At 58.1% G+C, this 67470-nt stretch overlaps 3 protein-coding genes across 5 annotated transcripts; 2 read left to right on the forward strand and 1 right to left on the reverse strand.

The window, feature by feature from the left end:
* The first annotated feature begins 19465 nt into the window (after positions 1 to 19465).
* FAM131C (family with sequence similarity 131 member C) lies at positions 19466 to 34710 on the forward strand. Its single transcript, XM_045548626.1, has 7 exons — positions 19466 to 19570; positions 29829 to 29944; positions 30758 to 30793; positions 31063 to 31156; positions 32264 to 32446; positions 32709 to 32819; positions 33607 to 34710. The coding sequence occupies exons 1-7, from the start codon at positions 19549 to 19551 to the stop codon at positions 33885 to 33887; spliced, it is 843 nt and encodes a 280-aa protein (XP_045404582.1). The 5' UTR covers positions 19466 to 19548; the 3' UTR covers positions 33888 to 34710.
* Positions 34711 to 34974: 264 nt separating this feature from the next.
* On the reverse strand, positions 34975 to 48507 carry CLCNKA (chloride voltage-gated channel Ka). 3 transcript variants are annotated; one of them, XM_045548627.1, is made up of 20 exons: positions 47866 to 48502; positions 47164 to 47270; positions 46215 to 46343; positions 45241 to 45369; positions 44150 to 44289; positions 43766 to 43843; positions 43595 to 43673; positions 42814 to 42939; positions 42381 to 42465; positions 42198 to 42299; positions 41458 to 41542; positions 41007 to 41180; positions 40504 to 40573; positions 40237 to 40347; positions 39679 to 39892; positions 38575 to 38708; positions 36703 to 36791; positions 36454 to 36537; positions 35791 to 35877; positions 34975 to 35445 (listed from the first exon to the last, which is right to left on the reverse strand). In XM_045548627.1, the coding sequence occupies exons 2-20, from the start codon at positions 47261 to 47263 to the stop codon at positions 35398 to 35400; spliced, it is 2064 nt and encodes a 687-aa protein (XP_045404583.1). In that variant the 5' UTR covers positions 47264 to 47270; positions 47866 to 48502; the 3' UTR covers positions 34975 to 35397. The 3 variants fall into 3 exon arrangements, with proteins under 3 accessions (XP_045404583.1, XP_045404585.1, XP_045404584.1); XM_045548628.1 differs by lacking the exons at positions 34975 to 35445; positions 35791 to 35877; positions 36454 to 36537; positions 36703 to 36791; positions 38575 to 38708 and adding an exon at positions 38970 to 39379 and having other exon boundaries at positions 47866 to 48507; XM_045548629.1 differs by lacking the exons at positions 43766 to 43843; positions 44150 to 44289; positions 45241 to 45369; ... (1 more) ...; positions 47164 to 47270; positions 47866 to 48502 and having other exon boundaries at positions 42814 to 43169; positions 43595 to 43671.
* Positions 48508 to 51870: 3363 nt separating this feature from the next.
* On the forward strand, positions 51871 to 55879 carry HSPB7 (heat shock protein family B (small) member 7). The gene is made up of 3 exons (XM_045548631.1): positions 51871 to 52240; positions 52776 to 52909; positions 54135 to 55879. The coding sequence occupies exons 1-3, from the start codon at positions 52039 to 52041 to the stop codon at positions 54312 to 54314; spliced, it is 516 nt and encodes a 171-aa protein (XP_045404587.1). The 5' UTR covers positions 51871 to 52038; the 3' UTR covers positions 54315 to 55879.
* The last annotated feature ends 11591 nt before the right edge of the window (positions 55880 to 67470 follow it).

Below are 67470 nucleotides of genomic sequence, written 5' to 3' on the forward strand. Positions count from 1 at the left end.
CTCCTGCCTCAGCCTCCCGAGTAGCTGGGACTACAGGCATGTGCCACCATGCCCGGCTCATTTTTGCTATATATATATTTTAGTGGCCAGATAATTTCTTTCTATTTTTTTAGTAGAGACGGGGTCTCGCTCTTGCTCAAGCTGGTCTCGAACTCCTGACCTTGAGCGATCCACCCGCCTCGGCCTCCCAGAATGCTAGGATTACAGGCATGAGCCACCGCGCCCGGCCCAGACCCTCAAATTTTAAAAGTAACTTCAAGTTAAGGTCATTTTTCCACAGCTCAGCTGTCTGAGAAACTTCCGTCTCCACGGAGAGTCGCAGGAGTGATGCAGTCGCGTGCTAGCCCTGGGCCAGTGGAAAGTCGCGGCGAACACCTGCATCGGTGGGTCCTGTCTGTCACCACAAGCCTGAAAATGCACAGCCTGGCAACGGTGGCCTCTCTGTGCACACATGTCACTTTTGAAAAGGAGATGGCAATGTGAAGGGGACTGAGGCTTGATCACCGAAAGTCAGCACAAAGGACACAAACGATGATGAATGAATACTGAGCACTAGAATTCAAATTACCAAATGTGCTAAGGAGATGGGGTGCCGGTTTTCAATTCCGTTGTGACCACATTACAAAAGAACTGTTTTTAAAAATAAAAAAGGATTGAGGGAAAAGAAAAAATATGAAAAGAATATCTAAACTGTTGAGTGATCCCCCCTCCTGCCCCCATTTGTTCCTGATAAACTTTAATCACATCCTCTTCCTCCATTCCCAGTTCCTTTGGAGTCTGATGGTCACCAATTTTCCGACCTCCACAGAGAAACCTGAGTGAATTCATCGGAACTCCCTGTGTTTGATGTATGATTCTTTGAGTTTCTTGAGTTGTGTTGTCATTTTCACTTTGAAGTGACTGTCACTGCTATCCTGTCCAGTGACTTTGAGTTTAATGTATTCTCCGTCCTTCTTTTCCCCCAAGTCCTCGGTTGAAAGTTTTGCCTCCTGGTCAGACATGGTGATGTTGGCTTCACCTGGGAGTCTCCACGCAGCAGCAGCCTCAGGTAGGTGGAACCTCGCTCTGGGGTTTACAAATCCATCTCCCTTCCCCGCAGCACAACCCTGCGGCTGCCTGTTTAATTGTTGAGTTGTAAGAGTTCTTTACATGTTCCGGGTACTAAACCCTTATCAGATATTTGAATTATAAACATTTTCTCCCATGCTGAGGGCTGTCTTTTCCCTTTCTTGATAGTGTCCTCTGAAGCACCACAGTTTTAAATTTTGATCAAGTCCAATTTGTCTATTTTTTTCTCTGCTTGTAGTTAGATGTCATAACTAAGAAATCATTGCCAAATCCCTGTTTTCTTCTAAGAGTTTTATCATTTTAGCTCTTAGATTTAGGTCTTTGATCCATTTTGAGTTAGTGGTGTGTGTGGTGTGTATGGTGTGGGGTAGAGGTACAACTTCACTCTTTTGCATTTGAAACTCCGGTTGACCCAACATAATTTGTTGAAAACCATCCCCCCATTGAATTTTCTTGGTACCCTTGTCAAAATGTAATTGAGCATAAATATATGGGTTTATCTCTGGAGTCTCGATTATATTCTATTGATCTATATTTCTATTTTCATGCCACTACCACACAGTCTTGATTACTGTAGCTTTGCAGTAAGTTTTTGAATCAGGAACTGTGAATGCTCCAAATTTATTCTTTTTTCAAGATAATTTTGGCTATTGTGGGTCCCTTATGTTTCCATATGAATTTTAGGATCAGCTTGTCCATGGGGATCTTTGAACCGGTGATTCTAAGGCCATAATTTCTGATAATTCCAATATCTGAAGTCATTATGGTCTATTTCTGTTGTCTTTTGTTTGTGCTGATTCTTGCTCATTGTGTCCTATTTCCTTGTGTGCCTGATTATCTGTGACTGTTTTCTGCTCACTGTATTTGAAAATTGTTTGAGAGAATAATTGAAGGCTTAGGATGATAACACCTCCCTTCAGACAAGTTTTTTGTTTGCTTCTAACCAGCATCTGGGGACATTAGCAATCCAAGGGAGTTTTGATTCCTGTTCAAGGCTTGAGTTTCTTGAATCACTCATGTGACAGGGCTCAAGGCTTGGTTTTCTGCTGGTTCATGCTTATTTAGAGGACATGTCAACTTAAAGATGATATGGGGTATCAGACTCCTCAGCTTGGACGGAAGGCTGGGCTTACCTTTTGTCCTGTCCCTCTCACCCCTCTGTGAGGCCATGAAAGCCACACCTCAGTTTCAAAGCTGTTTCTTCCAGGCCAGGCACGGTGGCTCACGCCTGTAATCCTAGCACTCTGGGAGGCCGAGGCGGGTGGATCGCTCGAGGTCAGGAGTTCGAGACCAGCCTGAGCAAGAGCGAGACCCCGTCTCTACTAAAAATAGAAAGAAATTATCTGGCCAACTAAAAAATATATATAGAAAAAATTAGCCGGGCATGGTGGCGCATGCCTGTAGTCCCAGCTACTCGGGAGGCTGAGGCAGTAGGATCACTTGAGCCCAGGAGTTTGAGGTTGCTGTGAGCTAGGCTGACGCCACGGCACTCACTCTAGCCCAGGCAACAGAGTGAGACTCTGTCTCAAAAATAATAATAATAATAATAAAGTAAAAAAAAAAATAAATAAAGCAAAGCTGTTTCTTCCAGATTGGCAAATGCCCTCAGGGAAAATGTAGCTTTCCACACTGGGATTTCCTCTCCGGATTATTTCCTTCTCCTAGATTCTTGCTATGGAATTCTTTACTGCCTTATTAATTTTTTGATGGTCTTAAGAAGATGATTTTTAAAAAATTGGATCTAAGGACTTTAGTTGTCCTCAGCAGGGGTGTTGGTCCAAATTACCTATCCCACCATTACTTGAAGCAGAAGACCTGAAAAGCCATGATTTCCCACTGGCATGTCCTCACCTTTGCCCAGGCTGTGCATAGCCCAGGATGTCCCCTCTTTCTGCCTCTCTCAGGCACCCTGAAACCAAGGGCCTGAACAGAACTCTGCCACCAGAAGCTGTCCTAACTCAAGGTCTCTTGCTTTCAGCTCTGGTCACTAGGGTTCACATGTCCATTGCTGTGATCATTCATCATCAAACATTTATGTGGCACCTACAGTATGCCAGGCCCATCCCAGGCACTGGGGACTCAGCTGTGAACAAGACAGAGGCTGGCGCTTTCCCTCGAGGAGGCTAACAGAAGGTTCCACCCAGTGTGATCAAGGCTGGGAGGGACAAGCAGAGAGAGCCTTGGGATGCATTGCAAGGAGATCCAACCAGGGGCGGCTTCCCAGAGGAAGTAATATTTAAGCTGAGGCTTGAAGGATGTGTAGCAATTACCAGGCAAACAGGGCTGTGGGTGGGGAGGGTGTTCCAGGCAGAGTGAAGGACATCTGTGAAGGCCCGGAGGGGAGATGGTGCATCAGAGGGAGTGTGGGGGAGGAGGGTGCCCAGAGGGGAAGGGGGAGGTGGTTCAGCACCCCTGCTCACCTTACGGAGTCTCCTCTTCCCTCTCCCCCTACCTAAGTTGGAGCTGGAAGCGTGGAGAACCCCACGCTGGAGAGAAAGCAAACTCATTTGATCTTTTGTGCTAAACAATCCCTTTTTGGAAAGGTCACCATCCTTGGCTCTCACCTCAGTCCCTTAGCTTCTGCCTCCTTCCTCTCTTCCTGCCCGGGGAGGATGGAGGATGCCACATCCCCTTGGCATGCGAGGCAGGATTCAGGGCTGAATGAAGCTGCAGAGACTGTCTTCCTCAACTGCCCTGCCAGGGTGTCCTCCTCAGGAGCCCTGAGGCTCTGCCGGGCCCTTCCTGTGGCACCTCCGGCTCTGTCCTGACCATCCTGTTTAGCTTGGATGAGGTCCCTGATCCCGGGAACGAGGGGGGATGGGGATGGAAGGGCACAGAGCCCCGAGGCCTGAGCCCTCGGAAACGGTCATAAGCAACACTTGTCCCTACCCAGCCAGGGGTCTGGTGATGGGGAACATATAGGATCCCTGGACCTCACCTGTTCCTCAACTCACCTCAGTGTCAAGACTTGAAGGGGGAGGCTGGGTTAACCCTCAGTGAACCAGGGGTTGAAAGGGAGAGACTAGAAGATTCCTGTCCTGACCACCAAAGGGTTTATAGCAGGGAGTTGAGTTGAGTCCTAAACGAGGAAGGGTCCCTTCAATCATTTATCCCACTAGGCTCCAGCCAAACCCATTGTCCAGATGGGTAAACTAAGACTCAAATGAGAGGCAGGGGCAAGACCTGAACCCAGTCTCCTGACTCCTGGCCCAGTGCTTGTTCCCCTCTTCTGTCCCCTCCATGCTGGTGGTGGCAGCGGTGGGCATGTTGAGGCTCACATTTGGGCTGTGGAGGACGGGGCTGGTGGGGGCTGCAGGGCCAGCAAGGAGTTAACCTTCTCCAGCCCCAGAGCCTTCTCTGGGAGGAGATTCCAGGCTCCTCTCCCACCCGGTCAGGCTTCACTGGAGGCCGACACTTTCCTGGCCCGGGCTCCAGAGGCATCAACAAAATGGGCTGAACAAAACGCGTCTTGTTCAGTTGTTCTAAGGCCTTGTCAGTGCCTTGCAGCCAAAGACCACTAGAAACTCACCCGAACAAAGTCGGGTTTTCTGCTCTTTGAGACAGAGGAGGATGCACAACCAGGGAAAGCATGGGGCGTCTACGTAAGAGGGAGTCAGAGGAATTTGCAGGATTTGGGCTGGTGCTGGAGGCTTTTGAGGAGGGGTCGAGGAAGTGGAGCTTTGCTCCGGATCAGGTGCCATTGTGAAGGGGAGGTGATTCTGTGATTGGGGATCTCAGCGATTTTTATCTACAAGGGAAGAGGAAGGAACGGAAGCCAAAGCTATGACTGGCAAAGAAGCCACTCATTTAGCCAGGAGAGAGGGATATTTGGTCATTTTTGTGGTTTGGACGCGATTGTGCATTCAGACATGATTGCAAAGTGGTCTCGTTTTCTGTCTTGATCATCATGGTCATAGAGTGGCCTTGCCTGATGTCGGTGATCTGTGAAATTGATTCTGTTTAACAGGATCACACCAAGGCTGAGCCGGGGGGCCAGGCCGGCTGTCAGGGCTGCTTCCCTCTTTCTCCGTTTGAAATGAAACCGCGTGGAGCCCTGAAAGCTGGCCCCATCCCACGATGTGCCCACGAGGGCAAATGTCAGCCATGTCTGTGGGCCCCAAAGCTGCAGGGGAAGTTCGGCCGAGGTCAGGAAGCAGAAGAGCCTTTGACGTCAGTCCTGGGTTCAAATCCCGATGCCGCTCACGCTTTTGGACAAGTTACTTCCCCCACTTGCCACATCATCTCTTGACAGATACTTAGTGAATGACCACTGTATGGCCAGGAATTGGGGACCTTGGGCCAGTTCCTTAGTTCTCTGGGACTCAGTTTATTCCTCTAGAAAACGGAATAAACTTCCAAAATATTGCTGGTGCCTAAGATAAATGAGTGCCTTACCCCCAGGGTTGCTGTGAAGTCAGATGTTTAGAGTGTCAGGCCCACAGTTGAGCACACAGGAGTCCTCCAGACCTCCCTGACCACCTAGTGGGCCCTTTATTAGTACAGAAGCAGGAGGGGCCCATCCCAGATTCCACCTACTCTGGAGACCAAGTCCCCTGCGCCCCTGCCCAGGGACCTGAAGCCCCAGCTGGTCCCCATGCAGGCCCGGGGCTGTGCACAGCAGGAGGAGGAGATCCTGGGGTTCTGGCCCCCTGGTCTGCTCTGCCAGCCGTTCCCCAAGGCTGGGCACGTGGCACAGCAGGGAGATGGTCCTGCATGTTGGAACTGCCTTGCAGGCAGCCGGGCCCCTGGCACTGCCCAGGCACCAGCTCTGCCCCTGCAGACACAGTGGTTCCTTGGGCCCAAGTCTGACCCTCCGTACGCCGGGGGGTGCCTTCCAGCAGGGACGTTCTGTGGTTCTCTGGCCTGCCCCAGAGCAGTCCTGGTGCCAGTGTGCCTGCTGGGGCCTGGGGGGGCAGAGAGGGCACCGGGGCAGTGGGGGTGGAAGAGGACATGTGCCGTCCTGCCTCCCCAGGCATGGAGGAGGGGTGGTGACAGAGGAGGGTGTGAGACCAGCACAGGAGGAAGTTTGTTTACCCATCAGAGTGGCAGGGGAGGGCCCAGTGCATGGGCTTGAGTGGCGTGGGCGGCAGGAGCCCTCCACTGGAGGTGTGTGCGTAGGCGTACCACATGGATGTAGCTGTCTGTGTGTGGGCAGGACTCTGACAGCAGGCTGAGTGCACGCTCGTGTGTGCGTGTGTGATGCCCCCACCTCTGTGAGTGGGTCTCAGAAGCAACCTGGGTGTAGGATTCAAACTGGCCTGAGTCGATTCCCAGTTGAGCTCCTTTCTGGCTGTGTGACCTCAGCATGGTCACTTGCCCTCTCTGAGCCTCATCCATCCACTCCACAAGCACACCTCAGGATCTTGCGTGTGCAGGAGCACACAAGGGGGAGAGGGTCCAAGCCCTCATGCAACTGGTGGTCTTGCCTCAGTTTCCCTGTCTTTAAAGTGAGGGTGGCAATACCCAACGTCTGTAAAGGGCATCAGGTCTAAGTACTCAGTGTAAATCTGTATTCTTCCTCCTTCTGGAAACCTCAGTGCTACACCCCTTCTTCCAAGGGACACACCTCTCAGCTGGTGGGAACAGGAAGCCAAGGGCCCCCCTCAGAGCACGCTCCAGCTCCCAGACTGCTCTTGCTCTGTTCTGCGGGGGGCCCTGGGAGTGAGAGGCAAAGGCACCTGGGTAGGCGAGCGAGGTGGGGGCCTCGGCATTCCAAGAGGCCTGGCACCTCCCCAGCGCCAACCAAGGGGAGAAGCGGGCGGGCGGGCGAGAGTGGAGGACAAAGATTCTCTGTGGGCCCCCATCAGTCTCTCCCACACACACGCCCAGTGTGGGCACAGGTGTGCAATGGAAACTCCTCCAACAAGTTGGGACACCCTCTTTCCCCGGCGGGTGGGGCTCACGAGGAGGGGGCTGGGGATGGGGCAGAGGAGGTGCCAGCTTCCCACTGGGCTGCTGTTTACACCCAAGCGATGAGCTGGCTCTTGGCTCCATCGCCTGCTCACCTGCCCAGGTGTGCCAGGGTCCTGCCTGGCCCCAGTCAGCATTCACAGCTCCGGCCCTGCTGGGTTCGGGCAATGGTAGCGGTGGCCAGAGGACTATGACTCCAGTCCCTTGCTTAGAACCGGGCACCAGGTTTCCCTCTCGGGCCCACAGCAAGGCCCGAGTGTGAGGAACGGCAGTTCCCTCTGCAGGGGAGGCTGGCAGAGCTTTAGGGCGTCCTTGGCCCAGAAGGCTGATGCCTGGAGAAGGGGTCGGTGACTTGCCTTTTGTATTTCAAGGAGGATCTTGACAAGGGTGGCTGCCATTCACTAGCCCAGAAGGCAGGTGGCAAGGAAGCAGTGTGCAGCCAAAGTAGGAAGGACTCAAGTTAGACCCAAGCACATCTTTGCAGCCCAGGGAGGGACACAGGATTCCGAAAGGGGTGCTTCCCCTCGGGGCCTGCCTCTGGTGGGGTGGGAGGTGGGAGGGAGGCCAGGAGAGACAGGACGAAGGGGCTGGGTGCTCTGTCGCTCGTGCCAGGTGAAGGGCGTGTGGACCCTGCACCCGCCCACCCCTTTCCTTCCACGCTGCCAGCCATCACGGCCGAGAGAACCCAGGCTTGGGAGTTGCACAGTTAGAATTGCTGAGTGAACATGAGTCAGTCCCTTGAACCTCTCTGAGCCTCAGTTTGCCTCTTCTGCATGTTGGGCAGAGGTATTTGCCCCTCAGGGCCCCTGGGAGACCAGAGTGTCACACTGGCAGCCAGATGTGCCAGGCACTGGTAGATGCTGGGCACCCTAGCACGTGGCTTCCTCCATCCCTTGCACCGGCCCTCCGAGGAAGGCACCACCATGGCTCAGTTTTACAGCTGAGGAAATGGGGACCTACACAGAGACTAAGGAGGACACAGGGCAAGCTGGGAATATTGTCCCACGGGGACCCTGTCCTGTCAGAGAGCAGGCAAGGGAGGCACAGTCACAGATGGTGGCTGCAGAAGGAGGGGCTGGTCACTCGGCTCGGGGCTGAGGCTGGCCCATCTCGGGGGAGCTCTTGTAACCCAGACAGGGTGTCCTCTCCCGGTCACCTTCCAAAGTTTCATTTCCTGAAGCTACGGGTCACAGCTGCAGAGTCGGTCTGCCCTAATAAGGACATGGGGACATGGGCACGTAGGCCCCTTGGCCCAGGTTCTCAACGCCCACCATCCTCAGCTCAAAGGGCTGCCCCCAGCCCTGCCCCAAGGGACACCTGCCCCCTCACTGGCCCCTCTGCTCCCCAGGCGAGAGCTGCGGCCCCTAGTCCCGTGGCTGGTCCCTGCTCCCTGTGCCCACTGCTGGGCTCTGGGGTTCCTCTGCCCAGGGTCTTTGGTGCTGGGGTATCCAGAGAGAGGCAGGAGGCTCTCTGTTCTGCCCTGGCTCCAACCCCACTTGCGTTTTGTTACATTCAAAGAACACGAGGGATGGGATCTAACACACCAGCAGGTACACGGGGTGACAGGCCACCGGGAAGAGGAGGGGCCAGGCTGAGAGCCCAGGCAGCCCGACTCCAGTGCCCGCACTACCCGATTGTTTACTTTCCTCTCCCCATCATCCGCTCAGCCTCCGCTAGACCTTATTCCCGCACCCCTCTCCTGCCATCTTGCGATGCCCGAGGTGTGGCCTCCTCCTCTCTCCTGGACTTCACCCACCTCCCTCTGGCCTCCCAGCCCCGTGCTGAATCCCTCAGTGGCTCCGCATTGCCTCCTGCTGAAATCCCAACTGGTGGGTCTGGCATTCAGGTCCTGCCCCGTTCATTGGCCAAGCCGTGAACCCCCGGGGCCTGCAGGGCCTTCTTCCAGAAGCTTCCCTGCCCTGAGTCAGCCTGTGCATAGAGGTGACGGCGGCAATGATTTCGTGAGTCGCTAAGGGGAGCTGAGGCCCACCGCGCTCCGAGTGCCATGGCAGGGAGGCCCAGCAGAGGCCCAGCCCCTCTCCCTCGGGCCTTGCAGCCACGGGCACCAAGCGGCCCTGGGCAGGGCTGAGCCCTCCTTGGCGGTTGCCTGCCCCAATCTCCATAAATCAGAGCTAACGAGCGGGTGGCTCCCGCGCCAATCACCCGAGGTGCTGCGTGTGCCCATTGGCCCCGCTGCCCGCCCACGTGCCCGCCGCCCCTCGCAGGCAGGTCTGGGGCACCGGCCGAGGCCTCCTCCCAGCTCCGTCCTGGGGGAAGGCTGCAGCTCGGCCCACTTCCCCTCTCGGGGCAGCCAGGTCTCTACCCCGGCCCTGCCCAGTCGCCCCCTACACGTTGTTTTCCTGGCTGGGTCTGGCTCAGCCTCCAGGGCCCGCGGGTCACGTAGCCAAACTCGTTCCTCCTCTCGGGCTGCCCAGGCTGCTGAGCACAGCGGTTTCCTGCTGGGAGAGCACAATGGAGCCTGCCCCAAGGGACCCACCCTGGGGAGGCGCCAGCCGCCTCTGAGTGCTGTGTGACCCCGACAGGGCCCACGCCCTCTCTGAGCCCTGGTTTCCTTCATGAGAAGTGAGAGGTGAGACAAGGTCACGTGCGGCCACTCCAATTAGGGCGGCGACAGAGCATGGGCACATGCCAGGCCCTGCATCCTCACAGGTCAGGACAGAGGGAGGTTAACTCACCCGGCCACAGCCGAACCCCCCTTTTCTGTCCACCATCCCCACTGCTTCCCAGGCTCCTGCCTGGGGCTTGGCTCTCCCTGTCCCCACCCCCACCCCCACCCCACAGCCTCCTCCTCCTCCTCCCAGGAGAGCTTGCTGGGCTGGGGTGGAGAAACAGGAGGAAGTGTTAGAAAGTACAAATTAGATCAGGGGGCACCTGGGCCGAGTGGTCCCAGCCTGCTGGCCCCCTGCTGGCGCTGGCAGCAGGGAAGTTTAGGGGGCTGTGGGCAGAGAGAGGAGGGAGAGCCACCGAGAGCTGGAGATAAACTTCAGGCCCACCTGGGCGGGGGGAAGCCAGCCAATTTGGGGCCAAGAATCACATGACAAGCCCCCAGCCGGGGAGTTCCTGAGGCTGGGAGAAGAGACCGTCCGTCCAGAGCTCTGTTCCTCCCGCCTGCCCCTCTCCCTCTGCCGTGGCGTCACCCGCAGCCCTGACAACCTCTTATCTCCACATTTGGACTGAGTTCTCCAACCCAAAAAGCCTGAGACCCAAGGCCTGACCCTGGACCTGCGCCTCTCAATGGTGGGTGGATGGGGAGGGCCACAGCCCCCTGGGGAGTGATACTTCCCCAGGACATAAAAATGAGCCCAGATGCCCCTGCCTGCCTGCACCATGGGTCAGGGTGTGCTCCCAAATAGTGTGTCCCCAAAGGAAGGCCTTCCTCAGAGCACTGCAGAGGTTTCCAGGTGAGAACTGGGGTGATTGGGAGGGTCAGTCCTTCCTTGGCAGGGTCTGGGAGGCTCCCTGGGGTGCGGGGTAGGGGGGAGAAGAAGTGGCTACTGTCCCCAAAGCCCCATCTCTCCCCTCCCCGGTTCAGTGTCCAAGGCCTGGCAAACACGCCTGCAGCCCACCACCCCAGCCTCCCAGGGTCAGAGGCTTGGCCTGGCCACCACTCAGCCCTGACCTCCACCCTGGCCCACCCAGGCCCTGCAAATGTGGCCAGCGGTCCCACTCTGGAGCTCAGGGTCCCACAGGGAGCCGGCCGAGCCCTCCTCCCTCCTCCCCTCCCGTCCCAGCCCTACTCTGGGTGCTCTTAGGCAGACTAGGCAGACGGGATTTGGAATCCTAGCACTTGTCTCTCCGGGTCTCAGTTTCCTCATCCCTCATCTGCACAGCCATCCTAGCCTGGTTGCGAGGACTGAAAGTCACCGTGAACACAGGGGGCTCACCCTGGGAGCTGTGGAGCCACAGGACTTTTCGTTTCTGGAGGAATATGGCCCAGCCCCTTCTCGCCTGCACTTCTGCCCTCCTCATTCCACTGTTGCCACCTCTCCGGCCTCGAAGTCTGTGGAAGTTTCCCCCCTTCCTCACACAGAGCTTGTCCCACCCCAGCCCCCTCCCCAAACTGGCATCTGTGCTTCCCAGAGGGTCTCAAAGCCCAGTTTGGGGGGCCAGGCGTGGGCCCAGCTACTCGGGAGGCTGAGGCAAGAGGACAGTTTGAGCCTGGGAGTTCGAGGCTGCAGAGTGCTATTAAAAAAAAAAGCCCAATTTGGGGACCTCCTACATCAGCTGTCCCTGGGGGGGGTTCAGACGCCTCACCAGCCTCAGGGAATGAGGACCTGGGTGGCAGGGAGTGGGGGAGGGGTGGGTTCGGATACCTGCTGCTGTTCTGTGCGGGGAAGAATCTCACCTCTCAGGTGACCCTGGGGTCTGCCCCTCGGTGGGCACTACCCCGGCCCCCTCCCGCATCCCTGCAGGGAAAACCGCTTTCCCAGAGTGTCAGTTTCTGCCCTCGCCCGCCCCACCCGCTTCCCAGGCTGGGAGGGCAGGGCTGGGCTGGGCAGGGCTGGGCAGGGGAGACCAGCTGGGCTGTGTTTGTTTTTGGGGTTTTCCTCTTAGACTGGTTCTCTAAACAAAAGGCCTGGGTGGTGGTGGCGACAGAGCCAGCCCCAGCCCCTTGGGGAGCCATGGGGGTTCCCATAGACTCCTTAGACTCCTCCCTGGGCCAGGCCCTCTTAGGGAACCTGTGATACAGCAGCTGTTTCCCCAGTTTATAGAGGAGGAGACTGAGGTTCAGAGAGGCCTGGTGACATGCTCAAGGGCACACAGCTGAGGAGTGGGGCTGGTGGCCCAGGGGGGCGGAGAGGGTGGGACGACTCAGCAGGAGCTTGGCATGGGGCGGCCCAGTGCCAGCACCCCTCTCCTCCCTCCCGCCACCTGGGCCTTGATCCCCCAAATCTCTCTTCTGCAGGCAGCTCCACCTCAGCCTTGTCCTCGTCAGTCTCCCAGGCTGGGCACAAACTCCTCATGGCTTCAGCTCCAACATGCAAAGCCTTGACATCGCTGTAACAATGACACTCCAGGAGTTTGCATGGGCCAAGCTCTGTTCTGAGAGGCGTTACCGAGATCAGCTGACTTAATCCTCATGATGGCTCCGTGAGGGGGGAACTGTCATTATTCTCATTTGCAGGTGAGGAACCTGAGGCCCAGGGCGGTGGAGTAACTTGACCACAGGCAGCAGAGGCAGCGTCACACCCAGCAGCCTGGCCCCGGAGCCCACTCACTTGACTTCTCCATGTTTCGCCTCTGGCTCTCCAGCCTGGACCTCTGACCTGGGCGTCAGGTGGACACCTGTCCCCGATTTCCTGCGGGCTCCCAGGATAAGGGGGACACTGTCCCTGGCTGGTCCCCACTGTAACTCCCATCTCACTCCGCCCTAAGGCCTGTGGACTCCATGTCCCCAGCCCATTGTCTTGGGGCCCACTCATTCATGCCGTGTCCCCACGCCCAGCACTGCAGGTGTCGCACACAGTAGGGCCTCTCAGAGGAGCAAAGTGGATCCCAGCCCAGGAGCCGGCCCCAGCTTCCCCACAGTGCCCTCTGCTGGTCACACCTTGGCACTGCCACGGGGCCTCCCGGCCATTAGCCCGGGCTTGATCTGGGATCACCTAATAACCCCCTGGGTTTATAGCGCTCCTTTCTTCCACCGAGCTCAAAGCACTTTCCCATCTGTGATCTCCCTGGCCGGGGACCAGCCCCAGGAGTGTGGGAGAGCCCAGCATTCATCTCCCCATTTTACAGAGACAAACCAAGGCCTGGAGAGGGATGGGGCGAGCCCCGACGTGCTGCTGGCAGATGCAGAAAAGAACTAAAAGATCCACTTATCCAGCCCTCTCGGTCACAGATGAACAAACACAAGGAGGCCCAGAGGGGAACCGACTTGCCCAAATGAGCCCTGGGCTAGAACTCCGCTGTCCTAAATACCGTCCAGGGCTTTCCCACGACAGCGAGATCTCTGCCTGCAGAGACACGGAGCAAGGCCTCAGCCAAGTCATCAAACATACTGAGTCCCTGTTGTCCCATGTGAACTTCTCACCCCTGCCTACCTCCCAGGAGGCGGCAGGTGGGGATGGGCTCATGGGCTGTGAAGGCTGTGAACCCAGGTGAGGCCAGGCGAGACCAAATGAGACGGGTAAAGCCGGGTAGGGCGATGGTGGGAAAATGAGAGCACTGGCCCACACTGCAGACTCCAGCAGGACCCTCAGCCCCGCCCGGCATAAACACCACCCAGCAGGAGACGCCAGGCCAAGCCTTGACCCTCTGAGGGACCAGCATGTTGCATGCTGCCCACATCCTGCCAGGGCATCAAAAATGGGAAGCAACAGTCAACCAGTCTGACCGTAAGTCTCAATCCCCCCTGTTGAGCCCCTCCTGGCACTTCTCATGATTTGTCAACTTATGTATTTATTCCAGTGACTTGTCAATGTCTGTATCCTCTGCCAGACTCTAGGCATCTGCAAACTTTTTCTGTAAAGGGCCAGAAGGGAAATATTTTCATCTTTGAGAGCCGTACCATCTCTGTCACAACTATACCACTCTGCCGTGGGGTGGCAGAGCAGCCAGACCCAACAAGTAAACTAATGAGCATGGATGTTTCGATAAAACTTTATTTACAAAAACAGACTGAGGGGCCATGTTTTCCCCATGGGCTATAGTTTGCTGACACCTGCTGTAATTCCCAAGACAGCTGGTCCACATCTGTTTGCTCTCAGCTGTGTCCCATTGTGTGGGCAGACAGCACACTGTAGGCGCTGCTTAAATCAATATTTGAGGAACGAGAGAGTGAAACAGGCAAGACTCCTGTGGGTAGGGCTGGAAGGTCATGTGTGGTGTGGGCTGATGGAGGGGCACAGCTTGTGCAAACATCCAGAGGCAGGAATGGAGGGGACACTGCCTGTCCTGAGGCCCCAGGAGTTACCAGGCTCGGAATCACCCCAGAGGTCAAGATCCAGAGGAATGCTGGGAGTCTAAGGGCTGCCCCAGCAAGGCCATAGCTCGGACCCCCCTCCTAGGGTTATGGGGAGGGTTAAACACGGCAGGAGGGGTAAGGGTCTCCGCTCAGCACCTGGCACACAGAAGCGCCTCAGTCGCCATGATTATTTTTGGTGTTGTTGTTAACCCAAACACCTGAAATTGCTCCTCCGACTCCCCCCAGTGGCCCTGCCTAGGTCAGCAGGGGCTGACCTGCCTCCCTGCCGGGGCTGGGTCCTCACAATGACCACGAGGGTGCCTGTCTCTGCAGGAGCTGGGGCCTCTGTCCTAGTGCTGGGGACTCCTCAGCACCTGCTCACTCCCCAGGCTGGAAGCCTCCCCAGGGCAGGAGCTGGTCTCATCCCAGTGTCCCCAGGGCTCAGGTCAGGGCCTGGCAGAATGGCTGTGTCTCCCCCATCAGACTGGGAGTTGCCTGAAGGCTGAGTCTCCCCCATCAGACTGGGCGCTTGCCCTCTGTCTCCCCATCCCACCTAGTCCGGCTGGTTGCCGGGGCAGGACACTGACCTGACATCCAACTCCATCTGGCAGCCTCCAATCCCGAGCCTGGAACTGAGAGTGGGCACATTCCAAGGTCAGCCTGTGATTTTCTCAGGCTCCTAGAAAGGCCCCAAGCCCCAGGGACCCCCAGGCAGGGCCAGGACACCAGAAGTGGCACCCAGTGCCTGAAACCTCCAGATCAGAGCAGGGAGTCCTGCTGGCCATGGGTTCCGTTCCTGGGTCTCAGTCTCCACATCTGTACAATGGGGGTGAGGACCAGGTGATGTCTGACTTCAGGAGTATGGGGAGTTTATACAGGACTTTGTGCAGATTTTAAAAAGGCCTCCCCTCTGGGTAGAGGCAGCCTTGTGGTGCACAGCTTAGAGATGACACCTCTGTGCTGAGAAAAGGCCCTGTGGTGGAGCTCAGGACTTGGTGACCAGAATATGGGCAGGGTTTCAGTCCCCCTTGCCCTCCACTGGGCACCTTTGTGCAGGGCATGGGAGGCACACCGTGAGCCATGGCTGGGTCTGAGTCGCCAGTGTGGTGTTTTCTGGGTCAATTGGCCAAGGGAGGACGGAAAATGAACGCAGGAGAGAGTAACGTTGTCTCCGGCTGTCCCCTGCCGGCCAGATGCTGTATCACACCCACAGTGCAGAAAAGTCAACTCAGGTGAGCCTTTCTCTGGGCCTCTGCCGGGGCCTGCAGGAGCATCCTCCTGCCTGCAGAGACCCTGGACCCAGGAGTCAGGGTACCAGCCCTCTGCGGTAGCTCTGGCTATCTTGGCCTCCGACGTTCATGCCGGTCAGTTCCACACTGACTCAATCCTCCCGTTGTACAGATTGATGCTCAGAGAGGGGCAGGGGCTTGCTAAAGTCACACAGCAAACAGATGGCAGAGTAGAGACTAGAACGCAGGCCTCCTGCCTGTCAGCTCAGCCCCTCTGAGGAGGGGATCCTGTCATGAGGACCAGGCCTGGGCCAGGCTTCTTACAGCTGAATCCCGTGAACCGCTTCACTCAGTGGGCTGGAAGCGCCCCCAGCGCCCAGCACAGTGGCTGTGTCTCCTCCATCAGACTTGCAGCCCCCCAAGGGCCTGCCCTTCTCTCTCTCCCTCTCCTGTCTCATCTAGCTGGTTGCCTGGGGGTGAGGCAGGGAGACGACCTGACTCCCAGCTCTAGCCGGAAGCCCCCAACCCTGAGCCTGAGGTCGGGCAGTGGCGTTTTTCTCAGGCCCCAATCCCTGGCCCCTGGGACCCCCAGGCAGGGCTGGGCCTCCAGAGAAACCGGGAACTGTACGGAGAAACGCCCAGGCCTCTGCCCCACTGAAGAATGAATGGGAGGGGGCTTGGTTTACAGATGAGGAAAGAGAAGACGGGTCTTCTTAGTGCTCTTTGGACAAAGACCACGTCCCACCGTGAGGCCCTGCGGGAGCTGGCTCCTGCCTCCTCCTTCCCTCCTCCTCCTGGGACCCGGCCTTCCTCTCACTTCCAGACCCCGGCCGTGGTCCGCACTGTTCCCTCTCCCTCTGTCTGCCTAGCCACGGCCCACTCATCCGCCAGCAGTGGGTACAGTCACTGTCCCCTCCCCTGGCTCTGCCCTCCATGCCGGAGACCAGATAAGTCCCTTTTGCATTCTCAAGGGCTCTTTCCTAGCGCTCCCAGGGACAAGTTCTAAAGGTATCTGGGTTACTATTGGGTTAACACCTGTGTCCCCCACCAGACCGTCGACTCCAATGAGCAGGGACCTGGTCCGGCTCATTGACACCGTCATCTCAGCACCCGACAGTGCGTGGCCAGCGGGAGGTGCTCAGTGAGTACGTGCTGGATGAATGAAAGGTCGAATCAGTCCTGATGGGGGACCTTGGACAAGTCTCACTTTCTTGCATTCATTCGACAAATACTTATTCAACATCTTGTGTGTATGGTTCTGGGCATAGGATTCAGATCCGGATTCACCTGGCTCCCAGCTCTGTTCTATTGTGCTGAACAAGCTCTGCCCTTCCAGCAATGTCCAAGGCCTGGGGAAGGACACCCTCTGCCCACCGTAGCTCTCTACCACTGGTCCCCTGGACCTTGTATATGCCAGTTCCCTGCAGGCCCCCAAGTGTCCCCGCCTTCAAACCACCAAGGCCCCCTGCCCACCGCCAACAGCCCACTCAACCTTCAAACTCCGCTTCCAGGGTCACAGTTGCCTGGAAGCCATCCCCACAGCCCTTGGCAGAAGTGACTCTCCTCTCACTTGGCTGGCATGGAGATGCAGCACTGATCCCCTGACCCGAGCTATTTATGCACGTGGCTCCTGCAGTGTCCCTGCCCCACCCCCAGGAGTGCCCGGGCAGAGACGGGTCTGATTCATTGCCGTAATGGCTCCTGTTGATTAATCTCACTCTGGCCAAACCCTGCAGCATCTCCACGCTCCAGCGCCCACACGGGGGCCGCGCACTCAGGGCTGGTGAATGTCCGTTGATGAACAGGAGTAAGGCCGCAGGAGTGGGGGCGCTGCCTGGATCCCCAAAATCATGACAGGTGAAGGGGATGCGAGATGTGAAGGGCACAGCCTGGACACTCTGTCCCATGACCCTCACCCACGGTAGGCTCCTGTCCCCTCTCCCCCACGAGTGGGCACAGCAAGGAGGGCGCTGGGGCAGGCAGTGGAAGGTCACAGGGCAGATGGGGTGAGCTGGGAAAGGACAGCCTGCCCCGGGGGAGGACAACCACACATCTTGGAGCTGTCTGGACACTGTCCGCTTCAGCAGAATTCCAAGGACTGGGAAGGTGACCGTGCGCGTGCGAGGGGAGCTGCCGCCCCTGCATGGCCCAGGCCGAGCTGGTGCCAGGGCTGGGCTGACAGGCAGGAGACCTGGGTTCTAGTCCCCACTCTGCCATCAATGTGCTGTGTGACCTTGGGCAAGGCTGTGCCCCTCTCTGAGCCCCAGTCAGTACAATGAGAGGATTGAGTCAGTGTGGAACTGACCGGCATGAACGCCAGAGGCCAGGAGAGCCAGAACCAGCGCAGCCCAGCCCAGCCATATCTCTGAGTTGGTCAGCAAGGGACCCTGGGTGGGTCACTAGCCAACCTCATCCTCCTGTGGCTGGCTTAGGCTGAAGGGGGCATAGTGGGGTCCCCAGGCATCCTCCCCCCTGTGAGCAACCCTGTCCTCTCTGCAGGGGTCCCCCTCCCTGGCCCCTCGGCTGCCAGAGCCACCAGGCTTGCAGCTGGGAACATCAGCAGTCGTGACGAAGTGTCCTGCGTCACAGTGAGTCAGAGCCTCCTTCCACGCCAGATCTAGTCACTCCACCCCAGGAAGAAGAGAAAGGACCCCTCTGCTTCCTCAAGCCTGGGCCACACAGGACGGGACCCCAGAGCCTGGCCACAGGCAGACCTGTCTTTCCTTCTCCACACCAGGGCAGGGACACACCTGGCACTAGGCAAGGCACCGGGAGTCCACGGTGATCACAGGCTGTCCCTTCAGAGCCACCCTCTCTGAGGCCAGACTTGCAGGGCAGAGTGGGGGGAGCTCGTCACACCTGTGACTGCACACAGCACTGGCCTGAGGACCGGCACATCTGTCCTGTTCACACTGGCGCGTGGCAGGCACTTCACACATACCTACTGAATGGAGGTTCTCAGGACAGGGGAGCTGTGCGGAGGTGATGATACGCCATACTTATGTTCGCTGTCACTATTATTAATACCTGTCTTTAGCCCTAAGCTAAGTACCTACTATGTGCTGATCATTTTGCAAATGTTATTTCACTGGCCCTCACAGCAATCCCCCGGGGTATTTTTATCTTCATATAACGGATGAAAAAACGGTGGCTCAGGGAGGTGAAGCAACTTGCCCAAGGTCACACAGCTTGTGTGAGCTAAGTCCTCACTCACACCCAAGTCTGCTGACACCAAGGCCAGGCACAGAAACATGCTTCACCAGGACACGACTCAGCAGAGGACACCTGGCTTAAGAAAGTAAAAGAGGACAACACCACCCCCCCACCCCCACCCCCACCCCCACCCCCCGCCCAACTGCCCTGCCCAAGGCCCAAATCCTGCCCTGCCAGAGCCCTCCAGCTCCGCCCCAGGCCCCTGCCTCAAGCCCTTCCAAACCCTGCTGGGCCGTTACTGGTAAACCATGATGCACAGGGACATGTGAGGATAGAGCAAGATGCAGTCTGTGACAATGAGTGCCTCAGACGCTGAGTGCTACGCGCACGGGAAGGTTGGCTAAGGGATCTCTAATCACCGTCCCCAGGAATTGGAGTGTATGTAGAGGCACGTGTGTATAGATGCGTGTGTGACTCAGCGTGTGGGCATGTGTGTAAGTGTGACTGTGTGAGTGTGGGTGATCCAGGCTGTCCCGGCTTGGGAAAAGGACCTGTGCCTCAGATTGCTGTGCCCTAGACAAGCCCTGAGAGGCAGCCTTGCCCCTCCCTACAGCCACTGGCTGAGACCCCTCTTCCAGCAATGGGGCCACAAGTGCACTATCCCCACCCCCTGCACCCCTACCCCTGGGGCGGTGTCCTCCAAATGAGGGGTGACAAAGTCATTGATGCCCACAGCTAAAGGCTCTCCAGAAAGGCCTCTGACTTCTGCAGCCTCAGTTTCTTCCTCTGCAAAATGGGCCTAATGGAATTATCCTAATTGTGCACAGCCCAGTGCTGGCTGTCGCTGCGCTGTTAAGTTAGTGTTGTTTATGCCGTGCCCCAAATGCCAGAACCTCCCCGCCCCCTCCGTCCCCTTCCCTGACCTTCAGCCGGGTCACCCACGGGGCCCCCTGCCGCCCCGCCCGGGCCTTGGCAACAGGTGCACCCCCGCCTCCCGCGCCGCGCTCGCGGCCCCGCCCGCCCCGCGGAGCCGCCCGCCCCTGGCAGCAGCGGGCGCGGCGGGCGCGGGAGGCGGCGGCGCCAGGCGAGCGGGGCGCGCGGCAGCGGCGGCGGGGCCGACCCGGCGGGAGCGGAGGCCGAGCCAGCCGAGCGCGCCCACGCCCCTCGCCCGCGCCCGCCGCCCGCAGCCCCGGCCCGCGGAGACATGAGCGCCCCGCGGCCCGGCGCAGCCCAGGCGCAGCGGCGCGGCCCCGCGGCCCCGTGATGGGCTCCTGCGTGTCACGAGGTGAGGGGGCCGCGGCCGGGTGGGGTCGGGCTCCCGAGACCCGCGCGCGACCTGTCCCCTCGCCGCTCCAGGGGAACTGGGGGGTGAGAGCCGCGACCCGCCCTTCACGGACCAGCCGCACCCCCAAGGGACGCGGTGCCCCGAGGGGGACAGGGATGGTGCGGGATGGGGGGGCAGCGCAGAGAGGGAGCGTGTGGCGGTCACCGCATCCCCGCCCCGCCTCGCACCCTGGCAGGTGCCACGCAGCAGGGTCCCCGCACCGTGCTTCCCTCAGGGCAGCCACACACCCCCTGCCGCGTGCCTGGGAGGGCAGGGAGGCTCTGGTTCTTCCTGGCTTCCCTGGAGGGACTCGGGGCAGGGGCACCTGGGGTGCCAGTAGACCCTCCCTCTCCCACACCCCCATGAGACACAGACCTGCTGGCTTACTGCCCCCCAGCTCCTTCCCGCCCCTTGCCCCGCGGGTTCATGGTGGTGAACAGGTTATAAAGAAGATTCCCCTTCCCCCACCTTTATCCCTAACTCCTCATCCCCACCCCCATCCCTGGTCGGGGACAGGAAGCCACAGAGGACAGCTGATGCTCCCAGTTACCCCTGGGCCTTTCTCTGTCTCTGACCTGGCACCTTTTGCTCTCCCTAAGGTGGTCCCCAGGGAGCTGGAGGGACCTGCCCCTGCCTGGGTCCCTGGAGTGGGTTCGGGCCTCCTCAGTCCTGAGTAGTGTATGCAGAGTCTCACACGGGGCTGGGGGAGGGGCAGGTTGGTCTTGGGAGCCCTCCGGCCACCAGTGTCCCAACAGGCTGCTGAGCAACATCTTAGCCAAGAGGTCAGCCTAGGCTGTTCTCCCACTTGGTCTCTTAACCCCACAGTGGGACGGGGGCAATGCTGGAAGTGGGGGTGACTTTGGCCTTGGCTCAGGCTCTGCAAACTGAGGCAAAACCCACTGACCCCAACGACAGGGTCTTGGGGGACCACCACATCCGTCACCCCCAGTAGCTTACTCAGGTATGAACCGGCCTTGGGAGGAGCTGAGCAGGCCCCAGAGGGGACCTTGTCGTGGGGGGTGTTGAGGAAGAAGCATGACACCCCTCCCCCCATCCTCTGGACTCTAAAGGGTTCTGTTCACTAGTTCACGTGGGGCATTCAGGTCAGTGGCTCAGGATGTCTCTGGAAGGTGTCAGGAGTGGGATCAGGGTGGGGGAGGGGAAGGAACAGGGTCAGGCTGTGTCAGGTTCATTTACTCATCCATTCACTGCGCTGATGTTAGCATGGTACCTGCTGTGTGCCAGGCACCACGTACACCAGGTGTGGGGATCTGGACGTTTCCTTAGTCACTGTGTCCCTTCCTTATCACTTGGCCATGCCCCGCTGGGCACTGTGGGGACCCAGCCCCAGATGGACTGGCCTGTGAGCTGAGGACCCACTGAGCACAGGACAGAGGCCTGAGAGGAAGACACGCCTACTAAAGTCACCCTGTGAGGCTGAGGCCCGGGTCCTCTGAGCCCGCACCTGGTGCCCCCTCACAGCACCCTCTGCCAGGGCTGTTTGAGTCACACCAGCCAAGACACATTCTCTCCACCCTTCCTTCTGCAGCCTGGGTTTCCTGAGTGCCACCCCCAAATCTAGTTGTGTATCCCAACCTTGTGCCCCTCCTGAGCAGATGGGGCCCCTGAGAGTCTCAACACGCACCCAGGAAAGTTGGATATAAGTTAAAGGAGCTGTGGGGAACCACACGGGCAGAGGACACCCATCGCCCCAGAAACTCTGGGTGGCTGAACGGAACCACCCACCCCTCTACTTGTCACTAGTACTCACTCTCCGAGTGCTCACAGCTTACCAGGTACTAGTTTGAAAGTTTTAGGTACAAAAATCTAATTTGGGATATACACTAACATAGTACTCACTTTGTAAGTGGGGAAACTGAGGCACAGGGCGGTTGAGTGGCTTGCCCAGGGCCACATAGCTTAGGAAATTGCAAAGCCAAGACTACACCCTGGCACACGGACTCCAGAGCCTGGGTCCTTAATCTCAGCACACAGCCAGCCCTCAGCCCTGTTGCCTGCGCCTGTGCTACCCTCCTGGAGCTGCACCTGGTCCCCACACCTGCAGCACTCGCTAATGACAGCCCCCATGTGCCAAGTGCGTCCCTGGGCCAGGTACGAAGCCTGAAGCTGAGGCCAGGGATTATGAGCCTCACACTGAGCCCGGAGCCTGCACCTAGCTGGGGCCACCCCGCCAAACCCTAACCCCGGACTCAGGCCACGCCTGGGAGAGCCAGCCCATCCCAGCCTCCCTACTCCACCGTTCACTAGCTCTGTGGCCTCCGCAAGTTACGGAACCTGGTGTGCGTGTGTCTCGATTCTCATTGCTAAAATGGGAATCGTAACAGTAGCAATGTCATAGGGTTTCTGGAGGGCATTAAGTGGCTGAATTCATGTAAAACACTCAGAGAGTACCTGACACGTAGTAAGCATGCGTAAGTATCAGCTCTTACTCTCATTTTTAATTTTTATTGTTACCTGTCTGCTGACAGCTAATGCAGACCTTCCTGGCTGGGAAAGGGGAAGCCACAGAGGCTTTAAGCCCCGTCCTACCTGGGGCAAGAGGAGTGGGTGGCAGGCACTTGAGCTGCAGAGGACATCGGGAAAGTGACCGAGGCGGGACCAAATTAAGGCAACAAACACTGTTTCCAGGAGCTATTTTGCGTTCATTATCTATTTTTAAGCCACCATTTGTTTTGAGCGCTTATCCCGAGCCAGACTGAGCCATTGCTCCCCTGACCTAGTTAGTTCTCATTCAACCCTGGGAGGGGACGTGGGGCTCAGAGATGGGAGGGTCTTACCCCAGGCCACACAGCCAGGCATGGAGAGGTAGGACACGAATCCAGGTCCGTGTGACCCCAGTGTCCTCTGCGTCCTCATGTCCCGACATAGAGGCACTGAGGGCATGGCCAATGCTTAAAAAAAAAACCTTCTGGAATAACTCAAATGGTTCATGTTTGGTTGGGGCCTGGGGCTCTGCCCCGCCACCAGCGGTGGTCTGCGTGGAGCAAAGAGGAAGTTACTACCTGCCCCGCTTCTCTCCAGCTCCAGGGTCTCCAGGGTGTCAGCGCCCCCTCCATGCCCTTGGTGCTGTGACGGCTCTGCCTGCCCCTCCCCCAGCTCTCTCCTGCAGGCCAACCCATCAGCCTCCTGGCCCCACCCTGGGGGTCTCCAAGACACCAGGCACTGGGGGGTTGTGAGAGCAGAAATTAGAGATGGGGGAATCTTCTTCTGGAAGGTCAGACATCTGACTATGTCTGGGAAAAGGCACAAGCTCTAGGGGCTGACCACGGCCACCCACCGTACCCACGGTGCCCAAGTCCTGTCCTGCCATGACCCTAGCCTTGCCGGTGAGCAGTCGTACTCTGGCACTGGGGAGACTGAGGAAAGGGCAGCTGGGACCCTGCCGTTGAGTAGCTCACAGTCCAATGAGAGAGCTATGGCTTTACCCTTAGAGTGGCCTTATGGGGCAGGCAGGACACACACACACTTGGAAAAATGACTTGAGGACCCTATCTGGAGATTGGCCCTGGTTAGAGGTTGGAGCACATGCTTTGGAGTTTCCCACTGGCCTAGGTTTGAACCTTGCATGAGTGACTTACCCTCTCTGAGCCTCAGTTTCTCTATTCATAAAGTGGGCATGATAGTACCTATTTCACAGGGTCGCTGTGAGGGTCGAATGAAGGATCATGGGTGAAAAGGCCGAGGACAATACCTGACACATAGTAAGTGTTCAGTAAACAGTGGCAGCAATCACTGCAGACCACACCTTGCCCATTAGGGCTGCTGGCGAGGGAGTCACCTAATACGGCAGAGACCAATCTGGGAAGGCTGCCTGGAGGAGGTGAGGCCAGAGATGGCAGAGGAAGTGGAAAAGAGCTGGGGTATGTGGAAGTCCTGGAGAGGAACCTGTTGTCTGTCTCCGTCCTTGCTTGGGGATGGAAAGGGACCCCTTTGGGCAGCTCCGAGCTGTACCAACCCACTGATAAAGCTACCATCATGGCCCAGGTGACCTGTAAACAAATGTCCTGGGAGCAGGGGACAACCACTTGAGGCCTGGCCTCTGCCAAGCTCTGTGGCCTGCGCCCATGGCTGTGACTCACCAGGTAGAGAGGCCAAGGACTCGTCCTCAGTGGCCTCCCTCTGCAGAGCCCCCAGGGCAAGCTCCAGCCCTGGGGACAGGACCAGAGGAGTGGCTGACCGAGATCCGTCCCATTGTTTAGAAAGAGAAACTGAGGGCCGAGGCATGGAGTGGCTTATGAGCACTTCCTCCCCACGACGACCCTTACTGGACGGGTGTTATGTCACAGATGAGAATCTGCGAGCCACAGCCCAGAGCTGGCAGGGAAAGGCTGGGGTGTAAACCCAGGGCAGGGAGTGTGAGAGGAAGGCCCTGGATGCTGCATTCTCTTCAGAGCCCAGGGCAGAGCCTTGGGCAGTGCACGCGGGGCAGTGGGGGGCTGAGGGACTGCATCGTGCATCTGGCGCAGGTGCCCCGACAAGCTGGGAGGAGAAGCCGGCGGCTGGGGCCTGGGCCCAGGGTGCTGCTGAGTGACTGCGTGGTTCCGAGAGGTTTCCCCTCTCTGGCTGCTGGGAAGGAGCAGGGTTAAACACAGGCCTCTCTGCCCTCCCGGGCTGTGGAGCCCCGGGAGACGCTCCAGGGGGAGATGGCAACCAGGGTGACTAATGGGCTGGGACAGGGAGCTCCAAAGAACAGCTCCAGGAGCTGGATGACGCTGAAGCAAGTAAGAGGAGCCCGAGGGGTTGTGCTGCAGACTCACCCAAGGAACGAGCTCAGAAGACTAGTGTGGGAGCTTTGCAGCAAGAGGGGTTTGGGTTAGACATCAGGAGGAACTGTCTGGGTGGTCCGGCTCTAAAGCAGATTGACGAGAAGCTGGCATAGGAAGGCAGGACGCATCCGTGATAAGCAGAGGAGAAGATCTGGTTGAAGGCAGAGGGATGGAGGAGACATCTGGATGACACCCCTCTCCTTGAAGGATCAAGATGGCCCTCTCCCAGTTGCCATGGCAGCCAGAGGCCTGTCACTCCTGTGGACAGAGGAAGTGGAGGCGGGAGCAGATCTGAGAAAGGGGCTCAGACCTTGAGGTCAGGACAGCAGGGTGTGGACTGGGAAAGAAAGGGGGTGCCCCTGACAGCTCCCTTGGGAGAGGGGGGCAGCCACGAGAGCAGGGGCTAGTGGTCCCCTCGGGCTACCCCCCAGCCCCCACCCCACATGAAACTCTGTGTTTTTCCAGTTGCTGGTGGTGACGTGGCCACCGGTCCCAGCTGGGCGAAGAACGGCCTGTAATTTCACCCGGGGCTGGTTCATTACCTGACGTCTCCATGGCAACCAGCCTGTGACATCACGGGGCCAAAGTCCTCAGGGGGAGCAGGCGGCTTTGGGGCTTTGGCGGAGGCACCTGCACCCCAGCTGAGGTGGGAGGCGGGCAGGCTGGGGAGGGGGTGGGAGCCAGGAGTCCTCCAAGCCCACCACCCCCTCGATGAATGACCTTGTTCAAGTCATGTCTTCTCCAGGCTCTGACCTCACGACCAGCCTCCTCCCCGTCAACCTCACTCCCTGGTCTGCGGCTGGAGAGTTTTAAAACAGCTTCAGGTGACACCCAGGGGCCCTAGAAATATTCCAGCACCTCTCAAAGTTCCCAGGGGTGGCCTGTAGCCAGTGCCACCCTGTCCTTGGTGACACACAACATGCAGAATTTCCAGAATCTCAAGATTGGCGACTTTCAAACTTTTTTGACTGGATCTGTAGGAATAAATGTATTTTGCATCATAGCCCAGTACACACACACAGAAAATTCTTACCATTTGTGCGTGTGCCCGCACGCATGTGAACATGTTTGGATGTCCGCATAGTTTAAACAATACTTAACCCAGCTCTGCAGTGGGCTCTGATACTTTCCATTCTATTCAATTCTCTCTCTCTCTCTCTCTTTCTTTCCTTTCTTTTTCTTTCTGGACAGGGTCTCACTCTGTCACCCAGGCTGGAGTGCAGTGGCTGGATCATAGCTCTCTGTAGCCTCAAACTCCTGGGCTCAAGTGATCCTCCTGCCTCAGCTTCCTGAGTAGCTGGAACTGCAGGGGCATACCACCACACCCGGCTAATTTGTTTTTTACTTTTTGTAGAGACAGGGTCTTGCTGTGTTGTCCAGGATGGTCTCACACTCCTGGCCTCAAGCAATCCTCCCGCCTTGGCCTCCCAAAGTGCTGAGACTGTAGGCATGAGCCACTGCACCCAGCCTCCTATTTCATTTTTTAAAGATAAGACCTAGTAAATGGCTTGCATGACTCACTGAAGTGTGTACCCTGCATTTGAGCACTGCCTTTGAGGGGCCTTTGTCGAGATGGAGACTCTGGAGCCCAGAGACGGGCAGGACTAGCTCAGGGTCACACAAGGGGAACTTGGGATGAAGATGAACATGGTTCGGCTGTCCTGGCTGTTCGTCCCTCCTCGTACCTGGGTCACCTGCCTTCCTGTTCTCCAGCCCCGACCCCAGCCGGGCTTTCTCCAGCCTCCCTGTCTGGTCCACCTGTTTACAACCTTTGGGCAGATCCCAGAACTCTCTAGTCTCTCCTGCGAACTAAATGCCATCCAGTGTGGAGGAAGACGTTAATCTCGCATCCGGTTTAGTGCTCACCTTCTCCCTTCCAGCCAGGGCTGGCTGCGCTTCCCTCTGTGCACCCCTTTCCCCTCTTGGGGTTCCTCTCTCCTCTGACCTGTGGGGGCTCTGGCATGCGGGACATGAGAGAAAGGGCCAAGACGTTTTTATTTATCAGGTGCTCCAGTGGCCTCGCTTGGCCAGCCCTGGCTCGCCGCTGAGGCCCATGCGTGGCAGGCACCAAATATCGGTGCCTTTGTCCTTAGGACAGATGGGTAGTGAGCACTCACCGCCGGCCAGACAGGTGCTGGCGCTGTAATGGTGAATTATACAGATTCGGTCCCAACCCGCATAGAGCGTGTGTCCTAGTGAGAGACAACAAACGAGGAGATGGACACAATGAGGAGAGTGATGGGTGCTGTGACCCAAAGCAGGGTGAGGGAGGGAGACGGGCTCAGTGTCACAGCGAGTCAGATGGTCGGGGGAGGCTGGGCTGAGGTCACAGCACTGGAGCAGGGGCCTGGGAGGAGCGAGGGAGTGAACCTGTGGCTCTCTGGGAGGGAAGCGCTCCAGACGGAGGGTGGGAACAGCCAGTGCAAAGGCCCTGAGGCAGGGCGTGCTGGCCCCGTCTAAGGAAGCCCAGGGGGGTGATCAGTGTGGCCATAGTGGAGACAGGGGAGTGTGGTGGGGAATAAGGTGGGTCAGGGAGCCACAGGTCTCCCAGGTTAGCATGTGTGAGTTCTCTGGGGGGCAATTTGGGGTCCTCACAACTACAGAGCCCCTGATCTGGGGGCTCTGACCTGGCTTGACCTCTTCCATTCCCTGCCCTACTCACCTCTTCCCCTAAAGCGTTCCACCCTGCAGCCTCTGGGGGCTGGGGACCCCTTGCCGTGCAAGCAGCCCTCTTAGGGGATGCCAGCAAGACCCAAACATGGCCCCTTCCTCCTTGTCCACTTGACCCTTGAAGAAAAACTCCCAGTCCTTGCGGTAGCAGAGGTGGGAGGGCCAGCCGCCTCCCTGCCCACCCCTCCCTGCAGTCCCTCATTGGCCATGCCGACACCTATTATTCTAAGACCTCCCCTTTGCAGGCATGGGAGTGCTGCAAGTGGTTCTCTGGGAACAGCCTCATTTAGCGTGTGGGGAGAGCCGGGCAGTCTGGGTCAGGAGTGCGGTTGACGGCCTTGCTGCAAACGCAGGGTCCTCAGTTCCTCTTGGCTCTCAGTCTTGGATCCTGCTAGACAATCGTGAAGAACAGGAACAGTCTCCCCAGCTGCCCATTTTACAGATGAGGAAATGGAGGCTTGGAGCGATGAAGGCACTCACTCAAGGTCCCGTAGGTGGTAAAGGGCAGGGCCGGGGTTTGAACCCACAGTCTGGCTCCAGATCCTTGCCCGGTCACTGGAGCAGTTCCTCAGACGCAGACCCTGAAATGGGGGTCTGGCACAGCTGCTAGGAAGAGAATCTCCCAGAGGAAACCAGTAAGGGACGGGGTGAGCCGGACAGAGGAGACCAGCCATGCGAGGGTGTGGTCTCGGGCACAGTCCTAGCCTGGTCCTGCGGGGGACGCTGGAGTGTCGGCAAAGCTGAATTTCCTGATCCCAGACAAAGGAGCTGGGGTCCTGCACCTGCCGGTCATTGGGCTGCTCCAGGTGGGCCCAGTAGAGATTCTCAGGTATTTTCAGCTCGAGGGCCCGTGTGGAAAGAGCTGCAGGTGCTGCCTGTTGTAAGCAACGCACATGGTTGCCGGGGTGGGGGCACAAAACCAGGAGAAAGGAATTGGGTGGAGCCCCCGTGCTGCTCCCTGAGCCCCAGTGACAGTCTGGCCTGGAGTGTAAAGTCCGTGTGCTGCTGGGCAGAGAGTGGAGCGCAGGGGCTGTGCTGCCCGGGGAGAGTGGGGGTGGGGGCGTGGCGCGGTGGGGGGCGCAGATCTGGAGTGGACGTCGGAGTTGGCCCACAGGAGCTGCCAGCGGATTGGATGGCACCAGGGAGAAGGGGGGAAGGCAGGACCCCGAGAAGCCTCCTAGAGTTGTGGCTGGTGCAGCAGGGTGGACACTTACATCATTTTCTAAAATTGGGGAAAGGGGGCAAGAGGGACATGGGTTTGGGGGGTTCTGTTTTGCCCGTGTTTGCTTGAGGTGCCCATTGGGCATCCACATGGAGAGTTGGAAATTCAGTTGCGAGCTCAAGTGAGGAGTCAGGGCTGGAGCAGGGGCGGGGTGCATGCGGGTGCCAAGAGCTTGCAGGGGAGACCTGGGCAGAGACGGCGGAGAAGGGCCGGCACAGAGGTGTGGCGCAGGCCAGCGGGGAGGTGAACCAGGAGAAGCCAGGAGGGGACCCTGGGAGCAGCCAGAGAGGCAGGAGGGGCCGGGAGGAGAGGGCCGTTAAGAGGGCGGCAGGCCGGGCAGGGTCCTGGGCTGCTGAGAGTCCAGGGAGAAGAGGCTACAGCTGTCCCCACTGGACTTGGCCGCACGCAGGTTCCTGGCAGCTTGGTGAGGGCTGTCCCGCGAAAGCCTGCCTGGGTGGGCGGAGGAGAAAGTGGGAGAGGAGGACGCAGAGGTCGTGGGCAACTGTCTCTGTAGGTCTGGCCGTGAAGGGGGCAGAGGAACAGGCAAGTCGCTGGAGGGAAGCAGTGGCCAGAAGGTTTTTAAAAGTCAGGAGATGCTTGGGCTGCTTGGCTGCTGGTGGTGGTTTGGGGACTTCCTGAGGTTTGGGAACTTCCTGAGGACAGGGAGAGAGAACGCAGGAGAAGGCCCCTGAGCACAAGCTGCCTCGCGGCGCGGGCGATCCTGACGGACGGACTCCAGGCTGATGGAGTTGAGAGGGAACCCAGGGGACGAGGGAGAGAGACAGAGCCCCGGCTGGAGGGCAGGGCGGCTCCGGCCCCTGGGTGGTCTTGGATGGAGCAGGGATGGCTCTTCCTTTGTTACAGGAGGGAAAGGAGATGACGTGGGCAAAGGTCAAGCAGGGTGGTGATTTGGGGTGGAAAAATCCAGATGACGCCTTCCCAAGGCTTCTGGGCCCAGAGGGATGGGGAGAGGCCAGGAGCAGGGCCAGGGGGGCAGCGCTGAGGTCTGGGAGGGAAGGACAAGGGCAGGAAGCAAACTCCGCAGGAAATGGAGACACGGGATTCGGGGCATTGTCCCGCGTGACCAGCAACCAGCAGTTTCGCACGAGGCCAGTGACTTTCTCCAGCAACATTCAGCTCCTCAGTCCAGGCACAGAGCAGGAGGGTTAGAGGCCAAGGCGTCTGCCAGCAGAGCGCAGAGGACAGGTGGGGACAGCTGGGCAGGAAGGGGAGCCGGGACGTGAGAAGCTAGTGGGAGAGTCGGAGGAGAAACGGATTGAGGGCTCCGTGAGGTCGAGAACTGTGGAGTGTGGGCACCAGAATCAGTGGAAACGGGGGTACAAAGAAGATGGGGCCGAACACTAATTCCCACCACCCCGGGGAGCAGGAGGAGATCAGGCCGGACCCCTCCCCTGCTGTGGACTCCAGCGGTTTCCATGGATAAGGCGGCAATGCCTGGCTCGCAGGGCTGGCTCGAGCGCACTTTGTAAGCAGGAGAGGGCCGGGCTCTTCTGAGTTCCTCCTGTCCTCTTGTTTCCAGATCTGTTCACAAGTGCCCACAAGGACGTCCCCATGCCCCAGGGCACGGACCCCCTGAACCCAGACCTGCCCTCCGGCCACCCACCCTCCATTGCTCCAGACCATGTCACTGGCAAGGTAACAGGTCCTCCTCCCTGCTCCTGCCTGTGCCCTGGTGCCCGCCTATCCCCTACAGCTCTTCACAGGAAACAGCCACCATTCTGACCTCCTCCTTCCCTGCCAAACCCCGCTTCTCCCCTTCTCCCCGTGGGATCAGGGCCACTAAGGTTGCATTGGGCACTATGAGGGTCTGGATAGGACGGAGCCCCCAGGGATTGGACCAGGCTTGCTTGGTCCTGTCCAAGTTAGCTCAGCCTAGCAGGCGGCACATTCCGCCGCCAGCCCAGACTCCTTAGCAGCCTCAAGAATAAAAGGAATGGAATTCTCAGTCCAGATAGGTTAGGAAGATGTTGCCAGGGGCCCAAATCCTGGTGCATAATTTCTACCCTTGCCCCAGGGGCCGTGGTGTGAACCTAGCAATTGATATAATTACTTCCCCGCCCAGCACATACCACCTGCTAAGCACTTCACCTACTTTAAGTCTTACTTCACCACAACCCGTGAGGCAAATGGCATTGTCACCATTTGGAAGGAAGACACTGGTGTCCTGAGCTGTTAAGGACAGTCTAAGGAGACCCAGCTAGGAAATGGCAAAGTGAAAACCCAAACCCGAGTCTGCTCTAAAAGCTGCACCTGCTGCCCCTCCTCGCAGCGCCGCCACTGCCCCCTCCCGTCTCTGCATGCCAAGGACGCCAGCATGTGACCCCTGAGTGGGCAAACCCCGACCTCATGGAGCACCAGGAGGCTGACCCCACCCCGCCAGGCTCCAGGACGCGTGCCATCTGCGGGCACAGTAGGGCCCTGCCTGACCCTCTTCCCCTCTCATTTCAGGACAAACAGATGGATTTCTGTTGGGATCCTTGGCAGGTCAGTGCATTTGTCTGTCCCCTAGTCTGGCTGGCCCCAGCTGACACCATTACCCCGCCCTCCGCTGTGCCCAGCCCAGGCACACTGTCCTGCCAGCCCGGGGGAGGGGGTCCGAGGACAACTGGCGGGGGGGCAGGGGGGGGTTATGGGAGTTGGTGGTATCTGCCTGGCTTTACCTGCCCTGTCCCTGCCCAGAGAGGCAGTGGTCCTGCAGGGAGATGGCGTCTGGCAGTCTGCCCCACCCTGCTGTCCCCTCCCCCTTCCTCTAGAGGTGCTTCCAGACCACCAATGGCTACCTGTCCAACTCCAGATCCTGCTCCAGCAACTACAACGTGGCAGCCCTGGCCACCTCGTCCCTCGTGGGTAGGTTCCAGCTGCCCCTCTCGTGCCCTTGGAGTTTGCACGGCCCCCCTGCATCCCCCCGTGCCCCCCACTCACACTAGCTGTGGGAGAGCAAGGCTGAGTTGCAGCTGGGAGGATTGCAGCCCGTTCCAAAATGCCAGGCTCCAAGCTGGGCTCTGTGGGTCACTGCGGGGACCAGTGACTTAGGGTTCCTGCTCCATGGGTTACCTTGCTGGGCTCTCAAGAAGCTCCAAGGGGGTGGGCCAGAGTGTTCAGATGTCTTTCTGGCGTGGTCTCCCTGCCTCTCTGCCAGCCACGTCACCTTAAGTTGGGTTCCCTAGACCCGGGGGCTGAGACGGGAGTTGTGCGAGTGATTCGGGGAGGGGGGCTCTCAGGAGAAACAGGGAGTGAGGGGAGCAGGGGGCCGGGCAGGGCGCCCACAAAGATGCTGCTGCAGGAGTCTAGCCTTTCCCAGCCCGATCCCTCGGGAGTGTGACCGGCACCACAGAACTGATGGCACTTGAAGGCCAGGTGGCTGGACTCATGTCCCCCACTGGTCAGTCACTGGCCGCCCCTGGGGGTGGACTCTGCAGCTCCCATTAGCTCAGGGCAGGTCTCTGGAGAAGGGGGCAGGTGTGAGTCCACAGCAGCGACACCTGGAGCAGCCGGGCACGGGCACACTGGCCAGGAGAGGCGAACTTGGCGGCTACGAAGGCATCTGCCCCAGGTGGCCCCAACCCGGCCTTCCAGGCTGGCGTTCTCAGACCACTAGCCTCTCCGCCCGCCGGCTCCCCCCAGCAATGGATAACGGGGAGGGCTGGGGGATCGTGGTGGTCCTTGAGTGGATCTCTGGGGGCAGAAGGGTCTGAACTTGGTCAGAAAGGGAGTGAGGGGTGTGGCCGGTCTGGGGAGAAGCAGCCAGTGGGCAGGAACACTGACCGGGAGAGGGGCACTGGGAGGGAGGGGCCTGGCAGTGGGAGGGGGCCGTAGAGCTTGGGGGGCAGGGGGTGGGTACGAGGTGCCGGCTGCACGTGGGCACTGGGGAGGTACAGGCCCGTGGGGAGGTGCAGGCATTGGGTGGTGCGGGCCTGTGTCAGGGTGGACTCCCACTGCCGTCTGTGCCCCCAGGGGTGGTGCAGAGCATCAAGGACCACATCACAAAGCCCACAGCCATGGCACGGGGCCGCGTGGCCCACCTCATCGAGTGGAAGGGCTGGAGTGCCCAGCGGTCAGGCTGGGAGCTGTCCCCGGCCGAGGACGAGCACTACTGCTGCCTCCCGGACGAGCTGCGCGAGGCCCGTTTTGCTGCAGGTCAGTGCGGGGCTGGGGCTGGCCGGGGCCCTGCAGGGGCGAAGCTGGGTCCTCAGAGGACCCGGGTCTCCGTGTGGGCATTGTCTGGGCAGGGAAATGATGGCATCGTGTGGACGGGGCATTAAGTGGGCACTCTTGGCATGGATGGGCAGCCCAGAGCGGGGGCCTCCGTCCAGCCTGTCCCGGCGCCAGCCTGTTCTGGCACTAAGGCCCCCCCCAACCACCTGTGCCGCCACGGAGCTGGGTCTTGCTGTCCCCGCAGGGGTTGCTGAGCAGTTTGCCATCACAGAGGCCACACTGAGCGCCTGGTCCTCACTGGACGACGAGGAGCTGCAGCTGGAGAGCAGCCCCCAGGACACCGTCCAGCTCCAGGGTACGGCCCGGTGGGCACCAGGGGGGTGGGCGGAGCAGAGCTGAGGCCGGATGCCTGCTCTGCCACCAAATGCAGTGTGACCTTGGGCAAGCCCCTTCCTGCCTTAGTTTCTTTATCTGTAAAATGGGACCAGTCGTCCTTGTCCTGCCCGTTGCCCTGCCAGGGGGTGCCACGAGCATAAAGGGGAGAGTACTCACAGTGGATAAGTGAATCAAGTGCTCCCTGCGCTAAGGGCTGTGCACGTGGCATTTCACATAGTCCTCGCCACAGCCCTAGGAAGTGAGACCTGTTGTCCCCATTTTACAAATAAGGAAACTGAGGCACTGAGAGGTTCAGAATTTTGCCCTGGATTGCACAGCTAGAGACGTCAGAGACAGGATCTGAAACTTACTTTCCAGAACTCGGGTTCCTACTGAGGGGGCCCCAAGGAGCCTGGGTCCTGGGCGAAGCCTGAATATGCACTACTGCGTTTAACCCTCCCTCTGACCAGGAGGGGAAGGATGGGAGGGGATGGGAGGGGACGGAGGCCCAGGAGGAGCCCTGGTTGTCCCAGTTCTCAGAGTGCACAGGCTGGCTCTGAGCCTACTCCTAACTATTCCACTTACTGTCTCAAGGAGGAAACTGGGCTCAGAGAGGTTCAGTGACTTGCCGAAGGTCACACAGCTTGGCAGTGACATGGGGATTTGGAGGCAGGTCTTCTGCCTCTTGCCTTCCCTCTCACACCCAGAAAGGGTGAGGGGCAGGATCCAGGACGCTGTCCCCTCCCCCCACCCCACTGCTTTTCCAGATCTGGAGAGCATCTACCTGCAGGACAGCCTCCCAAGCCGCCCCTCCCAGGATGACAGCCTTCTGGCCTTCTCCTCCCCCGGCCTCTCCCCCGACGCCTGGCCCTCTCCCGAGGAGCCCCCCATCACAGCCGCCGACCTGCAGCCCCCCAGCCCAGCACAGCAGCATTGGCAGCGGCTGCCAGGAGCCCTGGGGCCCGAGGGTGGGGCCCACCAGCCGGGCTCCCTCCTGTCGGTGGATAGTGGCTCCCTCTGGGAGGAGGACGAGGTGTTCTACAACTGAGGCGGGGGCTGCATGGGTCCAGCGCCTGCGCACACCACGACCTTGCCTGGCGGGCAGCCCGGGCACGTCAGGACCCCGAGGTCCAGGCCTGGGCATCTCTTGATCCGTCCGGGGCGGACAGAGGGTGTGCGGGGAGCCAGCACTCCTGTGGACCACTCTGTGCCTCGGTGGACCTGCCTCCAGCAGTGGGAGCCATAGCCCCCTCCTCCCTTCGTCACTTGGCTCAGGTGGGCACCTTCCCCAGCGGGGTGTCTGCCTTCAGGGAGCACAAGGACTCTCCGCAGACACCAGGGAAGCCGGCCCCAGGGGAGTGGACAGCCAGGGCCCCAGGCGGACACTTGCAATGGGCCCTGGGGCAGGGCCTTGACCCTGGGGCTCAGTCACCCCCCCACCCCTGTGTATATCTGCCCCCATCAAAGGGGGGGTAGCCACTTCACTTCTGGTAGCTAACCCTCACTCCTCAGCTCCTCACGACGATGTCTGTCTCTCCCAGTGTCTGTCTGTCCCCTACTCTCTGAGCCTGCTTCCTTGGTGCCCATGCACCCCATTCAGGGAGCCCACTCACCTCCTGGTCCCCTTCCCATCTCCCCAAGGTTCTCTGAAGACATTAAAGTCGTGGATTCACCTGGATGAACTTGGCCTGGTCTCTACTGGGAAAGGCGTGACCTTGGGCCCCTGGGCAGGGGGTCCAGAGGGACTTGGGGGAGGACCCCAGCCCCCAACACGCACACAGAGCTGGTCGACCTCCAACCACCCAGCCAGGAGAGGCCCTGTGGAAGATGCCAGAGGCTCTGTGGACTCCCCAAGGAGCCACACCTGGGGACCCCACTTTATCAGCTGTGGCTCAGCCCAAGAGGGGACCAGGGCCAGGGTGAAAATCACAGGGCCACAGGGTCCTGCTTATGCATGAGGACATCATAAGACCTGGTGGGAGACCCTCTCTCCCGGACACCTCCCTGCTAGGAGGAGGAGCAGGAGGAGGAGACCAGGGACCCAGCCCTGCAGCACCGTGTGGCCACCTCGTCCCCGGGAGCTGACTCTGGGCCAGCACAGGGAAGGAGCTCAGGTGTCAGGACACCCTTGGAACTAAGATGAGGGGACCAGCTTTATTTTTCTCTGGAGCCTCTGGCTGGGAAACAGACAACCCCCAGCTGTGCCTGCCCTTGGTGACACTGTACTCCAATCTCTTCATTCACGAGTTGGATGAACATTCACTGAGCATCTGCCTTGTGCTGTGCTTTTTTTTTTTTTTTTTTTTTTTGCCATCTCACGCTCTGAGCTCTGTCCAAGGTGAGATTTGTTCTTCAAGGCAGTAGCCGTTGTCCCACCCAGGAAGGGGCAGAGTGAACACAGGTCCCTGCTCAGGGCTAGGTTGGAGCTGCCTGCTCTGCCAAGGAGTGGAGCGGGGCTGGCGGGGAGGGTGTGTTGTGATGGGGGAGGAGAGGCCGGGTCTCTGCCCAGCCTCGGTCACAGGGCAGCTGCCATGCCTGTTTCGTCTTGGTAGACTGGCTCACTTTGGGGCTGGTGGATTTGTCAGGTTGGAAATTGCCTTCTTCATCTAGAACAGAGAAAAGGGTTTTTCTTTTTTTTGGAGGAAGGATGTCGAGGAGGTTGACAGCAGGGGTGTCAACTCCCCTAATAGTCAATTCTGGGGGACTGGGAGAGCCAGTGCCTCCCATTGCATAGATGGGATCACTGAGGCCCAGAGAGGGGCAGGCAGGCCACTGGCCACAAAACAAGCTAGGGATGGCCAGGCCCAGTGGCCACTCTGGGCCGGGAAGTGGGGCTCATCAGAATCCCGTGAGGCCCCCCAAATTTCTATGAGAGGGTTCTGGTGCCCCCCCCTCCCCAGTCTGCTCGGGCAGGGTTCCTCCGCTTCCCTCCGCCCTGGGGACCCCGGTACCTCGGCCCAGGACACGGAGCCCACAGCTCGGCCCCGCGATGTCACGAAGAGCAGCTGAAGGTTCAACAGCTCGAAGAGGTGGTGCGCCTGGAGGGGAAGGTCAGGAAGCACTGGAGGGCAGGGGGCATCCACGCTGCCCCTCTGGCCCACTGCCCACGTCGCTGTGCCAGGAGCGGGGCGGGGCCTGGCGTGCGCGAAAGACCCGGGACTGCGGTCTGCGATGCCCAGAGTGGCCACGAGGGGGCGCCAGAGTCCGCGTGAGGGGATGGGCGGGGCGGGGCGGGGGCAGAGGGGCTGCAACCACCCCCCGGTGCCCGGCCTGCTTCTGCCCCTCGGGCTCCGCCCCGAGTGGTTAAGTAGTTTGTGCAAGATCACACAGGGAGAACGTGGGCCTGGAACTGAAACCCACGTGCGCCTCGGTGCAACACCACTCTCTCCCGCCCAGAGGCTAGTTCCTGAGCCCTCCCACTGCCCTGGTCTCTCCGCATCACCGGCGGACGGGGCAGGAGCGCTGCGCCCATTCTGCAGATGAGGAAGCAGGTCCAGGAGGAGCGGGAAGCAACATGGCGAGGTAGGGGAGCTGGAGCCTGGGTTTCCCCGTCGGGCTCTTCCCCTCCACCCCAGGGACCTCGTCTGCCTGCATTGCTGAATTCCCCCCATTACCTGGTGCAGGGAGGTCTCTGGCGACAGCTGCAGGGTCACTGGCGCTGTGGGGCAGCCCCCAGCCAAGATGTCCTGGAGACACCGCTGGGGATGGGGGAAGGGTTAGGGGCGATTGGGCCAGCCTCCCCCTTCCCCAGGCTGCCCCTCTCAGACCACCTGTCCCACAGGAGATCAGCCATCCCCCCTCACAGCCCTGCTGCCTGCTCGGCCCCACCCCAGCCGGTCCCAACACCCCTCCCGAGTACCCACCTGGTGTCCTGGAGCCCAGGAAGGGGACTCAGCCTGGAGAGCCTGCACCAGCTGGGCCCTTGCCACGATGCCCACCAGGATCTGAGACTCTGGCAAGTGGAGAAGGAGAGGGAGACAGGCGTATGGTGAAGATGAAGGAACTCACATTTCCTTCTATATGCCAAGAACTGTGCTGGGTGGTCTCATGTCTCCTGGGAACGTAACAGCAGCCCATGGGTCTATTATAACTATTATCACCCGTTTTACAGGATAGGAAACTGAGGTTCCGAGGTGCAGAGAGGCTAACTGTCTTGCCCAAGATCACTCAGCTCCTAATGTGGGGGTGTGGTAGCAGAGGTGGGGGCTAAGCCTGAAAGGGGGACAAGAGGGACCCTGGCCACCACTGAGATTCCCATGTTGCAGGGCCTGAAGGCGGGAGCAGGCTGGGAACACCTGTGTGATGAGGTCTGAGTGTCAGGGCTGGGCTTCCTCCTTTGTTTCCCCACAGGAGGTTCCGTGTCTGGCTCTGCCCAGTGAAGTGTGGGTCCTACTGGGTGCTGGGGGCTTGGCAAGCTTCGCTCTGGCCCTCGGGTACTACTGGAATTTGCGAGCATTCAGTTTTAACTGGCCAGTTGGAGTTTTTGCTTTCTGTTGGGTAAAATAAAAACTTGACCACTAGACATATAAATGCTCCTCCTCTTTTTTTTTACCCATAAAGTTATATTTTATTTTTTATTAAATTTTTTTATTTTAATATATTTGGGGGCACAAGTTGAATTCCGTTATATGTCTATAGCATGTGTGGTAGAGTCTGGGCTTTGGTGCACCCATCACCCGAGCAGTATACATTGTACCCATAGGTAAGTTTTCATGCCTCACCCCTTCCTAACCCTCTCCTTTTAATAAGCAATTAAATCTGTTTCTTGAGGGAGCAGTAGGGTCCCACAGCCTGGGCCTGCACTGGTTGGGAGCTTTGCTTCCTGTGGCTCAAAGGGTAGAAAAGGACTTTGTCACTGAGGCCAATTCTCTCTGTGTTCCAGGAGGTGAAGCCTCTTGTCGGGGCCATCCATATGTAAAAGTTTTCAAATGGGATGCTTGGTATGTTCTGTAGCATTAATGCTAAAAGGCCTACATTTGGGGTGAGAACCTGTGGCAACCCTATACTATATTGATGCCTATCTTCCAGATGAGGAAACTGCAGCTCATAGAGCTTATGTGATTTACTCATAGTTCTTCAGCTCATAAATGTCTTTATTCCTCTTGGAGTAGGCATAGGAGTGACCTGTATGGTTGTACAGGTTGTTCACTGCACAAAGTGCCTGCTCAAATGGTAAGTGGGGACCCAAATCTAGCCATGCTATGCTCACCAAGTGTACACCTTGTCTCATTTGCACAAAGGGGACATATGGGCTGACAATAGCCCTGAGTGTCATTTGTCTTTAAAAAGATACTTTTCTCATGGCATCAAGGGCTGGGCAAGGGGACTCAGGTGGGGAAAGGTTGAAGGGAAGCCTGAGGGAAGCTTCTGGAAGACACTAGTAGTGTCCCCATCATCCTACCCCCACACATCGGGCCTGGTTTCTAGAATCCCAAGAGCTGTTCCTGGAGTGTATTACAAGCACCCTCATATCTTCCATTTAGACACATCAGCCACCCAAAAGTAGGATCATTATTATTTCCATTTTATCGATGAGGAGACTGAAGCTCAGAGAGGTGAAGTGACTTGCCCAAGGTCACACAGTTGCTAAGTCACAGAGTCTGCATTCAGATTCCAGTCTGCCTGCCAGGCCCAATGCCCTGCTTACCCTTTCCTGGGCCTGACCCTCCAGGGTCCACGAGGAAGGCAGAGGGACCCCCCCAGCCCCCACATCCTCCTCCCTTCCTGCTGGGCACCTGTGCTCTCCACCAGGGGGTACTCAGCCACGTCTGTCGAGGCCACGACCTTGACCACCTCCTCCAGCGGCGTGTCCTTGGCCAGCGTGGTGATGGTGCGGTTCATGAAATGCTCCACAGTCACGCGGTGGGAGCTGCGGGCAGAGGGAGGCTCCCCTCAGATCCTGGGCTGGGGGAATGTTGGAGCCCAGAATGGGCAGGGACACCTGAGAGCGCTTTGCTGGGACTAGGGACCCAGGACTCTTGAGTGTCGGCAGGGACTGAGAGGTTCCTGGAATGAGTGACTCCCAGAACCCCGGTGGGAAGGAACCTGGGGCCCACCTCACTTATGGCCCAGTTCTGAACCCCCAGCTCCCGGGACCCCACACCCCCGGGACCCCATGCCCCCGCGGCCCCATGCCCCCGTGACCCCATGCCCCAGACCAACTCCACTTTGGTCTGTTTTAGACACAGCCTTCCCTGGAAAATCCCATTTGAAGAAAAGTTAATGCAAAACAAAAAAACCAAAACACTTTAAAGTCTACTGGAGTAACCACCCCCGTTTTACAGATTTTACAGGAAACAGGTCTGACAAGGTGGCAGCTTGCACATGTTGGAGCTGGGCCTGGGACCCAGGGACTCCCAGAGCCTCTCAGCCCTGCTCCTCTCGGGCCAGAAGCTGCTCTGGTCCCGTCTGGTCCAGTGAGGACCTCAGAGCCCGTTTCCATTCTAGTTCCAGCTCCAGCTCCCAACGTCCCAGTGAGGATAGCAGGAGTGGAGAGCGGGGAGGGGACCTCCTAGATCCAGTGCTGACTCTCCATGTGACCTGGAGCAAGACATGGCACCTCTCTGAGCCCCAGTTTCCTCATCTGGCAAATCGGGCCATATCTGTCCTGCAGTAGAGACCATCTGATGACCAGTAAGACATTGAGGCCTGGGGGGCCAAGGACGTGCCCAGGGTCACAGGGTGCTGGGGAGAGCGGAGACCAGCTGTATGTCAGCCCTTCCCACTGCCCCATGTCCAAGGTCAACTGCAGTGGCATTTCTTTTTGGAGAGGCCCTCCGACCCCAGCCCACCCTGGACACCGTCACCCCGTTAGCCGGCCCGAGGCCAGCACTGCTCACCCGATCTTGCGGCCGCGGATCCACGGCAGGTACGGCAGCTTCTTAACGATGATGGTGCCATCGTAGAAGGAGGGCTGGCAGCTCTGGGCGATGGCGTTGGCTGCCAGCACCGCCATCAGCACAGGCAGTGCGTGCACAATCTGGCCAGTCAGCTCAAAGGCAAGCAGTGCCGTGGAGATGGTGTGGGTCACCGCCCCCGAGAAGGCCGCAGCCCCTGCGTGGCAGAGCCGGCAGGGAGGCTCAGGCTGGAGGCCAGCCTCACTTGGAGGACAAGGCTGCGTGCTATGTCCAGGGGCTAGGGTGGGAACTGTCCAGAGGCCACACCCTGGGCACTGTCAGAAGTGCCCCAACGCCTGGGCTCGGTGAGAGGAGAAGGGGAGGGGAGGGCGCGGGGGATGGACGGCAGACAGGCTCCAAGAGTGCAATGCGGCTCAGGGGTGGTGGGGCTCAGAGGGTGGCCCAGTGACCGCTCCAGACCCTACACAGCCACCAACTGATCTCCCAAGTCCAGCCCAGTCCCACGATGTTGCCCCTCCAGCAGGGACCCGACCCACTCACCTGCCAGGGCGTACGCCCCAGGCACGATAGGATTGGTGACCCCTCCAGCCACGATGCCCTCGGGGAAGGTGACAGAGAGGGCCTCCCCCAAGAGGCGCCCAGTGGCAGCTCCTGAACAGAGACTTGGGGTGAGGGGAGCCCGGCTGACCCAGCCCCCTCTATCCCTGGGCACCATCCTGACCACCCTGGAGAGCAGGGGTGAACCAGGCACCGTGGCCCTGCCCCAGTAGCCCCAAACCTCTCAGAGCCTCAGGACCCCAGACTCACCAAAGACGAATATGGGCATGAAGTACCCGGCGGGTATGGGGATCGTGGTGGCCAAAATCAGCATCCAGAACTGCAGGCGGTGGGAGACCCGAGGGGTGGAAGTGAGAGAGAACTGGGCAAGGCTCGGACAAGGGAGGGGCGGGACAGGGGACAGGAAGAGGGAGAGGGTTCCCAGGCACGTGCCCATTACCAGTGTCTGGCGTTGGGGAAGGAACCTCACTCTGATAACGTGCCCACTGTGTGCCCGGCACCATGCCAGTCACTTTCCCTCCTCCCTGCTCTGCCCCCCTTTGTGGTGGAGACAGTAATTATTACCACATATTAAGGGTGAGGAGACCCAGGCTCAGAGAGCTCAAGCAACTTGCCCAGGACCACACAGCGGGCAGCGGGCAGAGTAGGGCTGCTGTGTGAAGCCCGGTCCCCTGCTACGTGCTGCAGGGAGGCAGCCCCCCGACTTAAGCTGGCCTCGGCTCCGTGCACACTCTGGGGCCCCCGGTGCCCACCTTCATAACCAGGAAGAAGGCGAGGGTCCCAAAGATGGTGAACCGCGGGTGGTACCATTCGAGCCACAGGTTCTGGGGGTCGGGCTCCTTGGGCCAGGGTGGGGACGAGTTCCTGGTCATCAGTGCCCAGGAGTTGTTGTCGAACAGCGAGTCCAGATGCTCACCCATGGACAGCTGGGGCGGGGGAGGTCGGAATCCGCATGAGGGGGCTAAGCCATAGTCCCCAGTCCCCGCTCACTGCCTGACCCCGCCTCAAATCCTACTCTGCCACCTCCCAGCTGGGGGACCCTGGGCACAGCTCTGACCTCCCTGAGCTGTGTTTTCCTCATCTATAAAAGGAGCCCAGGCATCTCCCTTATGGGGCGTTGCAGGGTAAGTGAGATAAGGCACAAAAAGAGGGGCCACGAGTGGGGCTCCCCTCTCCCGCCACCCCCAGCTCAGCGCCCCTTACCCGAGAAGCTATGAAGCGGCCGACGCCGGGCGGGTAGGTGATGGAGGCGAGAACCAAGGCCGCCAGGGCGGAGTACAGAGGCTTGCTGTTGGGGGGGGAGCTCCAGTGCCGGCCCTCCTCTTCCCCCACCCCGTGGGGGAGATGGGGCCCTGCCCAGGCAGGAGCAGGCCCCCACCTTAGGACTAACTCCAAGGCAAGAACGGAGGGGAGGGAGGGCAGGAGGGGGACATGGGCTCCAGGCCCTGGATCATGGGGTCAGCCCCACACTCAGTGTGACCAGTGCAGGGCCCGGGGGTTGCGGGGGGTGGGTGGGAAAGAACTCGGGGCAAGGGCAGACTGGGAGGGAGGACAGAGTGGGGCCAGGCTGGGGTGGGGGTCATGCATCCTGGGGCAGAAGGAGGGCTGCCCAACGCCAAGGCCAGGGGGCAGACAAGGTTTAGGAAGGAGGGGGCTACCAAGGGGGCTGGGGCTCAGTGAGGGGTGTGGGCTCAAGGCAGGGGTTGGGGGCTTCAGTGAGGTTAGAGGGCAGCCCAGTAAGGTGGGAGGGGCAGTGACCATGGGGGTTTGGAGAGGGGGGTTAACAATGAGGGCTGAGGGCTCCACACAGGGGGTGTGGGCTGGGGAGTGGTTTGGGGGCTCAGTGGGAGGACAGGGGCTCAGGTGGGGGTGGGGCTTTCTATATAAGGTTGGGAGTCCAGGGGGGCTCCCTGAAGGTCCCCGGGCCCCAGCCCAGAGCTCACCTGGTGGCCAGCAGTTTGGAGAAGAACCAGTTGGTCTTGGTGAAGCCGAGGAAGGTTCGCTGGCAGAAGAGGTAAGCGCAGCTCAGGACACCACAGATGGCCCTGGGGGGCGGGGGCAGGTGAGTCCAGAGCCCTCCCCAGTGCCAGGGCAGCAGTCCAAGCCTGGGGGAGGCCCCGACTCACCCCAGTGCCACAAAAAAGAAGATCTCTGGCAGGTCGTAGGGGATGTCCACTGGGAAACTGGTCTTGAAGAGGCAGGTGATGGTCTCTGGGGAAGGAGGGACGTGGGGAGCAGCGATGGCACTGCTACCCCACCCAAACCAAGTCCCAGATCAACAGGCGGCGGTGGAGGAGGTGCCAGGTCCTGACTCCAGGTATCCGTTTCCTGGCATTCGAGGCCCCCACTCCCCCTGCCCTGCGGTTCCCCTGCCCGCAGGTCCCCTCACCCCACCCTGCGTGCTCAGTACGGTCCGTTCCCTCCCAGGCTCCTAGAAGAAGGTGGGAGAAGGAAGGAGGAGGGGGAGGAAGGGAGGGTGAAGGGGCAGGGAAAGGAAGGGGAGGCGAGGAGGAGGGAAGAGGGGAAGCGCCAGGGGTCGCACAGCCCCGTGGGGCTCACCTTCCTCGCTGTTGAAGACCGACAGCAGCCGGAATGTGAAGGCCCCACAGGTGGCAGCGAAGAAGCCCCTCCAGTAATCCCAGACAGAGAAGTGGGAAGACATGACCTCGATGCTGAACAGGACGCCTGGCGGCGACACTGAGCTCAGGCGGACCCCCCCAATCCCTGGATGCAGGGTCCAGTGTCCCCTCCTCCCTGACCCTGTGTCCTGCTGCCCTACAGCAGGGACAGACACCAGGAGGGGAGGGCCTGGGCCCGGAGGACCCCGCTGACCAGGGACCGCGTCCAGCCAGCCCCGCTGTCCAATGCCCACACGTGCCGTTCTCCTCGCCATGGGGCAGGGGGTATTACGACCCCTGTTTTACAGAGGAGGAAACCGGGCTCAGGCCAGTTGGCTGGGGTCCCACAAGTCTGCCCAATGTAACCCTGAAGCCCCTCGACACCCCTTACACCTGGGGTGGCTGTGCCCAAGGCAGAACTGAATTGAGAACTAGCATTAGCCCCAGTCCCCCCTCCAGGCCTCTCGGCTGGGCAGAGAGAGGGCAGGAGTGTGAGGGGCCCCAGGGTGCAGGGGAAGGAGTGAGGGAGCCCCAGGGTGCAGAGGGAGGCGTATGAGTGGTCCCAGGGTGCAGGGGAGCAGTGTGAGGGGGTCTAGGGTGCAGGGGGAGGGGTGTGAGGGGTCCCAGGGTGCATGGGGAGGGGTGTAAGAGAGCCTTAATATACAGGGGCAGGGGCGTGAAGGAGCCCCAGGGTGCAGGGGGTGTGAGAGAGAGGGTCTCACCGCTGAAGGGTGCTGCGAAGACTGTGGCCACGCCCACCGCCGCCCCTGCCACCAGCATTTCATTTTGCTTGCTCTTGTTCTGCGGGGAGGGGAGTCCTGGGCTCAGAGTCAGCCCCTCCCCCCTCTCCTTCCTTCCCACTCCTCCACAGGAAGCCCACCCTGAGCCCTTACCCCAGGCTCCCCGATGGTCTTGGTGCGCACACGGCCCAGGTAGGCAGCAATCATCACAGACAGGTGCACGAAGGGGCCCTGCAGCGGCGAGGTGTGGGCACAGGGCACAGGGACAGGGCACGGGGACGTTCCCTGGGGCCCAGGGTAAGGGGAGCAGAGGGAGCCTCACCCAGAGACAGCATGGCCTCCCCCCTCCTCCATCTCCCCGACCTCCAGGGATGTCCTGGGGTGGCTTTTGTCACACTCTGGGGACCTGGCCTGTCTCTTCCCCCAAGTCTGAGCTCCCTGAGGCAGAGACAGGCCTGAGTCCCCTCTGACCCTGCTTTGGTGGGCGATGAGGGAAAGGGGGCAGGGGCAGGTGGGTGCCCTCGTGCCTGCCCGTACCACTTTGCCCAGGAAGATGGTGCTGCCGGCGGCCAGGGTGCAGGAGAGGCCCACCACCTTGGCCCCGAAGTTCTTGATATCCAGGTAGTCTTCCAGGACCACCCCCGACAAGATGGTCTTCAGCTCTGGGATTCCGGAACCTGGGCGGGAGGCAGGCAGGGGCAAGACGGGGGCAGTTGCTAGATCAAAACTCCTAACACTCTACAGTGTTTGCACGTTATGCTCTGGCGGATCCTCATAAACCCTCTGACACTGGGATTCACGAACTCGTTTTGCAGATGAGGAAACTGAGCTGTCCGTGTTCGTCCAGCTGGTCCTGGCAGACAGCTGTGGCAGCATGGGGGAACCCAGGCTAGAATCTCAGGCCACCCCTGGACACATCCCTGGAGCTCCCACCTGCCGGCCTGGAGCTGGAGGCACTGCTGAGAGGCCTGGGGGAGCTGTGTCCCCTGCACCAGCCCTTCCCTGGCACCGGCCACTGGCGCAGACCCTGCAGGGGAACCTGCCCCGGTCCTCCTGCCACGGCCCCGAGGAGCCCTTGGAAAGCAGGAAGAGCCAGCAATGACTCAACAATCAAGTTCTGGCTTTTGCTGTGTGACTTTGGGCAAGTGACATGACTTTTTTTTTTCTTTATTTTATATTTTTTAATTTTTTTTTTTTTTTTTTTGGAGACAAGGTCTCACTCTGTTGCCCAGGCTGGAATACGGTGGTGTGATCCTAGCTCATTGCAGCCTTGAATTCCTGGGCCCAAGCGATCCTCCTGCTTCAGCTTCCTGAGCAGCTGGAACTATAGGCATGTGCCACCACACCTGGCTAATGTTTTATTTTATTTTATTTTTTTAGAGATGGGGTCTCACTCTGTTGCCCAGGCTGGTCTCAAACTTCTGGCCTCAAGCAATCCTCCCGCCTCAGCCTCCCAAAGCACTGGGATTACAGGCATGAGCCATGGCACTCGGCCTCAACATGACCTTTCTGAGCCTGCTTCTCCGGCTGTGAAATGGGGCTGCTGCCTCCTGTCTTCCCCGTCAGAAGCACCGTGGCGGATGAAAAGGTTTCACCCATGGGGACTGGCGTGACGACTGTGGACTCACCTCCAGAGAAGGGTGTGATGCTCTGGGAGAAGCCCGAGGAGAAGGAGACGAGGGCCACAGGGTACACGGTCCAGGAGAGATACCGGAGCAGGTGGCTGTCCCCAATCTCCCGGTACAGCCACTTATGCGCTGGGGACAGCCAGGTATCAGGGAGCCACCCACAGCCTCTGAAGCCCTCAGGGCCAGACCCTCACTGACCAGGAAATGGAAGCTCAGAGAGGGGAGGCCCAGGGCCACCCGGTGAGTGGCAGACCCTCAAGAAGAGGCAGGATTACAACTCTGGGTCCACGTCCTGGTTTTGCCACTTCCTAGCTGAGTGTCCTTGGGCAAGCGACTCAACCTCTCTGAGCCTCTGTTTCCCCATCTATCAAATGGGCTAGTGATGAAATCTCCCTCCCAGGTCACTGAAGACTAAAGGAGACCTACTGAGAACTAAATGAGGCAGGGCGTGCAGCACCAAAGACCATAGTGGGTCCTCATTACGGCAGCTAAGAATCTCCAGAGAAAGTGTCTTGGGACCTTCCTGCCCCATGCCCCATGTCCCCTCCTCCAGGGAGGCCTCAGGGTGGAGACAGGCTGCTGAAGGTAGGGAAAGAAAGATCTATGCTTGGTGGTCTAGGCAAGTGCCCCACCCCCAGCCCCAGCCCCAGTCTCAGCCCCAGGGTAACTGAGCTGAGAGCAGGAGGAGGGCACAGGAAGGAACAGGGGTGGGATGAGCAGGGGGGAGCTCAGAGGAGGAAGTGCTCTCGGGACATTCTTATCTTTCTCCCTTGTTGTACAGGTGAGGAGACAGGCCCAGAGTGGGGCAGGAGCCTGCCCAGGGTCACACAGCAAGTCAGGAGCAAAGCCAGGGCCAGAGCCCTACCCATAGCCCTTCCCCCGCCCCCGCTGCACCCGGAGGCCCACGTGGCATCCCCAAGAGCGTGCAGGAATGCCATGGTCCAGAGCAGGGCGTGTGTGCCAAGGAAGGTTACCTCGGACCACACGCCCGATGGCGAAGTTCATGGCATAGCTGATCAGGGCCATGAGCACCCCCAGGGTCATGAGGAAGTACCAGTCCTCACCGACGCGGAACAGCTTCTGCTTCAGCCACTCCAGGCCATCTGGGGCGGGAGCATGGGGGCGGGGCACAGCTCAGGGTGGGGCAGGGTGGGGCTGGGGCCAGGCATGGAGTCTAGGTGGTCCAGAGTGGGCTCTGCCTCACACAAGGGGCTGAGCAGGATTTGTGGCAGTGATGGTGGTGGTACAGTGGCTGCTAGGTCTGCTGCCCCTGCACGCCCTCCCTCCCCACCCCTGCCCATACTGGGGCCTTATGGGAGATGATCGGGGGCAGGGGCCTGGGAGGGGGGCTGGCAGCTACAGCTTTCACCAGTGTCTCAGCAGGGTCTGCAGCTCAGAGAGCACGAGGGTCTAGCACGACTCCTGCGTTGTCCCAGGGCCTGTGGCGTCGTCTCTCCTAGGAGCCCCCAGCAACGCCCGGCCCCCTGGCTGCCAGCCCAGCCCGGAAGTTGACCCTCACTGGCTGTGGGCATCAGCCCCTGGGGCTGCACTTAGCCTCCTTCTGGGGTCTCTGCCTTCTCTGCCCCTTAGCTAAGGGGACAGCCAGGTCTCAAAGTAAACAATGCACGTGGGGCTCCAAAGAAAGATGTCAAGTCCACAGTGGCCCCAGCTGTCCTGGCCCCTCACTGGCACAGGCGGGTGAGGGTAGAGGCCTGGGTAGAGGGTGGCACAGTGACCAGGCCTTGGGCTGTATCTCCCCAAAGGCAGAGTGCAGACGCCTGGCCCATCTGACCCACAGACAGATGGACAGACAGATCCCGGGGCAGCATGTCCTGGGACAAATGAAAGGAGGGGGTGGGGGCCTGGGCAGGGGTGATGTCCTGAGGGGTCTTCCGTGGGGAGGGGAGGGGACCTGGCTCTCACCTCGGATGCCTCGGCGGATGCGGGGACACGGGCCCCACAGCTCCTGCAGAGTCACAGGGTCCCCCGAGGAGCCCTCACGCAGGCCCACCAGCTCCTCCATCAGGTCCCTGGGGGAGCAGACGGAGGGCTGGGCCCTGGCGAGCTGCTCGGTGTCCTTGCCCTGCCTCTCGGCCCTCCCCATACTCTCCCTCCCAGATAAAAAGGAAAGGTCGTGTCTTCTGTGTGTGTGCGGGTGTGTGAAGTTATCCAGAGGACACGGAGGCCTGCGTGTGCCCTCATCACGGAGGGTCTGCCACCGAGGGTGTGTGCCTGTGTGTGTCAAGGGGCGGGGGTGGGGGGCTTCTAGGTGTCCCCTGCCCTGTGTCCAGCAGCAGATTGGACACAGGCAGGATCCCAAGCCCTTCTGAGGCCCCCACTCCCAGCCTTCTGGGATGCTGGCTGCTCCCACTGCCTGGAGCAGTCTCTTTGCCCAGGGCTGTCACTCACTGCGGGTCCCCATGGACGGCTCTGCCTCCCTGTGCCTGAGCACCCTCCCCCGCCACAGCTCAGGCCACAGAGGCAGGAAAACCCCAGGTCCAGAAGGAGACCCCCCAAGGGTCAAAGTGAAATGCTGGCTCCTGCTCCTCCCCCCCTCTGCCCTGCCCACCCAGGCCCTGGCAGGCCCGTGCCCCAGCCTCAGCCCTGCGCCCAGCGGCCCCTCACCTGTCAGTCCGCCCTGCTGTGTCTGGGGCCGGCCCTCCTCTAACAGAGCCTCCTTGGCCTCCAGCTCCGGTGCACCTGGACAGGTGTGTGCTCCACCAATCAACAACCCCCCGCCTGCCCGGGGTTTACTGTAGCCATTAGGAATGTCCTTGACAAACCAACCAGAACTGCCCAGGCTGGAGCGGTACAGGGCAGAGCTGCCCAGGTGGGGGAGCAGGGCTTCCCTTACCCACCAGAGCTGCACAGATGGGGGGCGCCGATGACCCCTGGGCGAGGGGCCTGGGAGGGGGAGCATGTGCACACAGCAGGGCCGTGAGGGGTCATCTGCTGCGGCCAGGCTCAGGGCACTGGGTTCTCAGAGCTGGACACGAAAGGGTTTGAAAAAGCAGGGAAGCGAGAGGGGGGGAGGCTGGGCAGAGCAGGGGAAAGCACCTGGGCAGAGGTGAGTGGGGGCCACCATGACTGCACCCCCTGTGTGCCAGGCCGATATGACCCTCCCTGAAATTACTGTGAGTGCTCAGGAAACCCAACAAGGTGGGCAGGGTTATCCCATTGTAAAGAAACGGCGTCTTGGAGAGATGAAGCTGCTTATCCAAGATCACAGAGGCCAAGGGCACCGCCAGGGCTCCCACCCCACACTGTGCTCCATAGTCCCACCTCGGTGGCCTGTCTCGTCCAGGCTAGGGGGAGGTCAGCAAGCTGAGGCGAGGCTGTGGACTGTGGTGGCTGTGGCCCCCAAGGCCCAGTGAGGGACTTGGACTTGATCTTTGTGTCCAGACCCTCCAGTCTCGGGAAACTCAACTCTCAAACCACAAAACGTCCAAGGGGCTTCTGCATAAATGCCACAGAGTTTGTCCCACCCCATCAGAGGGTGGCAGCCTCGGTGTGCAGGGACATGGTGGGGGAACAAGCATAGGTTGCGTGCCAGCTACGTGCCAGGAGCTTTACATCTGTAGCTCTGTTCCTCCTCCCCGTGCCCTGTGAGTTGGGGATAGCATTACCATTTTGCAGAGGATGCAGGAGGATCAGAGAGGTACAGTCACTCACCCACAGTCACACAGCAGAGGCTGAGCCCAGACCTAGAGCTTCCTCTATTGCAAGCTCCTCCAGTTCGTGAAGCTTAATTAGGGCCATGGTTTGGGCACAAAGCAGAAGATTTGTGTCTTGCTGCCACTTTTGGAATATTTGGGCAAGAGATCTGGGGCAATTGCCCCCCACCCCAGACAAAGCCACCCCTCCGAACATCATGATGGCCGTTCAAGAATTTGTTAAAATCTGGGACCGTGAGCTACCCTCTGCCTCGGATGCTGGGCCAAGTCAGTTCAGAACAGGAGCAGGGGTGTGTGTTGTGGGCAGTGGGGTTGGGGTTTGCTGCTCTCTATGGGCCCGGGCCCACCTCGCCTTGGCCACCCCGACCCATCGACTGCCCATGGTAACAGGGTAACTGGCTGCCCTGTTAACATCCCAAGCCCCAGTCTCTGCTCTTGGGCAGCCACTGGCTACAGTCCCACCCTTCCCACTCGCCTTGGCCAATAAGCACCAGGAAACTGAGGACCGCAAGGGGGCGCAGTGCCCAGGGCAAGTCCCTTCCAAAGCCATTGTCCCCACGTGCCAGCCCCCAATTTCTCCCTCTTCCACATCACGTGCTCAGCAGTAGTGGAGGTGGCCGAGTGGGGAGACAGCAGGTTTGAAGCCGAAGCAGCTCTGCCACCCCTAACTCCTTCACCACCTGGACCCTCGGTTTCCTCTTCTGTCCAATGAGGACAGCCCAGGAGCAGGAGCCTGTCTCTACCTCATTCATCACTGAGTCCTTTCAGAGCCTAGAACAGTGCCCCTCACACAGCAGGTGCTCAACAAATACTGCTGGGCAATGAGTGGTTTCTAGACACTGGCCGTGAGCTGGCCGTGTGGGGAACTGACGGGAACAGATTCCGGGTCCCTTCCCAAGGCCCCAAATCAGAATCTTGGGGTGCAGAGGGAAGAGTCTCTGTTAAAAGCTCCCCTGGGTGATCGGGATTCAAGGGATTGGATCATCTTTGAAGCTCCTTCTGTCCCTGTGATCCCAAGGGAGAGACAATGCCCGGAGACAGGGGAATGGCCTCAGTGACCTTTCGAGGCCCCTCCTGGCCACTGAAGCTGGAGGATGCAGTGTTTGTGTGGGTGATGCCTCGGGAATGGGGGGAAGGAGGAGGAATGGTGGGCGGGGGTGGGTAACGGGATCTGACACCCAGGAGCAGTGACTCAGGCCCTCAGTACCATGACTGTGTGTCTGCATTTAGCCACTGGCTCCTATTTCCCTGGCGAGTGGCAGGCTTCTGGGCCCCCCACCTGCCCCCACCCTCACTCCACCTCACCTTAGTGCTGGTGACTTCCCGGCAGCCCTAGGGCCCCCTTGGCCAGGAAGCGTGACACAGCCCCCGACGCGGCAGGAATCTCCAGCAGAGGTGACAGACCCTCTTGTCCCAGGCACCACCCTGGCCCCCAGCTGTGCCCTGCCCTGCCCCCACTTCACATAACACTGGCACCACTAATACCTCCGTGGACGGAGACCCCCAAAGGATGAAGCTCCAGACTGGGTTCTGTGGGGCCAGACAAAAGGGAAAGAGTCCCCACCTCCCCAGTCTAATGCGGAGACAAGGTGAACCTTCGCCCCAGGGGGAACTGCCAGTGGGATAGGGGAGAGGGGACACATGTCACACTGCCAGAGGCTGGGGATGGCCAGTGATGTGGGCATCTGGTGGGGGGGTGTGGGGGTGTGGGTGGGAGCAATCAGAGAGGCCTCCCTGGGGGAGGGGGAACTGGCGCTGATCTGGGAGGAAGGGCAAGAGTTGCAGGAGAGTAGAGGCCCCACACTGTGGCCTGGGGCAGAGCAGGGGACCTGCCACCTCCCAGGATGGCCTTCCCCTGGCTTCTGCCCTGGCCCCACAGGACATCACTCCTGGCTCTGCAGACTGGTGGGCGGGAGAGAGGGGCTTCTCGGGTCCTCCAGGCAGTCTGTCTCCATGCACGTACGTTCACGTCACCCGGCCTCTGGGAGGGTTTGGATCCAACACATCCGGGTTCGAATCTCAGCTTTGCCACTTACACAAGTGTGAGCCCCTCCCCCGTCCCTTTTCTGCAAGGTTCCATTTCCCCGTCTGTAAAATGGGAATACTGTCTGCTCCTTCCAGCTGTGTGGGGATCCAAAGGGGCCATGCTGGACAGTCTGCAGCCTGTGCCCGAAGTGCTGCAGGAGTCAGGGCTGCAGTAACTGTATTCCGGAGCGCTCCTCCACGTCTAACCGAAACCCCGCTGCGGGCCGAGCCATCTCCTCTGAGGAGGTCAAGCAGACAGTTGCTGGGAACATAACCTTCTAGATCTTCGAGGACAGTTATTAAATGATCTACCTCCTCCCCCCGACTCTGGGCCCAACCCCCAGCTTCGGCTCAAGCTGCCAGCTTTCTCCTCTTGGGACCCCTAAATGTTCCGAGAATCGGTGGGGGAGTGTGAGCATGGAGTCCAGTCACCGTGGGAGCTGGCAGGGGGACAGCTGCACATTCTCAGCCCCCTCCAGGGCCGTCTCACCCCTTCCTTAGAGATGGGCTGTAAACAGTGTCTGCCCTGCGGGAAGGAGCCCCTCACTTCGCACGGCAGTGGGGGCGGGTGTGGAGGGGGCTTCACCTAGCCCTGTCCCAAGGAGCTTGAGTCTGCCGGGGGAGGCACAGCCCGCAGAGAAGCAGAGTCTGAAGGGCGGGCACAGTCCTTACAGAGCCCCCAGGCTGATGGGACAGACAGAAGACTCGAGAAACACCAAACCCACAAGGTCGTGGGGCAGGCGCGGGAGTCCGAGTGAGTGGCAGGGGACAGAGTCCAGCCCGCTGCTCTGTGGCGTGCGGGCCCCTGGGGCTGCAGTGATCGGCCTGGAATGCCAGGCCGTGAGCTCAGCCATCCCGGCCTGCGTGTGTCGGGCTGTCAGCAGGCCCGGCTCACGGGAGAAGATTTCCAGCCCCCTCCGGGCCACGGAGAGGCCTAAATTTAGCTAGTAGACAAGGGGCTGGCCCTGAGCCCAGCGACAGTCGGGCCTTATAAAGCGCCGGCAGTCGGGGCCCGGCACGCTCCCCCGGAGGCCTGTGCCCACACCCCTCTCCTGTCCAGCCCCTGCCCGCCTGGACGGGGCCCGGCGCCTGCCCGCGGATGAGCCACAGGACTTCCTCCACCTTCAGAGCGGAGAGAAGTTTCCATTCCTCCTCCTCTTCCTCCTCTTCCTCTTCTTCCTCCTCTTCCGCCTCCCGTGCCCTGCCGGCCCAGGACCCACCCATGGAGAAGTCCTTGAGCATGTTTTCCGAGGATTTTGGCAGCTTCATGCGGCCGCACTCGGAGCCTCTGGCCTTCCCAGGCAAGTGCTGCGGGCTCCGAGGGGAGGGGAGATGCACAGGTAGGGGACATCTGCTCCAGGGCACCACCGAGTACACCGTGGCTGCAGATCTGCCAGGAACAGGTGCTGCACAGCCCACAGCCACGTGTGGTGGCCCAGACAGATGTGGCCGCAGGGACAGATATGGCCATGAAAACAGGCGGGCCTCTAAGGAACAGTAAATGCCCCAGGGCTCAGATGGCTCCAGTGGCTGCCCATGGGCTGGGCCTAGCCGGAGCCCTGAAGGCTGGATGGGGTTGAGGGGTGGGGCAGCCCCCAGCCTCCAGCCCCGGGGTGGCATTGCTACAGACTGCCAGGTACACACACAGCACCTGTGTTGGGTGAGGCCCCATCCCCACCTAGGAAACGTGGGCTGCAAGAGCAAGGAGGGGCTTAGGAGCTGGGGGGGAGGTCGGGCCTGGGGGAGCAGCCCTTTGTCCCAGGGGAAGGAGCCAGAGACCCAGGTCCTGGATGCCAGCCCTGCCCCATGCCCCACTGACAGCAGCTCTCCCCACAGCCCGCTCTGGGGGGCAGGGCAACATCAAGACCCTGGGAGATGCCTATGAGTTTGTGGTGGACGTGAGAGACTTCTCACCCGAAGACATCATTGTCACCACCTCCAACAACCACATCGAGGTGCGGGCTGAGAAGGTGAGCCTGGCCCCACCCTGCCCCACCCCTGGGTGCCCCTGCCCCGGACCTTCTGCCTAGTTCACCTCCTGCCTGTGTCCCCCACTCCCACCTCCCATCCTGGGCCCCCCCACACTGGCCAGTGTCCCTTCCCCACCCAAACTCCCCCAGAGCGAACCAAAGGCCTTGCCCCTTGTAGCTCATGGACCAGGGGACCCCCTCACTGCCTCCCTCTGCCCCAAGGTGCCCAGGGCAGCCGAGGGAGCTTCGGGGAATGCAAGAGGGCTGGAGGGATGTGCAGAGGGAGACCTGAGGGGGTGGGCCCGAGGCTGTGGATGACTGGAGGGAGATGGCGATGGTGGCATGAGGACAGCTCCTCTGGCAGCCCATGGGGGCATGTGGGTAGGACGGGGACTCACCTGGGCAGCAGTGGAGGGGTCTTCCCCCATGACACGCCTCCAGCCCTGTTCCAGCCCAGAGCCAGAGGCCCAGCTCCCACCCTGGGGACCCAGAATTAGGCCCAAGGCTAGGCTGGGACCCTGCAGTTTAGGATCACGCACAGTCCAGCCCACACACTCCCTCCACTCACAGGTCTCAGGTCACTGGGTCCCCAGGGTCTCTGAGTCAGAGCTCCCAGGAGGCACTGAGGCCTCCACCCTGGAGAGGGTGTGACCAGGCCTGAGCGGGGATGCTGCCCCGGCCTCTCCCTGATCCCCCATGGGCCGGCTTCACCCCCGAGCATGCGAGGGTGGACTGCTGGGTGTCCCTGCCAGGATGCCAAGGGCTGTGGGCACGTGCCAGCCCTGCCACCCCCGACAGTGACTCAGCTGCCCCAAATGCCTCTGGACACCATGTGCTGGCCGAGCTGTGGGGGAGGGGCTGGCGGGTGGACACCAGTGTCTGGGTATCCAGAGGGCATGGCTCTCCTCTGTGTCATCTTCTCCCGCCTCGCTCGGGAGCCCCAGATTCCAAGCCACTGCCAGGGAGCCTCCTCCATCCCTGAGTCCCACCCCTCGCCAAGCCCCTTGCCTCCCCTTGGAACTACTGGAGCTCCTGTAGGCACCCCTGCCCTGTCCCTACACAGCCTGTGGCCATCACCACCCCGGCCAGCCCCTCTGCACCAGAAAGCAGAGCCCCTCAGCAGGTGGGGCCCAGCCAGGAGAGAGTGGGGAGAAGGGGACTCTGGCTTGTCACAAGCAGCACAGGATGGGGAGCAGCCCACCCTGACCTGTCACCCCTTCCCCAGCTGGCGGCTGATGGCACAGTCATGAACACCTTTGCTCACAAGTGCCAGCTGCCGGACGACGTGGACCCTACATCGGTGACCTCGGCCCTGCGGGAGGATGGCAGCCTCACCATCCGGGCACGGCGTCACCCGCACACAGAGCACGTCCAGCAGACCTTCCGGACGGAGATAAAAATCTGAGGGCCTCCCCTTCCCCTGCCCTCCCCGCTCCCCACTGGCTGCCAGCAAGCCTTCCTAACCCCTTCCCACAGGCCCTAGGACACCAGCTGGGGTTCCAGCCCTGACACCCCCCAGTCCCCAGGTGGGCCACCCCCCAAACTAGGACCCTCCACTCTGCCCAGGGCAGGCCAGGGACCCCTTGGCCTCCCGGTGCCCAGATTTCAGATATGACCTCCCTCACTTAATCCAGAATAGAAAGTTGGGGTGGGGAGGGGAGATCTCAAGGAACCCAGGCTAGGGAGGAGGAGGGGGACAAACAGGGCATCTGGGCAAATGATCTGCAGGACAGACAGACAGACAGACAAGTCCTTTGATCTCTGCAGTCTCTGCAGGGTAGGGAAAGGGGGACCAGGGACCTGGGACCCCCTTGGCCAAGGGGAGTGGAAGAGGCACAGGAAGGCCATAGGCAGAGGGGCCTATCTAAGTGGAACTTCCTGAGGGCTCAAGGAGGCCAGGAGACAGCAGTGACAGTAACCCCCCTCCACCAGTCTCCAAGCCCCAAACCAGCCGGCAGGCTGCCCGCCAGCCCTGTGCCCCCAGCCAGCCAGCTGTGCCAGGGCAGGGCCATGCTGCATCTGTACATATTGTAGGTGGGGTTTTTCCAATACAGCCCGTTCGTGAGAAACTGTGTGAAACTCCTGCAGCGCGTTACCTGCTGGTGCCTCCAGGAGGGTAGGGCGAGGGTGGGGCTGGTCCTGCTCCCTCCCATCCACAGCCGGGGCTCCTGGGGCTGCACCCACTGCAGACAGGCTCACCCAACCGCAGTGGAAGCCAGAGCATGGATGGGGCTCTGGGTCTTCAGGGTTGGACCCCAGATTCTTGCAGCCTTCTCCTCTGGGCAGTCACCTCCCCCTCCTTCTTCCTTCTTAATCTATGAATCTACAGGTTTGGTGTGCGTATAACACACATACACCATCACTGTCTTTCAAATACTCAGCATTACCATTGGTTGAGGCCAAATGGAGAGCATTCTAAAATCAGATTTACAATCCCCATTTTCATCGATGGGGAAACTGAGTCTGAACTGTTGAGTGCCTGGCTTTGTCACTGAAGGTTGGATCTGAACCCAGGGTGTCAACAGCTGCTCTCAACCCCCCACTACTGGACACTAAGGAGGGTCTCCCCTCACTCTGCCTCTCTAGGGCTGTGTACCCGCCCCCCCAGGGCTTCCTGCCAGGGGACAGGGAGAATCATAAAAAAGCCCCTAAGCCCATTCCCTCCTGGTCCCCAGTCCGGGGCAGGGAACTCCGCCAGCCTCAACCCTGGGGAACACCTGCTGCTCCCAGCAACCGGCTCAGCCTTCCACATACAGAAGGGGTGAGGGGTAGGGGTGGTTTGTGGGTAGACAGGGTCCCCAGGGCAAGTGGCAGGGCCAGCCTCTGCCCCTTGAGCCTCTCTGGTCAGTGTGCTATAGGGTGACCTCTCACTCCTGCTATTCTGGGGCCATTGGGGGAAGCCGGGGAGCGGGGCCTCGGGAGGTCCCCGGCACTGGAACCTGTACACACAATAAATGACCCTCTCACAGACTTCTGGAGACCACCTGCCTGAAGTTCTCAAGCTCGGGGCAGGGCTGGAGGCAGCCGCTGGGAAACCCCAGGATGAACAAACTCACCTTCCTTGAGATCTGGGGGTGGAGAGATAGCTCAAGTTAAAGCTTAAGACTTCACAGAAATGTGGGTGTCCTTGGCTTCCTTGGGTGGCTCCCCAGACCCATGGGGCAGGAACCCCAGGAGTAGTTCTGTGAAGCCCTTGCAGCACCTGTCTTCCGACTGCCCTCCCTGTCCTTCCCTTTTATTCACTCTTTCATCGGAGAGATATATGTTGTCCTGCCACCATGTGCCTCGCAATGTGCCAAGCACTGTCCCAGGCACAGAGACACAAAGGTGTGCAGGCTGCACCAGGTCGCCTGGCTTCTTGAAGCCCTTCTTGTATAGGATGCCAGCGCTGAGGCCCAGAGAGGCTGTGTGACTGGCCCAGGGCCACACAGCCCCTGGGATAGAGCCGGTTGGAATCTGGGGACGAGGCTGTGTGTGTGTGTGTCTGCTGGCTGGTTCAGGGAGCCTGGGGGGCTCTCTGGAGGGACCCGCACCCCGCACCCCTCAGGCGCGCTCCCCAGGGCGGCTCCCGCGGGCTGCGGTCAGGAGGAGGGGGGCGGGGGAGAGGGGGTGCGGTATTTCCAGCCTCCGTGACTCACTGATTCCACTGGGCTATTTGCAGCCCCGACACTCATCAGCGCGAGGTTGGGGGGGAGGGGCCGGCTAGCTCCCCTCCTGCGCCCCCCACCGGGGCAGGCTCACCTGGGCGTCCCGATCCCGGCGAGGCCCCTACCTGGCCGGCCGGGCCTCGGGGCTGGGCCGCGGGCAGGCGGGCTGGGAAGGGGCAGCTTCCCCGTGCGGCTGAACACCCCCACGCCCCAGCCGCCCCCTCCGCAGCCCGCAGTTTGGGGGTGATGAGGGCTGCGCTGGGGACAAGCGGCCGCCGGGGACAGGGCACGTCGGGTCTAAGGGAACCCAAGGTGACCCCGCGGGAGGGGAGGGCGGGACGGCCGCCGGTCTTTCGTCGGCTCCGCCCCCAGGCGCCCGGGCTGGCGGAGGCTCTTTGTCTCCCGGAGCCCCCACCCCTCTCCCGGCTAAATTTAGGCCTGGCCGCCGGCCTCGGCCCGCCCCCACCCGGAAGAGTAATTATAGCAGCCCCATTCATTGAGCGCCTAGTGTGTGCCTGGCGCGCGCTCAGCCCCACGCAAGCCCTGCAAGGTAGGTCCTATTAATATCGCTGTACCGAGAAGGACAGGGACGTTCAGAGAGGTCAGGCAGCTGGCCCAAGGTCACCCAGCTTGGAAGTGGCACAGCTGGGATGTGAATCTTGCTGTGGCTGTGGAAGGCCTTCCGCTGGGTCAACACGGATCAGTCCCCACCACTGGCAGCCCCGCAGGGAAAGGGGGCTCCCACGTCTGGTAGCTTTTTGGGCAAGAGACGGGAAATTGAAAAGATGCGGCCCCCTGGGGCCCGAGACCTGTGGGAGAGTCCAAGACACATAAGAGGGGGAGCCACAACTCTTCGGCGTTTTCCTCTTTCGAACAAGATTTCCATACAGTATTAATAAGAGATAATACAAGATTTTGTTTACCTTTTGAGTAAACTGCAAAAAAAAAAAGGGGGGAGAGTTTTATCAGGTCTCTCGATTGTTTGGAAAACTGAGTCTCCCGTCTATCCAGGAGTAAAGGGTCCAAGGCAGTGGGTCTATCATTGTCGTCTGGGGCTGTAGATGCTCCCTGTCTCGAGAGGCCACTGGGGTTGGCGTCGGCGTCTGCTCTCACCGTAGGCCCAGGCGCCACCGTGGTGCGCAGGTTGAGAGGCCCGGTGTCCCCCCTTAGTGCCAGCCTCGATTCGCCTGGAGACTGGCGTGCCCAGCAGGTGTGTCCCGAGTGTTTCTTCCCGCGCTTGTGGCTGGCGTGATCAGGAATTCAGATTGAGGTCAGAAGCCCTAGAAACGCGCCCCGGTTTCTCAATTTGCTCTGAGGCTGCCGGACAGCGTGCCTGGGAGAGGCAGGAATCGCTTTCTAGTGCTTAAGTGCTGCTTTTTGCTCAGTTCTTTGGTTTCCGATCTCACTGATTCCCTCCTGGGATTAAACAACCTCTGGGGTCGCTGGCTGCCAGGGAAGGCCCTTAGTGGAAGGATGGGGGTGGGAAGTGCAGGGGCGGCGCAGCTCTCCTTTGCAGGCCTGCGTAGCCGAGGTTGGGGCTACACACTCTAGGCGTGGTCTTCACCTCACTTTAGGGGAAGTCAAAAATGAAGCAGTTCTCTCTGAGGGTCCAGGACTCCAAGTCGAGTGTTCCACTGAAAAGAACTTCCGTAGACTGGGAAGCTACCTGAGGTTGGTTAATATCACCTGAGTTACATGGAACCCTGTGCAGGTACTGTGAACTGTAGGCACCACTGCCCTGTCCCTACACAGCCTGTGGCCATCACCACCCCGGCCAGCCCCTCTGCACCAGAAAGCAGAGCCCCTCAGCAGGTGGGGCCCAGCCAGGAGAGAGTGGGGAGAAGGGACTCTGGCTTGTCACAAGCAGCACGGGATGGGGAGCAGCCCACCCTGACCTGTCACCCCTTCCCCAGCTGGCGGCTGATGGCACAGTCATGACCACCTTTGCTCACAAGTGCCTTCTGAGTTGCAGAAGCAGTTTAGCACTAGTGAGGTTGTGCTTATCATCCAGTCTTAGTTGCCGTCTTGGGTGAGTTATTGAATCGTTTATGGCTTTGAGTCTCTCATTTCGAACACGATATTAAAAACAGTAGGCACCACCAAAAGGTATTTGTTAAGCTTTTTGATGCTGATGCAAGAAGGTGTGTAACACAGGTTCTGGGGACTTTTACATCTTAAAGAGTAGGTATGATTATAAATCAGTTATTAGGAAGTTACGTTTACAGTACAAGTAGAGAGCCTTGCAGTTTGCTCTGAGAAACATAATAACCCATTTTATATTTGCTTTTTAATAATCTGAATCTTTATGCCTTTTTGGTGAATGATGTTTGTAATTAGTTTGTAATTAGTAATGGCCTTACCAGACATAGTTTAGTTACATACAAACTGTGGTAGGGGCCAGTTTTGACTGTTTTAGATCATACCTTTACTCCATGTCAGTTTTTTTCCCTGAAAAAAAACCAAAGAATAAAGGTTCTTGCTTTTGGAAACCTTTGAATTATCACTTTGGCTAAATGAATGACTATTATTTTACAGTGACCTGTGATCCTATTTTGATCAAGTGTTTTAAACCTTTGATATTTGACAGACTTCCCCAAATCAAATTTCAAATTCTAAAATTAAGTATTTTCTAAAAGAAACCCCTGGAAATCTAAGAGAGACATATTAGGCTTATTTGATATGTTAAAATCATATGGGGAGCATTGTCAAATAAGAAATGGTGTTTAACTTTCTTTGAGTTATATTTGTGTGGGTATGTTATTAATATGTGTTTAAAAATTGTATGAGATTCCTAAAATTCTGATATGTCTTGACATATGTTGTCAGACAATTATAGTTATTGTTATTATTTTGAGACAAGGTCTCACTCACTCTGTTGCCCAGGCTAAAGTGCAGCGGCACCATCATAGCTCACTGCAACCTCAAACTTCTGTGCTCAAGCAATCCTCCTGCCTCAGCCTCCCAAGTATTATAGTTGGGACTACAGGCGCACACCACCATGCCTGGATAATTTTTCTATTTTTTGTAGAGGTGGGTTCTCACTGTGTTGCTCAGCCTACTCTTGAACTCCTGGCCTCAAGCGATCCTCCCATCTTGACCTCCCAAAGTGCTAGGATTATAGGTATGAGCTACCTCGTCTGGCCATGGTTATTATTTTAAGTTGTATGCCACAGAAACAACTAAAATTCCTCATCAATTATATCTTTAACCATGGCTACGCTAAGTCTTTTATCATCCACAGGCAATTATTGTTTTAGTTTGACTCTTCTCAAAAAGTGGTTTATAATCAGCTACAGTCCAAAATTTGCTTTTTCTTGGAGGAAATTCATGAAAAAAGACCCTGACAAGCACTCTTGAATACAGATTTCTGGTAACTTTGGAGATCATATCATTGGACTGAGTAAAAACTTGCAGAACTCTAATGAAAAACTGATGGGTGCGTGAAATTGCTAACCCAGCATCAAGGACACAAGATTTATTACGTGGGACTGAAGTGACAGGGGACCAAAATGATTTTTACGCCTTTTTGTTTGAAACATTGCTGATCCTTTTTATATTTTGTTTTCCAGACTTGAGAAAGCTTTTTCTTTTGTGGCTAACAGCAATTAGGTAAAAGATACCTTTGTGAGCAAAATTGAAACATTTGCCTTTCTCTATACCTGATTACTCCAAAATTTGGAAACTATTTGTGAGTATTCTCATTTTATGGCAATATAATTGTTTGTGTAAGTTCAATAGGAATCTGTTTTCTTTTGTAACAGGACACGTTGGATACCCTAAGGACACGTTGGATATATTCATTATTTTACCAAGGCTTTGACGGGAATGACATTATTTTGAGATAGGACCAGACTGCTTTGAGGAATTGAGGTTGACTTTATAAAACTGATAAAAAGTCCCTGGAGAAGACTGGCCTGAAGGCTTGTCTGTAAGCCTCCTGACCTTGCAGTAAGTAAAGAATGTTACTTTCTGACAAGCCTGGAAACTGCAAGATATTTTGGGGCCTCAAGAAGACAGGAATTCACCCAATTTGTACAGGTGTTACAGGCAGGTCTAAAGGCAATCCTTGGCGTGGCTTCCTAGCCTTGAGGCTTTTAAAAGTCTAATGTGAAATTCCTTATAAAAGTTCCAGCAAAGCCCACTCACAAGAGCCTATATGACCAATCACTATTCTCATTGCCCTTTATGGAAGCAACCAGGCCGAGCATAATATTAAAACTTCTTTTGCAAGCAAATTGGTCCTAGTAAGATTCATCTTTGGTAGAAATGGGGACCTGGAGAGAGAAAAATTGCGTTTCAAAGGAAAACTATAGCACACCTGTCATTAGATTCCAGCCCTGACCACTGTGTTTGAGTTTTCATTATTTTCCTACAATGTGGCCTAAATCCTGAATTATTATATTTCCTGGCTACAAGTCTCTAAAAAAGGACTGGGTTTTCATTTTCTTCATGATATTTGTTGTTGGCTCCTTCATGGAATAGGTTTTTTTTTTCATTCTGGTGTGCAGATTCTCTTTTTTGATTATAGTCATGTGAGTCATATTTCTACTACGTATCTCCTGTTTTACATCTTCTGGAAACTAAACCCATGGTATTCTGAAGACTAGAAATGATTCAACAGGGATAGCAGCTATATAAACCAGGACTTGACTTAGGTCTCATTTTGCCACCCCGTGATGCCATCCAGTTCAGTTTTTGGCGCCCTTAAAATTCCTCCGTGGGACGTATCCTCCTCTCGCCCCCAACGTGGGACATGAGCTGTCCGAGCACCGAGGGGTGAAGGACGTCTGTTACTCTAGCCTAAGCAGAGACTGAGCGTCAGTGCTTCCACGGGAAGATTTTTCATCAAAAGGGGGGAAATGAGAAAAGAAAAATAGCTCAGAGCAGTCTGAGCTATGCGAGGCATGCAAAATTTATCAGGCCCAGAGAGACATGAGTATGGGACTTCAGTCACGTCCACCTCCTGTCCCTCCCCCGCCCCAGCCTGGATTTAAAGGCATGTTTGTTCCTGACTAGCTTCTCCACCCATGATCTTCATGTTCCTGGAATTTGTGGTACAAAGAACAATGTGTAGCCAATCAATAGCTTATGTTACTTTATTTTATCTTATTTTTATAGATTTAGGGGGAACCAGTGTAGTCTTGGTACATGGATGCATAGTGGTGAAGTCTGGCGTTTTACGGTAGCCCTCACCTGAATAGTGTAACTGGACCCAGTGAGTGGTTTCTCTGCCCTCACCGCCCCTTCTGAATCTCCAGCGTCTATTATTCCCTTCTCTGTGGCCACGTGTGCTTATGTTATTGTAACGTAAATTCTTGGTAAGCAGTTTAGGAACTGCCTCTTCTTTTCCTTTAAAAATCCACTTGTGGCCGGGCCTGTAATCCTAGCACTCTGGGAGGCCGAGGCGGGTGGATCGCTCGAGGTCAGGAGTTTGAGACCAGCCTGAGCGAGACCCCGTCTCTACTAAAAAATAGAAAGAAATTATCTGGCCAACTAAAAATATATATAGAAAAAATTAGCCGGGCATGGTGGCGCATGCCTGTAGTCCCAGCTACTCGGGAGGCTGAGGCAGGAGGATTGCTTAAGCCCAGGAGTTTGAGGTTGCTGTAAGCTGGGCTGACGCCATGGCACTCTAGCCCAGGCAACAGAGTGAGACTCTGTCTCAAAAAAAAAAAAAAAAAAAAAAAAATCCACTTGTAACTGCTGCTAATCGGAGTGTATATTCAGGGCACCTTGAATCTCTGCCTCCAGGTTGCAGTCCTCAAACTTGGCCCAGATAAACTCTCTACTTACATTCATTTGCCTTGTGTTTCCCTTTAGGTGGGCAAGCGCTCAGCATGTGGTAGCTGACTGGAGCTCACGTGCACCTGCGCTGAAAATGCCCTGGAGGGCTCAGCTGCTGTTATTTCTTTTATTTTCATTTATTTTATTTTACTTTTTTGAGACAGAGTGTCACTCTGTTGCCCGGGCTAGAGTGCCGTGGCGTCAGCCTAGCTCATAGCAACCTCCAACTCCTGGGCTCAAGCAATCCTCCTGCCTCAGCCTCCCGAGTAGCTGGGACTACAGGCATGCGTCACCATGGTCGGCTAATTTTTCTATATATATTTTAGCTGTCCATATAATTTCTTTCTATTTTTAGTAGAGACGGGGTCTGGCTCTTGCTCAGGCTGGTCTTGAACTCCTGAGCTCAAACAATCCGCCCGCTTCGGCCTCTCAGAGTGCTAGGATTACAGGCATGAGCCACTGCGCCCGGCCTTGTTATTTCTTTTAGATTTGAATCCTGACATCCCCAGTGTCACCCACACTGTCCCTGGCCCCATCAAGACCTTGACTTGGGCTGGAGGGGCAAAGGAGCATCCCTGCTCCCCTGCCTCCCCAACCTGGAAAAGTAGGATCTTGAAGGTTCTGTCCTCAGAAGATCCTGTCTGGGCCCTAGGAGTGGGGTGGGGAATGGAAGTCCTTGGAAGCCTTAGTTGCCACAATCATCAACAAAGACCAAGTATCACCCTCCCAGGGCTGCTGTGAGGAACCAGAAGGAGCTGGTGTTTCCGTGTGTGCTCAGGGAATGCTAAGCTCTTGTTGAAATTGTTGTGGACAAGGAAGACCAAGATTCCACCTACCCAGCTCTGACCTCAGACAGGAGGGGGAGGGCGTGGGGAGTTGAGTCTGCTGGGCTGGTGCCTCTGGGCAGAGGAAGGGGCCATGTTTACAGTCAGCACAGCTGGGCCACCCTCCAGCTGGCCTGGGCTCCAGGTGGTAGGTACACTGAGCAGCTCGCAGAGGCCCATCCAAGCTCTGGGGCCCTCTGGGGCCTGGATCCAGGGACAGCCTTCTGTGGGAGTCTGGGGGCTGCTGGAAGTGGGGGGGGGTCCTCTGGGTGCCTCCCTGAAGGTCACAAACCCAGGCTGTTGGCCCCAGGGAGCCAGAGAGGAGAGGGCAAGACTGCAGGCCTGCTTGTTCCTCCCTCCCTCCCTCCTGCCCTTCCTTCCTTCATCTCTCCCTTCCTTCCTTCTTCCCTCCCTTCCTTCTTTCCTCCTTCCTTCCTTCCTTCCTACGCCATTTTTGGCCACCTACTATGTACGAGGTGCTGTAAGGCACTGGGGACACAGTCCTGATTTAAGCACAGCTGCCAACCTAGAAACACATTCACTTATTCTCACTTTCACTCACTGATTCAATAAAGTCTTAATTTATTGATCCATTCCCTCAACTGTAAGTTCCTACAGCATGGTCAGCAGGTAAAAACTTTGAGATCAAACTACCTCTGTTTCAACCCTGGCTCTGGCACTTACCAGTTGTGTGGCCTTGGGCCAGCCACTTAACCTACCTGAGCCTCAGTTTCCTCATCTGTAAAATGGGACAGCACCTTACAGGGTTGCGTGAAAACTAATTGAGCTATTCTTTTGAGAGAGCTTAGAGTGGGGGCTGGCACATGGAAAGCACTCAGCAAATGTTATTTTATTATTTAGTTTCACAAATTGTTTGATTTCTGGAACAGTTTCCTTTTGCATTTCTGTCTCCTCTCTCTCCCCTCCCAGCCACTTTGTTATGGTTTTACCCTACCTTTCAGACTATATCTGTCTCTCCTTCTTCTTTCTTTTCTTTGTTAAAGAATAATGTAAAAAACAGAAAAATGAAATCGTGACTCATAAAATGAACATATGTTAAAGGGTTTTTATTTTTATTATTGAGGTAAAAGCCACATGACATAAAATCAACCATCTTAAAGCACACAATTCAGTGGCATTTAATACATTTACAATGTCATACAACCATCACTATATCTAGTTCCAGAACATTTTCCGCACCCTCAGAGGAGATCCTGCACCCGTTAAGCAATCACTGTCCACTTCCCTCCCTGCCCCCAGCTACTGGTAACCGCTAATCTGGTTTCTGTCTCTATGGATTTAACTATTCTGGACATTTCATATCAATGGAATAATATAATATGTGACATTTTGTGTTGGACACCTGTCACTTAGCAGTGAAATCTTTTCGAGATTCATCCACGTAGGAGCGTGAATCAGAGCCGCATCCCTCTTTAAGGCTGAGCAGCACTCCATTGTGTGGGTGTACCGCGGTCTGCTCATCCACTCAGCGAGAGCTGGACACTGGGTTCTTTCCACCCTTTGGCTGTTGTGCATGGTGCTGTGTGTGCGTTCACATGCAGGTTTTTGTGCATAGATTTTCCCCTCTCCCGGGTACATACCTAGGAGTGGAATGGCTGGGTCATGTGGAAACACTATGTTTGTTTGAAGAACTGCCAGACTCTTTTCCAGAACAGCTGTACCATTTTGCATTCCCACTAAGGATTTTACTTAACTCATGACTAATGAGGGGACCAGTAAGATGTTACGACCAGTTCACAGGAGAAGTCAAAGAAGAGATGTGTTTGTAGATCAGGGAATATTGAAGGGAATTGCAAATGGAGGTACAACTGGCATCTTCCACAGGAGGGGAGGAGTCCACTGGGCTTCTACAAGACAGGACAGGATCTGCTTGTCTGTAGACAAGAAGTATGTTGCGTTCCTATCAGTTATTTACAATATACAGGGTTGTAAAATAGCTTGAAGGCAACAAAAGGTGCACAGCTCCCAGACAATCAGACAGTGCATAGATTGTGTTGGAAACAGTCAGTGGTATTTTTTGCTTATTCCAAATTTTCTTACACCTCCTTAACCTCGCGCCTGCTGGCCTGGTCTCAGTGCATGCTTTCCTTGAGTGGCTTCAGTCACCAACCTCTATACCGATAGCTCCCCCACTGCCAGCCTCAGCCCTGACCAGGGCTCCAGTGGGAATGGGCCACCACCTGCCAGCATCTCCCCGCATGTCCCACAGGGCTCTCACGTGACATGTCCCCTCCTGAACCTGTCATCTCTCCCTGTCCCCACTCCACCTGTGTGCCCCATCTCAGTGAGGCTCACCCACCCCTTCTTGAGTCCCCAGACACTCCCCACACATTGCCAGGCCTGGGCTGGGCCGTAGGAAAACATTCATTCCTCACGCACTCATTGCACGCGTGTGACCAGAGTGCCTGCAGCACAGTGAGGGGTACAAGCTGGGGTGCGCAGTCACTCTGCCTGGGGTTTGGATTTGGACTCTGCCTCTTTCTAGTTAGTGACCTTGGGCAAAGTATTTAACCTCTCTGGGCCTCAGTTTCCTCATCTATAAAATGGCAATAAAATCGTACCCACGGGACGGAGGTGGGGTGAACTGATGTGGCATGTGGTGCATAGAAACAGGTAATGACAACTTCCTTTACCAAGCAAATAAGAGCCTGATGTCTCTGAATTCGTACTGAGACCCCACAGTTAAATTCTGAAATGTCACCTCGATGGGTGCCTGGCATAGAGTAAATGCTCAGTATTCCGGATGAAAGACGTGTTGGTCAGAATGAAAGTTTGGCTTCTGAAAACACAGACCCTCTGGGCAGCTGGCCTGGTTGCTCTGGCCCCAGGCCCAGCGGGTCCCCTCCCTTGGTGGCCAGGCCTGGACCCCGCACCCTGCAGTCTGATGATAGGGCGACACCTGCTGGTACAGAGCTGGATGTGCAGCCGCAGGCTGGGCTTCCTGAGGGCCTCAAACTCCCAGTGCAGCCTTGTCTTTGGGCTCTTCTAGTCCAGTGTTTCTCAACAGAGGGAGGGGAGGGGCTTTCCTGATGGCCACATGTCATCCAGACTACACTGTCACCTCCCCTCTAGTCCAAACCCTTGCTCCCCTTTGCTGGGATTAAAGCCCACCCTCTGCGGGCAGAAGCGCCAGAGGATTCGCTTGAAAGCCAAGTCTGGCTGTGTCACTCTCCTCGCAATTTCCAACAGTCTCATCTCAGAATAAAATCTAAAGGCCTCGCCGGCACCTGCCAGGCCTCCGTGCTGTGCTCCTGCCCCTGCTCTGATCTTTGGTTTGTTTGTGTGCATTGCCTGTCTTCCCAACTCGTGGCTGGGCCTTGTCTGGCTTATTCATGGCTCCATCCCAGGGTCCAGCCCGAGCCCGGCATACAGTGGGTGCCCAGTAAATACCTGGCGAATAAATGAGTGACTGATCACTCCAGCCAGGCCAAATGACTCTGGTCCTTCTGCCTGGAGCACACTCCCCACCCTGGCTTTTCCACCTTTGTGTAGGGGTCAGATCACTTCTCATAGGAAGCCCTCCCTGGTTTCCTGTCCCCAGAGTGAGCTGGGCACCCTCCTCTGTGCCCCAACATCACTCTGTGTTGCCCTTAGTGCTGTGCTTATGAGAAGCTATGGTGATCGTCTGCTTCCTCTCTTGTCCCCCGCCCCCCCTTCTGGCTGTGAGCTCCCCGAGGACAGGGTGATGGCTGTGCTCTGTGGGTCCGCTCTGTCGGGAAGAGAACCTGCCAGGACCAGATGCTGTGTGCCCTACAGCCAGGAGCAAGAACTTGGGCAAGACTTGCCTGGATTCTAATCTCAACTGTACCAGTCTGTGGGACTTTGCCTTCCTCAACCTCTCTGTGCCTCAGTTCCCTAACCTGCGAAATGGGTACAAACATGGTGCTTCCCTATACTAGCGCTGTGAGAGTGTCTTTTCTCTGACACAGAACAGTCAATACATGTTGGTGGCTAGTGTTTGTAGGGACCTAGTAAAATAGTCATTGAATAAACAACATTCAACAATTTTTATCTGGGAGCCTTGAGACACGCTTTCTGATATAGGTTGATGTGGAATTTCACACAGTGCCGAGCATCTCTTGGGCTTCCACAGCCCTCACACCCAGGCCGGCGACACCACCGGGATTGCCCTGCGGGGCAGGGACCGAGCTCCTCCACTGTCCTTTTTTCTGTATCCCTAGGGGGCAGCATGAGCCTGGCGTCCACGGGCAGTAGCTGCTCAGTAAGTAATATCTTATTTTCTTTTGCTGGAATGCGATGCTCCATCTCACTTCCAGCTCCTCTC

This window comes from Lemur catta, chromosome 3 (assembly GCF_020740605.2).
Source record: "Lemur catta isolate mLemCat1 chromosome 3, mLemCat1.pri, whole genome shotgun sequence".
In the NCBI taxonomy this organism is placed as follows: domain Eukaryota; kingdom Metazoa; phylum Chordata; class Mammalia; order Primates; family Lemuridae; genus Lemur; species Lemur catta.

What these genes read in the sequence shown, in the direction of transcription:
- CLCNKA (XM_045548627.1), bottom strand. Translation starts at nt 47,263, where the DNA reads ATGGAGGAGCTGGTGGGCCTGCGTGAGGGCTCCTCGGGGGACCCTGTG. An exon ending in CATCACACCCTTCTCTGGAG is followed by an intron (nt 44,290 to 45,240) that starts GTGAGTCCACAG and finishes CCTCCCGCCCAG; the next exon opens with GTTCCGGAATCCCAGAGCTG. An exon ending in AGACCATCGGGGAGCCTGGG is followed by an intron (nt 43,674 to 43,765) that starts GTAAGGGCTCAG and finishes CCCTCCCCGCAG; the next exon opens with AACAAGAGCAAGCAAAATGA.
- HSPB7 (XM_045548631.1), top strand. Translation starts at nt 52,039, where the DNA reads ATGAGCCACAGGACTTCCTCCACCTTCAGAGCGGAGAGAAGTTTCCAT. An exon ending in GGAGCCTCTGGCCTTCCCAG is followed by an intron (nt 52,241 to 52,775) that starts GCAAGTGCTGCG and finishes CTCTCCCCACAG; the next exon opens with CCCGCTCTGGGGGGCAGGGC. An exon ending in TCGAGGTGCGGGCTGAGAAG is followed by an intron (nt 52,910 to 54,134) that starts GTGAGCCTGGCC and finishes CCCCTTCCCCAG; the next exon opens with CTGGCGGCTGATGGCACAGT.
- FAM131C (XM_045548626.1), top strand. Translation starts at nt 19,549, where the DNA reads ATGGGCTCCTGCGTGTCACGAG. An exon ending in GGGCTCCTGCGTGTCACGAG is followed by an intron (nt 19,571 to 29,828) that starts GTGAGGGGGCCG and finishes TCTTGTTTCCAG; the next exon opens with ATCTGTTCACAAGTGCCCAC. An exon ending in GGACACCGTCCAGCTCCAGG is followed by an intron (nt 32,820 to 33,606) that starts GTACGGCCCGGT and finishes CTGCTTTTCCAG; the next exon opens with ATCTGGAGAGCATCTACCTG.